The sequence below is a fragment of the Triplophysa dalaica genome, chromosome 10, assembly GCF_015846415.1.
Source record: "Triplophysa dalaica isolate WHDGS20190420 chromosome 10, ASM1584641v1, whole genome shotgun sequence".
NCBI classification, from domain to species: Eukaryota; Metazoa; Chordata; class Actinopteri; order Cypriniformes; family Nemacheilidae; genus Triplophysa; species Triplophysa dalaica.
In genome coordinates, this window is record NC_079551.1 from 11,614,374 (window position 1) to 11,686,462 (window position 72,089).

A 72,089-nucleotide genomic window follows, 5' to 3' on the forward strand; every position below is an offset into this window, starting at 1 on the left:
CGTTTTCTGCTGAATTTTTAATTACTAAACAGACTATCAATGGTGACGTCACTGCACACGAGAAACCTGGCAAGACTCAAACTTCCATATAAACGTGGTTTTCTGTGTAGCCGGTTTATTACTGTGCATGTAAACACATGAAAACAGGTTTCTTTCATAAGCTTGTTTTTGATAGATATCTGTTTATTTTGTGCATGTAAACGCACTCAAAGATGAAAGATCTCAACTGAATCTTTTACAGACACACAGTGTTTGATCTCTCAGTGTTTGTGTCTTCAGGTGTTTGATCTCTCAGTGTTTGTGTCTTCAGGTGTGTTTGATGATGAGACTGATACAGTGTCAGTGAATGATGGAGGATCTGTGACTCTACACACTCATCTTACTGAACTGAAGGGAGATGATGTGATAGCGTGGAGGTTTAAAGGCGATCGCATAGCTAGAATCATCAGAGCGGTCAACAGTGATCCAGTTTATGAGCCTGATGAGAGATTTACTGACAGACTGAAGATGAATCCTCAGACTGGAGATCTCACCATCACAAACATCACATCTGAACTCACTGGAGAATATCAACTAGAGATCATCAACAGATGGACAGAAACAATGTATCAAACATTCAGTGTCAGTGAGTATCACAAGCTTTATTTTGTTATGATTTTATTAACATAATCATTCAACATCCTGAACAATTACAGTGTGAAATAACAGACATTTGTGATGTTAATGTTATTGTCTGATGGTAAAACGCTCAAACATTCTGTGGTGAAATGATCACATACAGTTAACTCAAGATATATCAAATCTTTCATGTCATCAATACCCTGTGACCCACTGTCAAGTGCTCTCTAGCTTTTAGCAAGGTTTTAAACATGCAGAACTCTCACACATGTAAAGACAGTCCAGTACAAGGAGAATCCAACTGGGTTTATATCATTGACCACACTTTTGACCTCTTTTTATTTTGGGAAATTCAATTCATTCAGTCAATCAACCAGGTGAAAAACCTTTAAGCACAAATACAAACACCACATAAGGGTGAGTATAAACACAGTAAATAAAATAACACACAAATAGGATCCAGCAAACAAGGGTGTGTCACATCATACCTGCCACCATGGGCGCCGTAAAGGGGTGGAAGGTTAGGACGATTCTAAGGGCCCAGCCTGATTTAGGGCCCAGAAGAGCAGACCCCCTTTTTATTTTCCTATTTCTTTTCTCTTTTTTTAATACATACATTAAATATGCTAGGGCCCCTCGTGCACTAAATGTGTATTTTGTCCGTTTTGACCATAGATTTAATATTTAAAAAACAAATAATGTATTTACTGTTTCGGTCACAACCCTCCCTGCTCCCTCTCACAATGGTTCATTCCACCTGCGCTCGCTAGTGTAGCGTCTCTTGCTTATTGGACTTGCCGCAGACAGTGACACACGCAGACACGTCACATCAAAAGTCAGGGAAACAAAAACGGAAAGAAAAGAAGTCAAGAGAAGACAGAGAACGCCAAAGTCGACAGTATGTCACACAGTTTTTCAAAAAGAAAGGTAGTTTGCCCTATTCCTGTATTCCAAAACTTATTTTTGTTGCTACATGACCTGCTTTTATCTAGCTAGCTTAGTAAAATAATTACTGAATTATGATTTACATCCAACAATAATAACATCTCTGCTGTCTCCGGGACGGGTTATCATGTCTCGTAGACACAGATTCAGCGGCTGCTGCACACCCACGTCCCCCACCCCCCGTCTCAGCCGAACAAGGTGAGCCTGAGCGCGAAACTTCGCGAAGATTGCAGCCTCTAAACACGTCTTATCTACTGTGTTCGCCACATGATGATAACTTCGCAAAACAAAAAGTAATCTACACGCTTCAAAAATTACAAAATTAGTTTGCCGTGTCGTGTGTTCTGTGAAGTGACAATGCGGCTGCTAAGATCGATACTGTCAAACTTGACGTTCTTAATATGAATAAAATGCCCCAGAAAAATATAATATAAAATTGAATAAAACGTGTCTCTACTGTAGCTGATGTTTCCTGAATGAGCAGTTTGACCCAGCTAAAGCTTGTTCATGTTAAGTATATGTCAATACATAATGTTCTCTTGTGCTTGCAATTGCAATTGAGATAATAAATGTTCTGCCTTTTATGTAAACAAGTACATATTTCTAAAAAAAATTCTTGTTTTTGTAGGCTTTGTACTCATCTTTAGACATTTTAACTATGCAATGTGCTAAGTATCTTTTTTTAAGTATACAGGGCATGTTTATTGGGTTAAATTTTATCTGTAAAAAATGTAGGGGGCCCAGAAATTTTGGTTTCCATAGGGCCCAGAATTTCTGGCGGCACCCCTGCCTGCCACGATATCACCGGTGTAAAAATTAAAATGATAAAGAAAGTGTCATATCACTCTTTCTGTTTCTGTTTGTTCTGCAGGTTTGTCTCCTAAAGTGAAGATGGTGAAAGAGAGAGATTCTGTCTCTCTACACATTGATGTTACTGAAAAACAGAGAAATGAGAAGATACACTGGAAGATCAAACACAACAACTCTCCTGTAGCTGAAATCATTACAGAGAATGGAAAGATCTCAACACCTTTTATTGAAGAGAGATTCAGAGACAGACTGAAGCTGGATGATCAGACTGGAGATCTCATCATCACACACATGAAGAATGAAGACTCTGGACAGTATGAAGTAAATGTCAACATCGGACACACACACACTATACACAAGACATTCAGTTTCACTGACTCAGGTGAGGAGATCTCTTCAATATAATTAAAGTCTTTTCATAAAAGTTTGTCTCACTTTAGATTAAAGCATTGTGCAAAGTCAAAAAAAAGTTAATTTCAATAAATCTGTCACAGTAATATTTAAAATGCAGTCGATCAAGTATTTGAAGAGCTCTTTTCCAAAACGCTCTAAATCCATTTTAATAGTTTTCATGAAAATGACATTTCTTTACCTAGAAACATACATCTTGTTGATATTCAATTTATCCTGTTAAATTTGTCTGTTGGCTCAGTCTGAACATGTTAAACAATGATTGTTAAATGAAACAACAATATTGTCGATTATAAATTCAAATTTTATTTTAAAAAAATTCAAAACGCTACAAATCCATCGTTTTTTTACAAAAAATATGGGTTTATTTCTTTTTAAAAACAAACAAACATGACAACAAGAAATATATGACATCAGGGAGTCATACTATAAATGAATAAAAATCAAATAAATGCAAATGCATGAAATAAATATCAGCCAAATAAAATAAATAGTAACAAACTAAATAGTAAAATAAAATAAAAAAATAAATTAATTTCATGTTTCAATATTTTCCACCACATACAACAAATAATTTAGAAATATCACATACAAATACCACTAACGAGCAAATCCTGGTTGGTCGAGAGGACATATCACATTTAGGCTAAAAACAGGTTCGGCACTAATAGCGTTTTGGAAAGAAACTGCATCTTGCAGAACATTATAAACAAGGAAATATAGCGATTTGGCATGAAACATTGATGGAGCAGTGAATAGGTTTAGTACACAGCAAAATGGCTTTACAAACTCATTTTTTTTATTTGCCGTTTAATGCGTTTTGGAAAAGAGCTCTTCATTTGTTTTACAGTTTGTAATGTCCTGATAATTCGTATTTTCACATTAACACCTGCTGTGAACACACAGTAATGCATGACATCAACACAATCATTCTGAACATCATTGACTTATTACACCTGACATATATATATTTTTAGAAATTGTTTTCTAGTTTGATTCATTCATAGATCAAATAAAATTTAATGTAGATTGTAGCGGAACACATTTACTGATCATCAAGACTCAAAGAGTGCGTTTATATGCACAGTCTTACTCCCATTATGTTTAATAAACTGATAACAAGTGAGGTCATGTAAACGTATAAAACACTTTTCTTTTATCAGTGAAAGTTCATAAACTGTGTAAGTGAAATCCGCTCGCCAGAGGTAGTTTTTTGCCCATTACTCACATTTCACGCTGCATGTAAACGCCTTTGCTGGTTTTCTCTCAGTTTTGTTTATGTCACATGTCTGACAGCGCAATAGTAAAAGTCCCAAACGGAAGTAAAAGTAAAGTAACTCATAAAAGTTTGCTCTCGAATCATTCAGTGGATGTAGAAACGTCAAAATGAAAAACTACTGTTGCACATGCAGGTACTGTGGACATGAGAAGAGATATAAAAATACAGCTTCTGACCGTTTTCTGCTGAATTTTTAATTACTAAACAGACTATCAATGGTGACGTCACTGCACACGAGAAACCTGGCAAGACTCAAACTTCCATATAAACGTGGTTTTCTGTGTAGCCGGTTTATTACTGTGCATGTAAACACATGAAAACAGGTTTCTTTCATAAGCTTGTTTTTGATAGATATCTGTTTATTTTGTGCATGTAAACGCACTCAAAGATGAAAGATCTCAACTGAATCTTTTACAGACACACAGTGTTTGATCTCTCAGTGTTTGTGTCTTCAGGTGTGTTTTATAAGAGAGTGTCAGTGAATGATGGAGGATCTGTGACTCTACACAATCATCTCACTAAACTACAGACAGATCATCTGATAGTCTGGTGGTTTAAAGGCGATCTCATAGCTAAAATCGACAGAGCGGTCAAGAGTGATCCAGTTTATGACCCTGATGAGAGATTTACTGACAGACTGAAGATGAATCCTCAGACTGGAGATCTCACCATCACAAACATCACATCTGAACTCACTGGACTTTATAAACTAGAGATCATCAACAGACAGACGGAAACGATGTTTCAAACATTCAGTGTCAGTGAGTATCACAAGTTTTATTTTGTTATGATTTTGTTAACATAATCATTCAACATCCTGAACAATTACAGTGTGAAATTACAGACATTTGTGCTGTTCGTGTTATTGTCTGATGGTAAAACACTCAAACATTCTGTGGTGAAATGATCAGATGTCACAGAACAAGATGACAGAACCCAAACACAGGCAGTAGAAGGGTTAACAAAACTACTTTTATGAATAAAACAAAAAACCACGATGGGGAAAACCGTATGAAACAAGGAATCAAACTAAAATATTTCCCACAAGGGGGACAAAAACAAACAGGCAGAACGATGATCTAAATCAGGGAGTCAAACTCAGTTCCTGGAGGGTCAAGTACTGCACAGCTGCGGTCCTTCAGTAACAGAGTCTGACACCTGTGATCTAAATGATAAATCCAAAACACAAGGAGCAGGAAGACCAGGAACGGGGTGATCCATAATAGACGAACAGAAGGGCACAGAGGATACAAAGTGAAATCATGACAACAATCCAACCAGGTCCAGGAACAGAGAAACAAAAGGGCTTAAAATAGGGAACAACTAACTAAGAATAATTACAAAGGGGAGGTGACGGAGATTAAACACTAAATGGAAACTAGCGGGAACATAATGGGACAGATGAGAGAGATGAAACACTAGTGGAGAAACAAAGGGGCGGAGCTTAACGAAAAACAGGAGGACACGCAGCGCAAAGTGACAACAAAAGCCACGTGTGTCCACACATAACACATCTAAACCTAAAAGACGTGGTTCTGTCACAACTCTGCATAGGGAGCTAGAAAACTCATGACTGGAAGGACGGAGTCCATTAGGGATGCACCGTAATGAAAACCCATCCATCCATCCATTTTCTACCGCTTATCCGAACTACCTCGGGTCACGGGGAGCCTGCGCCTATCTCAGGAGTCATCGGGCATCAAGGCAGGATACGTAATGAAAACCCGAAAACCAAAAATTTGTTTTATTGAATTCTATTAATTACACACTAAAACCACACAAATTAAGGAGAACGTATTTTAAAACAATACAACAAATATCACTTTCCTTGTCATTTTTTACCAATCATCTAAACTTTGTAGTACTAGAATTATTAGGCCTATATGCATAACAGTAGTTAAGTTATAGTCAAACTTAAACTCATTCAAGAAGTTTATATATGGTGCACAATCATTTTAATGAAGTAACAGGCAGAACACAGAGGGGCAGTGAATATTTTTTATGTAAACAGCTTAACATGAGCTTCAGTGATGATATCAGTACCTGTCACATGCCGGATGACGGTCCATGCGAGCGACATCATCACTTTCTGACAGTTCGTTCTGCTGATCATTCAAGTCTATGAAGAGTCTGTTGCGTTTAAAGTTCTGCTTTAAAGGTTTCCTTAGACAACCACATTCAACAAATTGGTATAATTTATTTAAGATCTTCATGAAATTTATGGAACATATTTTGCTTAAAAACACTCAATGGCTGTGTAAACAAAACCCTTCTTGCCTCGACAAAAACAGCTCTGCTCACTTTAACGTTTTTGTGCATGTCTCTTTAAATGATAATGAGTTACAGAGCACCCCTCTCCCTTCCGTCCGGTGTGACGACACAGCACACGTGTAGTACTGCCATGACAATTGTTTAGCAAAATTATGTTTCTTGAACTCGTCTGTGGTTAAACGTCTCAAATCATTCGTCCGGAGACTAAAAATCAGTCACAGCAAACAGTGCTCACGTTGTGCGTTTATGTTTTCCTAAAATCCACTGATTGCGCAGCTGCAGCTGCAGGAAAAACGTGGATTTAAGCTCTTGTTGTTGAAGTTACACACACAACGTGAAAGCATTACTTGTAAGCTGAGAATGTATTTTTCAGTCTAAACATATTAACGCACATAATGTCTTAACATTCATACAGTTAAGTAAGTGTCTCTCTGCACTTATATACAGTAAGTTTAACACAGGGTTTAAATGTTTTATTTAGCCTGTGACTGACTTCGCTATCATAAGCTAACGTTATCCTCCTATATATACGCTACATTTTCGTCAATTCAGATTGTTGATAAATATTACTCACATCGGCAGTTTTGTCTTGTTCAGTCGGTCTCGATCCCTCTTTAGGAACAACTTTGAAGCTTATCCTGCTTGTAATGTCCCAGGCTGAAAAAGCACTCAGGTTTGAAGTGATTTGTGCAAACAAGCAGGTTTTTACTCATGGTTTCTGATTGATTTCCACTAAAAATAAAATAAATCCACTGCTAGGTTTGGACTCTTTCCAGCGACTACATTAAATGTCGTCCACCAACTTTAGCCATGACGTCACGTACACCGCTGTCTCTTGTGAAAACCACAATGGCGGAGCGCTGGGTGGAACGGAGTAGATTAAGGGCCAGTAACATTGCAATAAAATCCATTTTGGACATCACAACCTGAACGATATCTGAACGACTCGATTTCTCACATGCTTTCAGGCAAAGGCAGACCAAAACAAACTTACTGGGTTCTTATTTTTCACATTTTCTGGATTGCTACATGCACCGGGGAACCGATTATAGCACATAAACACAATAAAAATGGGGTTTTCATAGGAGTAAATGCATCACACAGAGCTTGGCGTCATTTTCTGTTTGCTGGTTTTAAGCTGTGATTGTTATTTGCATTTTTTTTAAACTTTGTTATGGCGTGCTTACATGATCATCCTTCAATAACAGCTAGTAAAGGCATGAACACGAGCACTGAAATCTGTCATGTCACCATCATCCTGTGACACACAACATCATATCTATGAATTAAACCGTTTTATTGCAAGTTATAGTTTTGTTTTAATCTGTTCTGGGCTGTAGACTCATTTTTCCCGCTGGTCGCACTGGTGTGACTCACTTTCTCAGGTGGTCGCACCCGTTTTTATAGCATTATCATAATGACCTTGACCATACCATTATGAACTTCTTTCAAGTTATATTTTGGCAATAAAATGATCTGACACAAATATAAATTGTATCTCTTCACAATCCTTTGTTTTCTTTGCTGTTGTTTTTCACAGCTGTAGGACATCAGAATATGTCATCAATGATCCGTCTGAGAATCTGTCCTGTGATGCTTTTATGCCTCTCTGTCTGCCCAACACCAAATGAAGTTGAACGCATACTTTAGTTTGGAGACAGAGGGAGTGCACAAGCTCTCTACTCGCTCTTTCCTGCACTTATCACAAGCGCGTCATTCACTCATAAATCACATGAAATGTTCAAATAAATCTTTAGCAGGGCAACTCGCACCGATGCAACACCTGTAGACCTCGCACGTTATAAAGATACGATCACATTTGTGAGCATTTTGATGCCAGTCTAGAGCCCTGCTCTCATATGTTCTTCAAACAATCTGTGTCACTGCATTAAAAACACTGAAAATATGTTTATATATCAGTGCTGACCGCTTGTGTCTGACTCACATGACACATTAACACATCCTCTTTCTGTTTGTTCTGCAGGTTTGTTTCCCAAAGTGAAGAAAGTGAAAGAGAGAGATTCTGTCTCTCTACACATTGGTATTCCTGAAGAACAGAGAAATGAGAAGATACACTGGAAGATCAAACACAACAACTCTCTTGTAGCTGAAATCATTACAGAGAATAGAAAGATCTCAACACCTTTTATTGAAGAGAGATTCAGAGACAGACTGAAGCTGGATGATCAGACTGGAGATCTCATCATCACACACATGAAGAATGAAGACTCTGGACAGTATGAAGTAAATGTCACCATCGGCAGCATCACACACACTATACACAAGACATTCAGTTTCACTGACTCAGGTGAGGAGATCTCTTCAATATAATTAAAGTCTTTTCATAAAAGTTTCGTCTCACTTTAGATTAAAGCATTGTGCAAAGACAATATTTCAAAAAAGTTAATTTCAATAAATCTGTCACAGTAATATAAAAAATGCAGTCGATCAGTATTTGTTTCACAGTTTGTAATGTCCTGAAAATTCATATTAACACTTTAACACAGTAATGCATGACATCAACACAATCATTCTGAACATCATTCACTTATTACACCTGATATGTATATATTGTTAGAAATTGTTTCCTTGCTGTTTGATTCATTCATAGATCAAATCATATTTAATGTAGATTGTAGCAGAACACATTTACTGATCATCAAGACTCAAAGAGTGCGTTTATATGCACAGTCTTACTCCCATTATGTTTAATAAACTGTTAACAAGTAAGGTCATGTAAACGTATAAAACACTTTTCTTTTATCAGTGAAAGTTCATAAACTGTGTAAGTGAAATCCGCTCGCCAGAGGTAGTTTTTTGCCCATAACTCAGATTTCACGCTGCATGTAAACGCCTTTGCTGGTTTTCTCTCAGTTTTGTTTATGTCACATGTCTGACAGCGCAATAGTAAAAGTCCCAAACGGAAGTAAAAGTAAAGTAACGCATAAAAGTCCCCTCTCGAATCATGCAGTTGATATAGAAACGTCAAAATGAAAAACTACTGTTGCATATTCAGGTACTGTGGACATGAGAAGAGATATAAAAATACAGCTTCTGACCGTTTTCTTGCTGTATTTTTAATTACTTATTCAGAGTCAGTGAATGATGGAGGATCTGTTACTCTACACAATCATCTTACTAAACTACATACAGATGATCTGATAGTGTGGATGTTTAAAGACCGTCACATAGCTAATGTCAACAGAGCGGTCAACAGAGATCCAGTTTATGAGCCTGATGTGAGATTTACTGACAGACTGAAGATGAATCCTCAGACTGGAGATCTCACCATCACACACATCACTTCTGAACTCACTGGACTTTATCAACTAGACATCATCAGAGAAAAGACAGAAACAATGTTTCAAACATTCAATGTCAGTGAGTATCACAAGCTTTATTTTAGTAATGATTTTATTAACATAATCATTCAACATCCTGAACAATTACAGTGTGAAATAACAGACATTTGTGCTGTTAATGTTATTGTCTGATGGTAAAACGCTCAAACATTCTGTGTTGAATGATCACATACAGTTAACTCAAGATATATCAAATCTGTCATGTCAACAATACCCTGTGACCCACTGTGAAGTGCTCTCTAGCTTTTAGCAAGGTTTTAAACATGCAGAACTCTCACACTTGTAAAGACAGTCCAGTACAAGTAGAATCCAACTGGGTTTATATCATTGACCACACTTTTGACCTCTTTTTATTTTGGGAAATTCAATTCATTCAGTCAATCAACCAGATGAAAAACCTTTAAGCACAAATACAAACACCACATAAGGGTGAGTATAAACACAGTAAATAAAATAACACACAAATAGGATCCAGCAAACAAGGATGTGCCACATCATACCTGCCACGATAACACCGGTGTAAAATTTCAAATGATAAAAAAGTGTCATATCACTCTGTTCTCTTTCTGTTTGTTCTGCAGGTTTGTCTCCTAAAGTGAAGATGGTGAAAGAGAGAGATTATGTCTCTCTACACATTGATGTTACTGAAGAACAGAGAAATGAGAAGATACACTGGAAGATCAAACACAACAACTCTCTTGTAGCTGAAATCATTACAGAGAATAGAAAGATCTCAACACCTTTTATTGAAGAGAGATTCAGAGACAGACTGAAGCTGGATGATCAGACTGGAGATCTCATCATCACACACATGAAGAATGAAGACTCTGGACAGTATGAAGTAAATGTCAACATCGGCAGCATCACACACACTATACACGAGACATTCAGTTTCACTGACTCAGGTGAGGAGATCTCTTCAATATAATTAAAGTCTTTTCATAGAAGCTTCGTCTCACTTTAGATTAAAGCATTGTGCAAAGACAATATTTCAAAAAAGTTAATTTCAATAAATCTGTCACAGTAATATTTAAAATGCAGTCGATCAGTATTTGTTTCATAGACTCTTCTTTATGTCAGTGCTCTTACACACAAATACATGAAGTTTATTTAGTAACAGTTTGTAATGTCCTGATAATTCATATTTACACATTAACACCTGCTGTAGGGCTGCACGATAAATCGCACTCGATTGTCACGCGCGTCTCGTCAGTAAAACCGGTTCCTTGATTAGTAGTATATCGCCATCAGCTGCTTTCAGATGGAGCGGCATTTACTACACAGAGCCGTAGTTCACTGACGAGAGGGGAAATATCGCATTCATAATCGCAGTCGATTCATCCGCGATTATGAATGCGATATTTCCCCGCTTGTCGGGGAAAAATATGAACATCATATTTTTAGATATTGTTTTCTAGTTTGATTCCTTCATAGATCATATACAAATTGTGTTTTTTAATCAAATCTGATCATGGTTACCAATGTTTATGATCAGACTGATCAATTCATTAATATTAATAACTTTCTCTCTGTCATTACTGAAGCCTGTGAAGAATTCATTAATGATGATGATGAATATGTTTTATCCTCCACAGGTCAGTCTTCAGGTGTGATAGCAGGAATATGTGTTGCTCTTCTCTTCCTGGTTATGGCTGCTGCTGCTGCTGGTGTTGTGATCTACCGTCACCTCAAAATGAGACATCAAGGTAAGAATCGGAATAGTAGTGCGATAGCGCAATTTTAAAAAAGCACAGATGGGAGTGGAAATTACTGCGGTGATTTACTGACAATGTGCACATTAAAAAACACAGGCGCAAGGTACACAAGTAATGTTGTACATTATACATTAAATACAACAGTTATTGAGGTTAAATTATTATGTTTATTAAATGTATTAAGTGGATGCCCACTAATTGGAACAATAAAGACCCCCCTGCTACCTTTAACCTGACTATACACTTTATTATTAAACACCTCATTTCAAATAGTTTCTTCATTGTGTTGAAATCATATGCCTGTCTGATCTAAAATGTGATGTGAAAAGGTAGAAGAGTGAAAGGTGGAATCGAACCTTCATCAATAAAGCATCACAACTATGTTCATATGTCTTACTTGCTACTCCATTGAAGCTGTTGGTGAATGAGTGTAGTTTCTACTCTCTGAAATACACATGCTTCTGACGCCCATGCTAAAAAATATACAGGGCAGCATGAAATCCACACCTGTTGAAACATCCAGAATACTGCAGGATTTGGGGATAAGTACCAAAGAATGGATTGAAATCATAGAGACAATAAGATCAGTTTTACGTTTTTTTTTTCTAAATCAGGCAAAACAAAAATATTACAACAGAATTATTTATTGTCTGCTTTTCTTACAGATTCCAACACAAGAGAAGAGTCAGTGGAGAAAAATGAGCCTTTGAGGAATGGAGACGCCAGCAATGGTGATGTGCCTCCAGTGTAACATGATGAACATTACAAACACATCACAATAACACAAATTAGAGAAGCTCAAAGGAAAAGAAGAGTCAGAGCTCCCACTGAAGAGCTTCCAGGGCGATGAGGATCTAAATCATCTCGCATTTCCTTTTTCTACTTTCCTTGACCATGTGACTAAAGCTAACATGACACATTAAAATTGACCAATCAGGAGACCATCTTGAGCACTCACTGTAGCGGTTGATCACCACCAGCACCCCTATCGTCTTTAGAACTCCACCTGGTGCCTTTTGGGCCGAAAATGGATGTTGAGACACTTCCTGTTATTTTTTCAACCCTACCAGCGAAAGGTTTCTCTTTGATTTGCCGACAACATCAACATTCTTTCAATAGAGTTGAATTACATTCAAGTAAATCATCAGTAAATATCAGATTTCATATCTGTTACCTGTAGACATTGGATGTAATGTTTATGACCTTATACTCACACCTGCAAACCTGATATTTGACATTGTTGAGCAGTGAAAATAATACACACCCTGAACGGACACACGTTGAGATTCACTAGAAAGAGATGTAGAGCTAGAAATCAGACTTTGACCCATCAGTGTTACTTTGACTTTAATATTCTGTCATACAGCTTTGATTTATCTGAAGCTTCTGTTGCAGAAAGCTTTTATTATTTTAATCTTACTTAAAAGTTTGCCGTTGGTTTATTGTAAACTTTTATTTTTGGTTTAATTGAGCCACAATTGCTTCATTAAATAACATTTCAAATACATGTTCTATATATAATTTTCTCTATTGAACGGCTTTCTGTCAGAGTGTAATGTTATATCTAACATCTTAAATGAGTTTTCATTGCGATTTAGTTCTTATATACATCTTTACAGTATATTATACAAAGTTCTCTGTGTCTTTCAACTTTCTAAACGATATCACAGCTTTAAAGCACTTGACGTAATCCTGCTAATAGACTAACCCAGAAATATATCTACATTTACAATGAGATGTTACAATTTAATTTCTTAAAATGAGTCCCTTCATCTCTGCTTGCACTAATGAACTATGGCACTGTTTGCACTTGGTTATATATTGAACTGTGTCAAATTAAAGTCTTGCTACCCAGTACTTTCTTAGGGAAGAACACTATAGGAACACATACGTACCGTAAAATAAAGTGCAACCGACAATTACTTTTGTTTAAATCAAAGACTGGACGTAGTGTCTGTGACTTCACCTGTATGTTTCTGGGGAGCTGTTTTAGCAGCGTGACACTCCTGAAATGGGCAAAGAGGCAGAACATGGTTGGAACTGACGTGCCTGCTTTGGTCCAAACGCGCTGGAGATGCACAAAGGTGCGCACGACATGCAACTCTCATCATCTGTGATAGTGACATACAAGCTGTTATCAAGATGTTGAATGACTCTCAGACAATCCAAATGTAATTCCTGTCCCCCAAAAAACTACAGGCCTATATGCGTCATGAGACGTCTCCAAATATAAGTGCTTCCAACACAAGCGACTGCACAATAACAGTATGAAGAAAACTCTTGTATAATAAATGACCAGAAATCATGTTTTTTTTTATCATGTTATCATGTTTTTATTGTGTGTTAGTGTGTTAGTTAGCTGTATTTTGTTTTTGTTATTATGTCGTAAATCATGTGACATGTATCAATGTTTTGATATTAATTGGAATGTACAAATAAAATAAACATATCTCTGTTTGGAGAAATAATCTTTATATTTCATTGTTGAGTGAACATAACTTGTTTTATGATGATTTGCCTGTTTATTATCATCATAATGATAATGTGAATCTCTTTACTCTTTATCATCTCTTTATTCTTTAATGGTAAGTTCTTTAGCAATGTTTTAATACTTTTACTCTTTCTTCTCCACAATTTGTGTTTCTTTATGTCTATGAGTTAGGCACCATTAAACAACTGTAAGTCAGTGAACATCAGTCTGGTGTTTAAAGTTACGTGTGGTTTGTTGCTAAGCAATAATATTATTCTCTGTTTGTGTTATTCATCTTAACTACACGCGTATATCACTGACTGCTGTTTATTTTCTGTTAATATCAAAAGTCTTAGTCTATCAGTCCAAGTATGCATACTTTCCCTTAAGTACACAAGACTAGTATGTTGAATGAGTGGTAAATCTGTATTCATAAGCAGTATTCAGTGTGGATTGTAGACACTGACATCTGGAGTCTTTTCTATCCTGTAGTGCCACAGGGGGAGAGAAGCATGAGATTGATCAAATAAAATATAAAAAAATATCATCACACTAGCCACCCCCAAATGTATTAAATGTGAATATTTTCGTGTGCTTTGTGGTTGAATTTGACTTTTATTGGAACTTGAATAAATCATTTTTGCAGTTGATGGGTGGATTTAATGTTTGCATTAGTTTATTATGAGCTTCAGCCTGAGACATGTATGATTTGAGATTTAATCATGTATTTGTATTCATTGTATATAATCAGATGTTCTCTTATCCATGTTTATATTTATATATATGTTTTGACTTTTAACTCATTTTCTATAGTATTACTAATATTAGCAGGCTACTTACTTTCAGTTTCAGTTTGTTGAGGGGTACTGCAATGGACACTAGATGGCGCACTTTACCCTTAAATTACATGATGTACTTTACACAAGTTCTGCACGTGAATAAACTCTGGTTTACTTAACTGACGAAACGCCATAATGTGATAATTTATTATAGTGATCATGCGCATGCGCTTTTCGGCGTGGTGACGTCAAGATGAATCTTGTGCTCTGATCGTCTGAGTTGGATGCGACATTACAGTCGATACATTATTGACACTAGAATAAGTGAATAGTTTGTGTGAAGATGTCAGTCAGATGTCTCTCCTCGCTGTTCGTGGTGTTGATGGTCGTTTCGATCGGCGCTGTTTCAGGTTGGCGAAGTTCGATGTATTTTAATCCACAACAAAATACTATAACTATGTAGTTTTACGGTTTATTTTCATTGTGTGTTTGTTTACAGGTGCTACTGGTCTGAAATGTTATCTGGGCGATGAAGTTAGTTTTAAACCGAACCCTACACTGTCATCTGGAAGCACCATTACCTGGAAATTCTGGTCTGCTGTTGGGAGTGTGATTCGAGTGATTGAATTTGATCACGGCGAATCTACACATCCTCATAATCCTCTCTTTAAAGAGTCCATAGCAGCAGACAAGTACACTGGGGAACTGACTTTAAAACATGTTAAGAAAGACCACAGTGGACTCTATTACTTTGAGATCAACGGCAAAGAGCATCAGCAGAAGTTCACATTACAGGTTATGGGTGAGTGAACTTAAGTATCATGTGGGGTCATTTGAAATCTTTTTATTATTTGTGATCCCTTCAGTAAAACAACAATATACATCTAGTTTCTGTTCTGCTTGAACATGTAGAGCTTTAATGAATGTTTGCCTATAGAACCTTATAATTCTAAACAGAAAGTGAAAGTGGTTCTATCTGAGTTTGACAGGTTCCAAAAGTCCCCATATACAAATTTCAGAAATCGTTGAAATTGTATTTAGAGTACATTTAGGGTCTTTGTCTTTTTCATGTATGAAAGAGATTTTTTTCACATATCATTTTTGCTGTATGAAATGCATATAGTCCGAACACCTATTGAACCTTATAATTCTAAAGTTCAGTTTATAGACGTGCGTAGGCAAAAACGTGGACCTTACGCAGACCGCAAGCGCCGGGATTGGTCTGTTTGAACCCCGCCCTCAGGGTCAAAAAACTCTGCGATAGAGTCATGTTTACTCAAACACATTTCCGAATGAATTATCTAAATAAGATATTTGCGCTTCTGTATTTAACATCTCAAGCTGCAACAAAAGTGACTATGTTACTTGCGTCTCAAACAAGGTCATTCTTCTTCGGCTCTTGTCTTGGTTACACAAGTAACCGGCGCATGGATACTGATGCCTAGTGGTCATAGCCTGTCGATGTGGACAGGGACGCAGAAGTGTAAATGAAAACTGACACCTATGGTGTAGAGGCTACGGCGTAGGTCCTACGCATGACTATAACTTGGCCTTTAGGCGATGTCATGTTGTCAGAGTAAAAAAGCAAACGTAGCAGAACACAGGTGTCGCTGTGAGTGAATCTAGTGTTGGACGGTGTCGAAACAGCCATTTTGAAGCTTCGAATCAGAATCTTTTGTTTCGAATCAGCGCTTCAGAGCTCTTGTCAAACTGGCCATGTTACGTGTTTTAGTAAACGATATTACTGTTTCGAAACTCAGATGTTTCGTCACTAGAGGGTGTTATCTCTGTAGTTTACATATGTGTTCTCACGTAGACAGACCATCATACTGAATAATGAAGTTTGACGTAGCTTTACCTCCGTGGACGTGACGTCTGAGGCTGACAATCCTACTTTAAGAATTTCTCGTAAAACTCTTTTCATTTATCTTCAGAGGAATCATCGTGATAACTCATCAGCTATTCTTCATGTGTGTGTGTGTGTAGGTTTAGTTTAGTTTAGTCTTTATTTGTCTCTCAGTGTTTTTGAGGCGGTGGCTGAGATCTCAAACACTGAAGACTTGAATAAACTCTTGAATCACTTTACTGATCATCTTTAGTAACAACATGAAGACGATCTCTTTACTCTTTATCATCTCTTTATTCATCAACAGTAAGTTCATTTAGCAACTTTACTTTCTACAGTGGGAGTACACTTACAACTTCATATTCAGTGTAAACTGTATCAAAAACAGTTTGGTGATACAGTGTCAGTGAATGATGGAGGATCTGTGACTCTACACACTCATCTAACTGACATACAGACAGATCATGTGATAGTGTGGTGGTTTAAAGGCGATCTCATAGCTAGAATCAACAGAGAGGTCAACAGTGATCCAGTTTATGAGCCTGATGTGAGATTTATTGACAGACTGAAGATGAATCCTCAGACTGGAGATCTCACCATCACAAACATCACATCTGAACTCACTGGACTTTATCAACTAGAGATCATTAACAGACGGACAGAAACAATGTTTCAAACATTCAGTGTCAGTGAGTAACACAAGCTTTATTTTAGTAATGATTTTATTAACATAATCATTCAACATCCTGAACAATTACAGTGTGAAATAACAGACATTTGTGCTGTTAATGTTATTGTCTGATGGTAAAACGCTCAAACAATCTGTGGTGAAATGATCACATACAGTTAACTCAAGATATATCAAATCTGTCATGTCAACATCATCCTGTGACCCACAACATCATATCTATGAATTAAACCATTTTATTGCAAGTTATAGTTTTGTATTTATCAGTTCTGGGCTCTAGACTCATTTTACCGCTTGTCGCACTGGTGTGACTCAATTTCTCAGTTGGTCGCACCCGTTTTTATAGCATTATCATAATGACCTTGACCATACCATTATGAACTTCTTTCAAGTTATTTATTTGGCAATAAAATTATCTGACACAAATATAACTTGTCACTCTTCACAATCCTTCTTTGTTTCCCTTTCTTTTCTTTCCTGTTGGTTTTCACAGCTGTAGGACATCAGAATTTGACATCAATGATCCGTCTGAGAATCTGTCCTGTGATGCTTTTATGCCTCTCTGTCTGCCCAACACCAAATGAAGTTGAACGCACACTTTAGTTTGGAGACAGAGGGAGTGCACAAGCTCTCTACTCGCTCTTTCCTGCACTTATCACAAGCGCGTCATTCACTCATAAATCACATGAAATGTTCAAATAAATCTTTGGGAGGGCAACTCGCACCGATGCAACCCTGTTGACCTCGCATGTTATAAAAATACGATCGCATTTGTGAGCATTTTGGAGGCAGTCTAGAGCCCTGCTCTCATATGTTCTTCAAACAATCTGTGTCACTGCATTCAGAAAACTGAAAATATGTTTATATATCAGTGCTGACCGCTTGTGTCTGACTCACATGACACTGTTTTACTAACATAGTTTTACTAACTCTTTCTCTTTTCTCTTTCTGTTTGTTCTGCAGGTTTGCCTCCTAAACTGAAGATGGTGAAAGAGAGAGATTCTGTCTCTCTACACATTGATGTTAATGAAGAACAGAGAAATGAGAAGATACACTGGAAGATCAAACACAACAACTCTCCTGTAGCTGAAATCATTACAGAGAATAGAAAGATCTCAACACCTTTTATTGAAGAGAGATTCAGAGACAGACTGAAGCTGGATGATCAGACTGGAGATCTCATCATCACACACATGAAGAATGAAGACTCTGGACAGTATGATGCAGATGTCACCATCGGCAGCATCACACACACTATACACGAGACATTCAGTTTCACTGACTCAGGTGAGGAGATCTCTTCAGTATAATTAAAGTCTTCTCATAAAAGTTTCGTCTCACTTTAGATTAAAGCATTGTGCAAAGACAATATTTCTACAAAGTTAATTTTTTAAATCTGTCACAGTAATATTTAAATTCAGTCGATCAGTATTTGTTTCACAGTTTGTAATGTCCTGAAAATTCATATTTACACTTTAACACCTGCTGTGAACACACAGTAATACATGACATCAACACAATCATTCTGAACATCATTCACTTATTACACCTGACATATATATATATATTTTTAGATTTAGTTTTCTTGCTGTTTGATTCATTCATAGATCAAATAATATTTAATGTTGATTGTAGCAGAACACATTTACTGATCATCAAGACTCAAAGAGTGCGTTTATATGCACAGTCTTACTCCCATTATGTTTAATAAACTGATAACAAGTAAGGTCATGTAAACGTATAAAACACTTTTCTTTTATCAGTGAAAGTTCATAAACTGTGTAAGTGAAATCCGCTCGCCAGAGGTAGTTTTTTGCCCATTACTCAGATTTCACGCTGCATGTAAACGCCTTTGCTGGTTTTCTCTCAGTTTTGTTTATGTCACATGTCTGACAGCGCAATAGTAAAAGTCCCAAACTGAAGTAAAAGTAAAGTAACGCATAAATGTTCGCTCTCGAATAGGCCTGCACGATTAATCGTTTTTAAACCGAAATCGCAATTTGAAGGGGTGCGATGTTCAAATCGCAAAAGCTGCGATTATTTCGATTAAAAGGGCTTTAAATAGGATATTGCACCTACGTAGTATTTGACAGCAATTTCACGTTTATCCAATTGGGAGCATTTTAACACTTTAGTGATGCGCGGATGGCGGTTATATCCGTGGGCGCTGTGGATGGATGATCCGCGGGTCGGGTAATAAAAAATAGGGGAGAGTGGGGACAGTTGCAACGTGTGGCAGTTGCAACATTGCTGATTTATCCAATCAGGAATGAGCTGGAGTCATGACACTCCTACTGCACATGCTTAGTATGCCCCTCCTTCTTTCTGGAAGTTAACAGCCACATGTGAAACTACCTTATGGGAGAACCGAAATTCAAGGTAAAAAAGTAACTTTTTTTACAACTAGATTTTTTGTCATAATTTCTAAACTGTTTAAGTATTGATCTTTATAGTTTTATATTTTGAAAGTTCAGTTTCTTAGCTCTTAACAGACTTAGGTACAATGTGTTCAATCTAATTTGTTAGGCTAGAATCACTAGTTTTAAGATGGCTGCCAGGGGTGGGACAGTTGCAACGCATTGTTGCAACTGTCCCCACATGGTGTTGCAACTGTCCCTCATGTCAATAATAATGACAATTAGATATTTTTTTTATAAAAGGCAAATCAGTGGTTTGATAAAGAACATATTTCAATAGCCAGGTGTCTCCACTTTGTATTTCAGCAAATTGCTTTTTTAAAAGTCAAACTAGGCTGCAGTGTATCCTACATTTTCTGTTCTGCTTTTTCAGTATGCCACGAGACAGGAAAAGGATAACAGATAGGGGTGTCCCTCTACCTATTCTGTCCTTAGCTGCTGCTGTAGTGAGCAATGACGGCAGGACAGTGAGGTCTGTGGCAAAAGAGTATTCAATTTGCCACACAACCCTCTATCGCTTTATTAAAAAGAGAGAGAGGTTATGTCCAGGAGAGGAGATGAGGTCAGGTTATTGGACCCCAAGGAGGGTCTTCTCAGTCCAACAGGAAGATAGCCTGGCAGAATACCTAAAAAGAGCAGCTGATCTTTTCTATGGTCTCAGCACTAAGGAGGTAAGCATGAGGGAGGTATCAAAGCAGAGTGTAGGCTTAAAGGGAGGACTGGTAGGGAGAATTATATTAGAATATTGAGACTGTGAAATAATAAGATAAGAGAAATTACCATTCCACCGCCATTCATTTACCATCAATTTCGCAGGTTCGTCGATTGGCCTTCCAACTGGCTGTCTATTACAAGTGCTCCTACCCTGAAACCTGGAATGAGTGCTCTCTGGCTGGCCGGGATTGGTTTATGGGGTTCATGAAAAGACAGCCCAGTCTGTCTATACGGTGCCCTCAAGCTACCAGTCTCACACGGAACACAAGCTGGTGGTTCCATTTACGTTTGCCACAATTGTGAGTCAGATGGGGAATTGTGAATACTTGATGCTATGAAATAATCAGTTTGTGTTCTTTTGGTGGTGTAATGAAATTGTTACGGCCTACATCAGTTTATGGGATTGACAAAGGTGTTACATTGTTGTGTACTTGTTTTTTTTACTTTAATAAGTTAACTCAGTGAACTCAGGTCTCAAATAAACTAAAAAAAGATTTGAAAAATGATGCCGAAGTATGAGTTTTATTACATCTATATGACTGTTGCAACTGCCCCTCGGTACTGTTGCAATTGTCCCCATATATGGGGACAGTTGCAACATTTTTCAGGGTCAATTTAAGTATAAATTACTTTCATATCATCACATGTACACATGTTGCAACAGTATGGGCAGGTAGGTGACATATATGGGTTTAATATATATACTTTTTGTCTTTCTAATACAAACAGTCGCTGAAAAACTGAAGGAAATGTAAAAAGTGTTGCAACCGCCCCCACTCTCCCCTACATTCTGATTAATTGCGGGTGGGTCGCGTGTGTATGATAACATATACAATATTAACAAAATGTATCATAAAATACGAACATGTTTTAAATGCATTTTTAATCAGGCGCTAATTTGCAGTAATTTAAAACAAATGCGCGCGTGGCGGCGGTACATTTAGGGTCTATTTCTTAAAGCAGAAATGGAGGCAAAACGGATCCGAGAGAAATTTAAAAAGGGAGAATTAAAAACAAAACAAAAGGAAGGAAAGAAAAGTACCGTGTGGGAGCGTTTCAGCGAAGTGGTTTAACGAATCAAGTGCTGGATATGTAATATGCAACGACAGTGAGACACTATGTATATGAAAGCCATAAGACTGGTACCTCTTATATGGTACATCATGTGTGTGCCAAATCGAAAGATTAGATTTAGGCATTTACAGACAAAGACAGTGCTAGAAAATTTACTGAGTAATTAAAGTAACGATCGGGTCCGGATATCTATATCAGAGAAAACTATACGTGCGGGCGGGTGGATAATTTATCGAAGCAGCGGATGCGGGTGACATTTTAGCTTATCCGCGCATCTCTACTGTACATGCTTTGAATTAGCAAAGAACATCATTTGGGAAAGATGAGCGCGACCGGGAGCAGCAGTTCAAATTCGCAACAAAGTAACGTTATGTCTGCTGAAGCGCAAAGTCCTGCAGCAGCAGACGACTTGGTACCTAAAAGAAAAAGCAACGCTTATGTTTGGAAAGTCCGTGTCGACCTCGCGACACGATTGCTCACGCCTTTGAAATAAGCACACTGTACGACACATTTTCACAAAGGTAGGCCAAAATAACAGAAGCCATACATAACTGTAATTGTTTACAGTGGGTTTGGGATATTAAAAGTTTAAGGTTTTATTTATAATTGTTAATTTAAGTACTTAAGATACTGCTGTTATTCTCTTAATTTGTCATGACATTTTTGCATGACAACTTTATTTAGAAAAATGGCCAGGTGCTGGAATTTCTTTTATATCGCCCGAATATGAAAATCTGAAATCTGTCATGTCAACATCATCTTGTGACCCACAACATCATATTTATGAATTAAACCATTTTATTGCAAGTTATAGTTTTGTATTAATCTGTTCAGGGCTCTAGACTCATTTTTCCCGCTGGTCGCACTGCTGTGACTCACTTTCTCAGTTGGTCGCACCCGTTTTTATAGCATTATCATAATGACCTTGACCATACCATTATGAACTTCATTCAAGTTATTTATTTGGCAATAAAATTATCTGACACAAATATAACTTGTCACTCTTCACAATCCTTCTTTGTTTCCCTTTGTTTTCTTTCCTGTTGGTTTTCACAGCTGTAGGACATCAGAATTTGACATCAATGATCCGTCTGAGAATCTGTCCTGTGATGCTTTTATGCCTCTCTGTCTGCCCAACACCAAATGAAGTTGAACACACACTTTAGTTTGGAGACAGAGGGAGTGCACAAGCTCTCTGCTCGCTCTTTCCTGCACTTATCACAAGCGCGTCATTCACTCATAAATCACATGAAATGTTCAAATAAATCTTTGGCAGGGCAACTCGCACCGATGCAACCCTGTTGACCTCGCATGTTATAAAAATACGATCGCATTTGTGAGCATTTTGGAGGCAGTCTAGAGTCCTGCTCTCATATGTTCTTCAAACAATCTGTGTCACTGCATTCAGAAAACTGAAAATATGTTTATATATCAGTGCTGACCGCTTGTGTCTGACTCACATGACACTGTTTTACTAACAGAGTTTTACTAACTCTGACTCTTTTCCTCTTTCTGTTTGTTCTGTGGGTTTGTCTCTTAAAGTGAAGATGGTGAAAAAGGGAGATTCTGTCTCTCTACACATTGATGTTACTGAGAAACAGAGAAATGAGAAGATACACTGGAAGATCAAACACAACAACTCTCTTGTAGCTGAAATCATTACCGAGAATAGAAAGATCTCAACACCTTTTATTGAAGAGAGATTCAGAGACAGACTGAAGCTGGATGATCAGACTGGAGATCTCATCATCACACACATGAAGAATGAAGACTCTGGACAGTATGAAGCAGATGTCACCATCGGCAGCATCACACACACTATACACGAGACATTCAGTTTCACTGACTCAGGTGAGGAGATCTCTTCAATATAATTAAAGTCTTTTCATAGAAGTTTCGTCTCACTTTAGATTATAGCATTGTGCAAAGACATTTTTTCAAAAAGTTCATTTCAATAAATCTGTCACAGTAATATTTAAATACAGTCGATCAGTATTTGTTCACAGTTTGTAATGTCCTGATTATTCATATTTACACTTTAACACCTGCTGTGAACACACAGTAATGCATGACATCAACACAATCATTCTGAACATCATTCACTTATTACACCTGACATATATATATTTTTAGATTTAGTTTTCTTGCTGTTTGATTCATTCATAGATCATATAAAAATGTATTTTTTTAATGAAATCTGATCATGGTTACAAATGTTTATGATCATATTAATAAATTCATTTAATATTAATTATTGTCTCTCTGTCATTACTGAAGCCTGTGAAGAATTCATTAATGATAATGATGATGTTTTATCCTCCACAGATCAGTCTTCAGGTGTGATGGCAGGAATATGTGTTTCTCTTCTGCTCCTGGTTATGGCTGCTGTTGGTGTTGTGATCTACAGTCACCACAAAATGAGACATCAGGGTAAGAATCATGTTCAGATGATACATCAAGAGTAAAATCATCATCTTTATTGTGCTGCATTGGATATTAAATGTATACATGTAAACATGTTTGTTTTTATTTCTTTTTGTGTTTAGTTTTGCAACAGTTATTGAGGGTAAATTATTACATTTATTAAATGTATTAAGTGGATGCCAACTAATTGGAACAATAAAGACCCCCTGCTACCTTTAACCTTTATATGGCATTGGCAATGGCAATTTATTTATATAGCACTATTTACTACAACCAGAGTTGACCAATGTGCTTTACAATACAATAACTAAAAACAACAGTAACACACAAGAGTAAAACAAGAATACATTTTGACATACACCAAAATAATCATAAACACGCTGTGCTTCAACCAGGATAAAACGCCTTATCGAACAGATAGGTTTTTAGTTTAGACTTAAAAATAGCCACAGATGATGCCATTCTAATAGGCAAGTGCAAATCATTCCAGAGTCTTGGCGCAGCTGTAGTAAAAGCGCGATCACCCCTGCACTTCCGCCTCGTCTTGGGAATAAACAAAAGTCTCTGGTTAGAGGACCGAAGAGATCTGTTTACATTATGCTCAATCAATAAGTCAGAGATAAGTCAGAGATATATGGAGGAGCCATACCATTTAGTGACTTGTAGACAATAAGTAAAATTTAAAAATGTATTCTGAACCTATACACCTATACTATACACTTATTATTAAACACCTCGTTTCAAATAGTTTCTTCATTTTAGAAGAGAAGAGTGAAAGCTGGAATCGAACCGTCATCAATAAAGCTTCGCAACTATGTTCATGTGTCTTACTCGCTACTCCATTGAAGCTGTTGGTGAATGAGTGTAGTTTCTACTCTCTGAAATACACATGCTTCTGACGCCAATGCTAAAAAATATACAGAGCAGCACGAAATCCACACCTGTTGAAACGTGAAGAATGCTGCAGGATTTGGGGCTAAATCATAGCGACAATAAGATCAGTTTTAGTTTTTTTTCTAAATCAGGCAAAACCAAAATATTACATCAGAATTAATTATTGTCTGCTTTTCTTACAGATTTCACACAGAAGAAGAGTCAGTGGAGACGAATGAGCCTTTGAGGAATGGAGACGCCAGCCATGTTGATGTGAATTCAGAGTAACATGATGAACATTACAAACACATCATAATAACACAAATTAGAGAAGCCTAAAGGAAAAGAAGAGTCAGAGCTCCCACTGAAGAGCTTCCAGGGCGACGAGGAGCTAAATCATCTCTCATTCCCTTTTTCTACTTTCCTTGACCATGTGACTAAAGCTAACATGACACATTAAAATTCACCAATCAGGAGATCATCTTTAGCACCCACTGTAGTGGTTGATCACCAGAACCCCTATCGTCTTTAATTGCATTAATGAGAAATTGAACAGGTGTTCTTAATAATCCTTTAAGTGAGTGTATATTAGATCATCTGGATTAACACCGTTAATATTTTAAGGTGCTGGTTTGTTCTTCTTTCAGTTTATTGAACGACACGTTTCCTGGAAAGGGTTTGCAACAGGGTTTGAGAGACGTTTGCTTTTGTTTGGTGGGTGTGTCAAGATCATCAGCAGCATCATGTTTATAACCCACGAGATATTAAAGAGACAGCACGCAACAGCTCGTAACTACTACAGAGATAATGTCTTTGATAATTAACTCTAAATCTTCGACCTGTCCTCTTGACCCTGATGAGGAAAATGTTGATCTTCAAGCTCAAAAAATTGCTCCGACTGGGAAGGTCCAGGTGTCAAAGATTTAACTTTATTTGTACAAGCCAAGCAAAGTGAGATGTTACAAGTCTCCAAAAACTTCTGAAAACTTTTACCAGCCTCTAGTTGTAGTGAAACTCTCAAAGGTGTTTCCTTTCAAAACCGATCAGGTAAAGTCCCGTTATCTCTTATTTTTTATTATCCAACTGTCCTTGTCTGCCACCATTAAGTCTAGGCAACAAGGTTTCTTGTCTAATGGTGGAGTCTCAACCTTGATTCATTTTTTTGAAAAATAAATTTTGCTATAGCGTGAGTGAATGAGTGAGTGTGTGTGCCCTGCGATGGGTTGGCACTCCATCCAGGGTGTATCCTGCCTTGATGCCCGATGACTCCTGAGATAGGCGCAGGCTCCCCGTGACCCGAGGTAGTTCGGATAAGCGGTAGAAAATGGAATGGAATGGAATTTATTTTGGTCTGGCCTTTAAACCATCACTGGATTTTGTATCGCTGAAAATGATTAAAATAGTTTATAAAATCAATCACTACACATATGTTGATTCTATCATGCAGAAATATATTGATTCTATCATTCAAACAATCTTATCGTGATTCTAATACTCATCTAACTTAATGTGATTTCTGATCTACTAACACATCTATGTTACAAACATTCCTATGAATACTTCATAACCGGGGTGAATAAAAAGCCCCATAGTTTACAGAATATGATCAGGATTATACACAATAAAAACCCCATAGTATACAGAATATGATCAGGATTATACACAATAAAAGCCCCATAGTATACAGAATATGATCAGGGTTAAACACAATAACCCCTCCGAACATCTTTAGTAAAAGTTATTTACCAGCCCTGTCGCAATTGATTACTAAAATTGTCCACTCTTCACTTGTTTCTGGTTCTGTACCCTCATCTCCTAATTCTACTATTTTTACTCCTATACTTAAGAAACCAGGGTCTGATCCTTCTAACCTTGATAATTTCTGTCCGATCTCAAATCTACGGTTTATCTCTAAGTTTGTGGAAAAGTGTATTGCAATTCAAATTCATGAACACTTTTCCAATAATAATTTGTTTGAACAATTCAAATCTGGTTTTCATCCCCACCACAGTACTGAGACTGCTCTTGATAGAATTACCAATGATCTGTCACTATCAGCTAACTCTGGGTTATTAACTATACATGTCCTTCTTGACTTGAGCGCAGCCTTTGATACTATCTCTCATACTCCTTGACAGGTTAGCTTCTATTGGGATTGCTGGAACTTCTCTGTCTTGGTTTAGGTCATATCGGTCGCACTCAGCCAGGTCAATGAAAAAGTTTCAGATCAAGAACATCTACAGTCACCACTGGTGTTCCCCAGGGTTCTATTTTGGGCCCACTTTTGTTAATTATTTATATACAACTTGGTTACATTTTAAGGAAGCATGGTATTCATTTGAACTGTTATGCAGACGACACCCAACTGTACATGGCTGCAAAACCCACTGGTTCTCTTCCTCAACTTCTTATATTTCCAGTTCTTTGATGATAAATAATATGCAAACACTGTTTAATCCATCCATGTAAATAAATAAATAAACATTCTTTAAATAACTAAACTACAGGACGCTTTAAGGAACAAACTGCTTGTGTTTTTTCAAACCGCGTTTAGATGAAAGTTATTTTACGTCTGACGTTGAGATCTCTGGCAAAATATAAATGCTAAATTAAGATGATACCTTGCAGATATACCATTCATGGATTCATGGCCCTGTGAGCTGCATTCAACACTCTCTAAAGAATTTGATAGAAAAATTATGTATGTAAGATATAAAGCAATTAAAAGATTGAAAATGATTTATAACAGGGGTGCCCTTTTTGCCCTGCACAACTAGCCAGCACCACCCACCCCATCAACACAGGTGACAGTAATATCACTGCTCGATTTAAAGCAAACTTGTATTTAAACATCCACATTGGTGCATTTGGTGCGGTTTTGTGTAGAGTTGAAGAAACTACAAAGGCAGCAAAAGAATCAAAATTTAGGCCGCGATTACATAATGAAAAACTGAAAAGTTTCACATACACACGACAACGTTATCAAAACAATTTGTGTTTACACAGATCCGCAAGATTTTTATTAGGCCTGCGAAAGTAGTAGTTGGCGACATCACTTTGTAAAGAAAAGTACCAGTGTCCCTGACGATTGATGGTTTATTGGAAGCCGGTCTTCCCACCATCTACTCGTCCTCCCTGGTCTGATCCAAAAGCGCTGTTTAAAAAACCTTTGTTGCCGTAAATGAGTGTTAAGATTTTGCTGTGGATAAATAATTTGTCTCCGCTGGTCATTATAGCACTGGTGTAGCAAATCTACACTTTGCTGGAGTAGTGTTAACAAAATATTGAGCTGCACAAAAAAACCCATGTAATCCGCCATTGTGTATTTGTTTCTTCTTCTTTGTTGTGTTTGGGTGTACACGCACATACCACACCCCCACACCTGATACGCATGCGCACGATGTCGTTTTCTCATTCTTGCGTACTTCGTGGTTTATCTTCCGTGGTTTAAAGGTTCTGTGTGTAAGTTTCAGAGGCCACTATTGGCGATGTGTGAAATTGCAACCTACAGCTCCGCCGAAGCTACGGTTGCCGTCACAGGACAAAAGGGTTCCGTAAATGATAGCGGCCATTATCGGTGGTGTTGATCATGTAATGTACGTCTCACAGGTGAACAACAGACTGAAGTTACGGACACAGGACAGAGATGTCCTAATTTATATTGCGGAAATTAGACAAACCTACCGGTCCAGCACAAAGCTGGCAACTTCGGCGTCGCTTAGCAAACCCTTTCCTGCTTCAGTGCCCTCCTTCTGGGAAAAGCCACGGCGATGTTTATTAAGGTTTTCTCCCGTTTTTTGTCTCGACTTCGCCTTGCTGCATCGTATTTTCTCTTTTTTGAGGACACAGATTGACACTCTGTCGGGTAGAGTATTTGTGGTCCGCCATTAGCGCAAATTTCACTTCTTACTGCAACAAAGAACCGTTTCTGTTTCTAATAAAAACACAACAAGTAAATTGTGTTATTGTTCTTCCTTTTCTTCTGCTAATCCTGTAGTGGCTTTGCAAGCTACCTCCAAAACACAACCGAAGAAGAAGAGTATACTTGCTTGTAGTAGTTTGTATAGAAACATGGCTGTGCAGTGTGATAAATTACATGGAAGGGTGTGCCCGCGGTGTATTTACATAAAATGGCTCAATGTAAGGTAATATAAACATTTCGGTTCATTTTGTAAGGTATTTCTTCACCACTCACAACATAGCTTTATATTATATCACATTTTGCTAAATAAATCCTTCAAAATGCTACACACTGTACCTTTCAGATGTTCTTGATCTTCAAAATTTTGCGTTATCAGTCCCCTAAAAAGCCGCTTCCGCATAAACGGACAGCAAAATCGCATAAATTGTTTTGTGCTTTCAGTTATAAACGGTCTCGTGTAAACGGCCCCTTAGTTACACATACACAAACACACATTGTTCATACCTCTGACATACACACACAAAGTCATCAACCACAAACTTCAACAGAATAGACAAACACACTTCTCATTCTCACCAACCAAGCCACATATTTTTTCCACTCCACGTTTCACTTCAACCCAGACATTTACAGTTTTGCATTCAGTTAAAAATAAAAATTGTGTTTGAGTATTTGAAACCTCGGGTAATATTTGGTTATAGGGTAAGAGAGCCAAGTTTTGTTGTGTTTTTATCTAGAGTTTCCGGGTGTTCCTCAAAGTGCAAACTACTTCTTGAGGAGTCCTAAGTGAGGATACTCATTATTAAGGGCAGGAGATACGATGCAAAGAGAAAAGACAAAGATGCGTAAACAAAAATAAGAAGAACCATGTAATTGATTGTGTCTTGTCATTCTCTCTGTATTCATACCCATAATAGACTCTTCTCTGACTTTCAAATGCAGTTCATACAGATCACGAAATAAACAGATTCAATGATAGAACACATGTTGACTTGGCCTGAAATGGCCAATGTGCACATTGTTTGCTTGCAATTTAGTTTGTTTTATGTTAATTGTTTTATAACGAATTTTAATAAAAATGTAATGCTTTTATGTCTTTCAGGGTGGAGTTTATGTGATAAGGGCATGTGTTGAATGGAAAGAGGTGGTCTCATTCTGTAGCGAAATCTAACGGAAGTCAAACCACTATACTGTAGACTTTCAGCTCAGGTTTACAAAACAAAGTGAGACTTTTCAGACCCCTGAACTGTTAAAGACGATGTTTCTCATATTTGTTTTTCTGTCTTTGTTCTCCTACTGTATGGGAGGTAAGTTATATACATACTCATCTTTATTTTATTGATTGTATGGTTTACAGGAGCAGTTGCAGATTAATAAACTACTAAAACTGTTGTGTTAAAAAAAGAAAAAAAATTATTGGACAGCCCATTTCATTGTACCGTTTTAAAACACAATCAGCACACAAAATGACACGTTGTTTGTTACACTGAAACATAATGTGTTCAAATTCCATAACAGAAATGTTCATAATCAACATTGTTAATCCTTTTCAAGAGTGTATTTTTTTCCTAACCTAAGAAAAACCTGAAGTATGAGGCTGTGTGAATTCAAAATAATCCGAATGTATCCTGATTATTTTGTACTTTTCTGTTATTTGCAAGAGTTTGACTTCTAAACATTTCCTCAGGTGTCGATGCACATGAAGTGAAGTCAGTGTCAGTGGTGGAGGGACATTCTGTTATTCTAAACACTGATTTTATTGATATGCAGACAGAAGATGTGATAGTGTGGAGATTTGGACCTGAAAAGACTCGTATAGTTACAATCAACTTAGAAGCTAATAGTTTTTTAGAATTTGCTGATGTTCTTGATGGGATGTTCAGAGACAGACTGCAGGTGGACAGTCAGACTGGATCTCTCAACATCACGGACATCACAACTCAACACTCTGGACTTTATCAAATGATCATCAGCGGCAAACAGAAGACCTCATACACATTCAGTGTTACTGTCTATGGTGAGATATTTCCTATTACATATCTGTTTTTATATATTTAAGGACAAGTCAGTGATATTTAGCAGCATCTAGTGGTGAGGTTGCGAATTGCAACCACCGGCTCACTCCACCGCTCACCCCTCCCTTTTGAAGCTTTATGGTGGCTGACACAGAACTAAGATATCATCACATTTTTACTTCTTTACTGAAGGAGATAATGCATTAACGAAATGCGCTCTGTAGACAAGCTTGTACGTTTAGGCTACTGTAGAAACAACATGGTGAATTATCTGCATGATAGAAATCTGAGATAATAAAAACTTAAAAGGACCTAATACACCTCTGAAGACATAGTTAAGTATGTTATATAAAATGTCTGTAAATAGATCCTCCAAAAAATTAAACAAGGGTAATTTAAATGTGTTAATATAAAAATCTTAGCAGTGTAAATTATTTATATGTAAAAGATAGCATATGCAAACATTCCTTTGATGCAGCTCTAAAAACTGTTATTTTGTTTTAACCTTGACACAACCTTGTCCAGATTGGTTCGACATCATGCCCTGTTCACATTACAGGCGACACTGCAAGTCATCAGGGCTTGGTGGTTAGATCGCTAGTGGGCATTAGAATCACGTTAGCTCCCATCTTCTCAACAATTAGCTGTCGATCCTCATTTGCATAACGTTAAACATTTCTCAACTTTTTCACGACGCGAGACACGCCCCATCTGGTCGCCAACGGTTGCAACTGATCATTTCGCCAGAAGTCGCCAGCTCTCTACTGAAACAAATGGGATCATGTCATTTTTTTGCTTGTAATGTGATGGGACATAAAGTGGCTTTCACACTGCACGCGATGAAATAATGCGATGTAAGTCGCCGCCGTTTCATGCGCTGCATCCCGATTGGTTTACTTGGTGCTTAATTTATAAATTCCGAGTTGCCGGAACAAGGGGCTGTGGCAGATCTGGCAAGTTAGCGGGGTGGGGAGAGTTTACGGAATGTCGGAATCTCTGAGGGGTTTTATATCCAACTATTCAGATGTTTTGAAAATGTCAATAAGAAAGCCTAAATGGGAAGATTATCGCAGAATTATCAAAGAAATTGAACGTTCTATATGCAGATTTAATCTTGAGTTTGCCTTAGTTCAAATACGCGTTAAGGTGATGGAAACAGTTTATTGTCATAATGATGATGTTAAGAATATTTGTGCATGTCAACAAATAAAACACAGCCCTCAACATAGAATTTAGAGGTTTAATGTTAAACTTAAATAACACCTGCAGGTGCATTAACCATAGGCATATTTAGCATTAATCATCCGTTAATCGTTAACACAAATAAGTTAAAGGGAAGGATATGACAGAGCGCATCCTGTAAGTTTTCTTTATTTAGCAAAAGCACAATGTTCTGTTTTAAGTTAAAGTGTGTAAATGACTAGCTAAAAGTAGCTTACTGCAATATCTATTGACTTACACATTGTCAGTTTGACCATAAATCATCACAGTGTGATGAGTTTTTTAAGTTGTTTCTGCCGTTGAAAGTAACAGCTCAAGCGATTGCGCCATTGCCTCATGCTACACACACAATTTTGAAACATCTCAAACTTGATACCTTGTTCATAACCAGAATAAAATAGTTATAACCTTTAAAATTAATATACGTGCTTTTTAATGAAATATATGCACACAACTGGTCATCATGAACGTTTTCGATTCATGCTAGAGGAGCGGTAACTGCCAAATGAGCTGCCGGATCGGATTTCAGAAGGTGCCAAAATAAAGCACAAATTAAGCCCTGCGCCTACTAAAAGTATGTACTGTTTTGTGAAGAAAAAGTATAACATTTTAGTGTGAAACAAAACAGCATGCATGCACTGGGAAATACTGACGCAAAACAAAAGTGAGTTCAAATAGTATTCTAAATAGAATTGGTACGTCCCAAATCATAGCATGCTGAAATTAGCATTCTTAAAGTTCCCGGATTCTCAACTGTTTTCCATGTGAATCCATAAGCACTCAAACGATTGATATGACCCACAACTCACCGCGAGTAGGCGGAGTTCAGCTGTTGACAAAATTAAATGAAAGATGCTTCAATGAATTAAATAAATTTAAGTGCACAGTAAACATCATATAAGAAATAATGAATGAATAAATACTTATTTACATTTAAAATTTTTCATCTGGCAGACACTTTTATCCAAAGCGACTTACATAGAGTTCAGGGAGTGATAAGCGATATGTCATACAGGAGCAATAATACAATAGGTGCCAATATAAAGTAACTGGTTCCAACAAATGCTAGACCACTACATGATGAGAGAAAGATACATTTTTTGTCAAGTATCACGTTGTGAGAGATGTGGTTGACCGGACCGAGTTAGGAAGAAGGTTAGACCAGGATGTTCTGAATGAAAGTGAAAGTGACCTATTTGTCAGATATGGTGACCCATATCCGAAATATACCTCTGCTTTTAACCCATCAAGAGAGTAGTGAACACACGCACAGCAAGTGGTGAACACACATACATACATCCAGAGCAGTGGGCAGATATTGCTGCAGCGCCCGGCGAGCAAGTAGGGGTTAGGTGCTGTTGTGGCGAATCGGCCTTCCATCGCAGAAAGAAATCTCAGAGACAAGGGTTCCAGGTGCCAAGAGTTTAAACTTTATTTGCCCGGACAAACAAAGTGGGATATTCAGAGTTCATCTGAAGGGATCCAACAAATACATATCTGACTCCATCTTTTACATTGTTTTCAAGTTGTTATCACAGTTTAAACCAATCATGTGTGCATGACATCGTCTTCTTCCAATCAGGTTTCATATGACATCACTTTTTCATTAGCCCGTCCCTCTGCGCTCATAGTTCCGACCTACCATATTTAGATTTAATGGTTGCGTGCGCCCCTAAAAAACAAGTGCCTCTTTATCTTGACACTTTCCTGGGGGTTTCGGACGATACATGATTTAACCATGTTTCTATCAAAGATGAGCTCATGGTTTAGCGATAAAGAGCTTCCCAGTGTCCTTGGTCGTATGTGATTTAATTAGACTTCCCTACAAAAATGTGTGGGGTGTACGTCTTAGTTCTAAAAGATATATGGTGTGTGTGCAGATGTTCAAGTGTTCAGACTCTTGTTAAAATGAGCTCACTGTTAAGAGATACCAGCGTCCTTGACTCTATGAAACAAACCAAACTTCCTTATTAAAACTTATTTGTGGTGTCCGTGCAGCTAAGATAAGATGCTTGTTGTTCATGCAGGTGTTCATGAGCTCATACTCATACACGAGGCCCAATATTGTTTCATAAGAATAAATGAAACCTATAACTAACTAAATGTATTATTTTATATAAGAAAACTCAACACTATAATAGAAAAACCACCATATAATCCCCCCTTTGAGGCTGACAAGCCTCACACTCCGACTAAATGGTATCCGTAAAAAGGAAATTATAGACTATCAAAAATTGTAATATCTAAAATATAAAAAAAATTAATAGTGCTCAAATTGATTAATCATTTGCTTGTGCATTCAGTTAATGATAAAATACTTAAGATAACTTATGTAAATTGAAATGATACTTAGGTTCAGATAATACTTATGTTACGAGCAAGCAATAAAAAATAAAAATAAAAATCCTTCTGTATATACTTCATAACATTATTATTTCTGTTTTTAACCCTCTAATAAGCGTCAGTTTCTTGATCTTTTTTTAGTCAATATTAACATGTTGTGATGCAACATAAACAATCATCTGACTGGGAACAGTGGCTGCAGCTGTTCTTGAAATGTTTTCATAATACATGGCCAAATGCATAACTATGCAACAAAGCAAGCTGCAATCAATACAAATTTTTCATGTTAGTAAACACACTTGTCATCCAGTCCCAATTCAATTCTTCTGAGTCAACCTCAGATTTGGTGAAAGTCTCAATCATTAAAGAGATGGTCTTCCTTCCTTGCCGATGAGATGTTCATTCTTCTCTGTAATGTAGGTGCCGCAGGTTTCTCAAATTACTGCACAAAGTCCTCCTTTCGTTGCTCTGAACTGATCCAAGATCAGGCTAGTTTACAAACTGTCCGTCGTAGTCCACGTAGCTCCTCCTAGCTGAAACTTTCTCCGCCACAGTCCAGATGTGATGATTCTTTGGCACAGAGCGACCAGATAGGTAATAAAACAGTCCTCTTCTTGTCTTCTATTGTCGTGTCATTATTTCATATGGTATCATGATCACCCCACCATATATCTTTATTAGAAAGTCCTGTCCAGTTCCTCTGTATAAGTACAATCAGTACCCACACAGCCATTAGTTGTCTTCAATGATTCCAGCACCTCTTTCGTCCGGAACATCTATATTGTTTTTCTGCCCATCACTCCTGTTCTGCTTGGTTGTAACCAGATAGCTTTTCTCAGGTATTTCAGACACGCCTCTGTGTGTTAGTGCAGTTGGTTGTTGTCTCCCCATAGATATGTGAACACTTTTGTCTCATGGTTCTTCCCAAGTGATGACCTCTTGTAGACTTTGCGTAACATATCAGATTCGCCAAGAGTCATTTCAATTTCTTCGTCACAGTTCTGATTAGCCCACCAGTCCCCTCAAGTGGTATTTTTGGGAAACATGGCACAAACATACTAGTTCCTGTAGATTCTTGCCGTCGGTTTGTCAGTCTCTACCACATGTTCATTGCATGATGTTTTTGAGGACCAGGGTGGTCCATCAATGTGTTTAAGGTAGCGCTCAATCCATCGTTGATCTATCGTTTGCTGCTAATTGTTGATCCTTTGCTCATAACAGCAGTTTAGTCTCACTCAGTTTGTCAAAGTTCTTTCTCTCGTCAATCGTTACATCAAGCTTCACAGTGTCATTTGTTGCAGTTCAATTCAGGGTAATATGACCAGGTGTTTGCTAGTCGTGTCAGTAAATCTGGTTCTCTCTAAGATTGTAGTTATTTTCTGTTGTCGGGATTGACATTCGATGTGGTCCTGTAGACTTGTCAAGATCCTTTGGTCCATCGCGTTACGTCGCCTTATGCATGCCCTGGGACCCACACTCGAACTGGTCCAGATGAAAACCGTCTGGACGATGCTGTCTTCAGATTTAACAGTCACTGGCCCTGTACCGTTGGCACCACCACTTGCTGCATTTTAGATCAGGTTCTTCAGCTCACTTGATTGGCAACTTCTCATTATTCGGGAAGATACAATGACAAATACACATATGAGCACCCGGTGCACTCACATAACAGTTTTGGTTATATCAATAAAATAATAAATGAAAATTACATGTTATATATTTTAGATTCAAAAACAATAAACAAAACAAAATAAAATTCACACATGTTCACCAAGTGCACTCTCATAATAGTGTTTGATTATAGAGCACTAATGATTAACTGAAACATCAAACATTGAAACGTGTTGATGTCAAAATAATAAAAAGAAAAACAAAAATCAATCTAACTACCTGCCTAACAATGTCTAAGGTAATATCTAAAACTATTCCCACGCATGATTATACAATTCTAAGCTCTTCTCCCTTGCTTTCCAAAAAAAAATTGTAATTCATGGGACACTTGTCTTTCTCATCGTGTTCCTCATATTTGCTTATAACAGCTAACATATTCAACATATTTTCTTCAGTGTTGTATTATGCACTTAATTCCGTTCTCAACATCATCTGTTTATCTGTAGCTGTCACCACCATAGCTCTTATAACTGGTAAAAGACAGCAAAATATTACAGAAAATCTAATAAATCCTCTTGCTTCAAAAACTCCTATCTTAATCAGCCATGAAGTCCATGATCCAAAGATCTAGTCCAGCCATGTTCCAATTTCTTTTTCTGAGCCAACATTGACTGTCATGTCATCTCTTAAGTTTATACATTTTTCCATTGCTTTTGTTAACGACCCATCAGGGGCAGTGTTGTTTTTCAATATTTGTAAAAAAAAAAATCCTCTCCGAACATTACGCTTTTGCCTACTTTTTCTGCTAAAGCCAATTCAGTGCTTGTCTATTTTGTCAGGCCATTTTACTTGAAGGTGCCAAACAGTGTTGGTCTTAAATTCTTATCCCCACATACTCAAAAATAATCTGCTATGGGCACACCCTGCTTTTCATATCGTAAGATTAATTGGTATGCTAATGTTTGATTCTCACAATTTTCCCAACCTATGATTTTTAAATTGTCAGCTATTGTGGCTGTGGCAAACCTGTTATTCAATATCTTGCTGTTCTTTTTTCAGCAAACATTTCCCTATTAAGATGCTAAATCGTTATGCAATTTTCTGGTAACATGCCCATCTGTGCCTCATTAGATTTTCTTATACTTATTTTATTCAACATTTATTTATCTAGGAATCATTTAATTGAAATTAAAATCTTTTACAATCGCATATGGTACACAAATGGGTAAGTTTCATTTTCTGCAATTTGTCGCCAATATGATTGGTTTTGCCTTTTCACTTATACGTTATTTACTTACATCTATGCGGATAGCTAAGTATAGTTTAATATTATGACAACAGATTGTTTCATATGCACTTATTATATACATATTTTATATGCATTATTCCAAATTGATCTAAAATTATTGTTCTGTTCAACGGTTAGTTATTAGTTCTGCTGTTTAGGGCAATATAAAATGTATATCAGGAACATGATATCAATGTAAAACAAGTCACTTAAACATTTTCTCAATTTCTTTTGTTTGTGGCATTTGTAATTATAGAAAGCTATATCTAAACCATAAATGTGCTCATATGTAATTTATCCATACTGTAGATGCCTTTAAACGTACAGTAATACTGAGTGTCTAATTTTATATTCTGGTGTATTTCTATGAAAACTGATCTTGCTGTAGACAGCAATAGATAGTGTTCTTCATTGTTGTCATTGTTATCGTCACAGTGTACAAAACTATAAAAACTATTTATTGTTTAAAGAAGTCAAACGTCGCTAAACTTTAGTGACCCAGTCTATAGTCCAGAACTACATTAAACACTCTCAACAAAGCGGACTCAAAACTGCCCAAAGATGATTTAATCAACAGTTGGACACTTTTGCCTGACTAGACAGTAAATTCAAAGACGGCAGGTCTTGGAGCTGTGAGGCAAAAGAATAACGGATAGCACTTACTTTATCAACAAAAATGTAATACATTTCTCACATAATTCAGCTAACAGCTCCCTAAAAAACTGGAACTTTAGATTAATTACTGAATGTATTGTTAAAAATAAAATCCTAGGTCTATGAAACGGATGAGATCAGGTCAGAAAAATATTTTCTATTCGAAATTTGATAAAAAAAGTCTTGACGTGAAACGTCCCAATATTTAACAAACCCTTTATCACATAATGAATTAATCAAATTTACTCACTGTGAAATGTTTCCATTTACTGTCTTAGATTCATCATGAATTTCAGTGGATTAATTTCTTTCATACTCCGTCAGTTCCCAACAGCATGTGTCAGTTTGGTGGTGTCCACTTGACAGTTGTGAAGCCGATTGTTAGTAAAGCTGACTCAGGAGCAATTGGTCATGCAACCGTTCCAAAAAATGTCCTTCATAAGAGCCTCTTAAATAACATAATGACATAAGTCTCCCTGTTTAATACAGCGTCAACTCTTTCATTTTCTTGGTTTACATATGATGGTTCACTAAAGAGAGATTTATAATAGTTACTTTTACAGAATAGTTGTTTGATTATTAATAAGATCATAAAGATTACTACATATAAGCTGTAGAAACTATTTATAAAATAAAAATAAAAATGTTCTCTTCCTTTGCCTGTATTTATGTTCAAATCCAACCCATTATTATTCCAGGTACTCTTTAAATATCTAATTATATCCTAATATTTTAGTTATAATTCAAGGATCATACAACTAGATCAACTAATTCAAAGATCATTATCACTAGTGAAGCCCTTAATTCATTATAGGATTCATTTTAAGCACATTAAAAATTATGCATTAATTCTATTATTATCTTATATCAATATGTCTTAAGCAATATTTGATTAATTATGATAGTAAATGTGAACCTTCTTTCCTGTTGGCCACATATAAATGAAAAGGTTTCTAATAATCTAGATTTGCTTAGTACTGGATCCCTCTGCAACTCTCTTTTTCTTTAGTTCAGCTGCATCTCGCTCTTCCGGTGTTGTAAAACTGTGTACCACATATTCTAAAAATTCTTTATGCTGTTTAAAGTTCAGTCCTACTACGTCTTCCAGTTTTGCTTTTACTGGCAGGGGGTCAACAATGTCATCTATGAATATTGCTGCTGTAGCGCCCCCTGCCCTCCTAGGTTTTCCTGACCTAAACTCTATAGGGTGGAGCACCGGATCCTTATTATTATTGTCTCTCGACAATGTATTAAATCCCCCTCTCTGTTAGTTTGAATAATAAATAAATGACCTAGAGAAATTTAAGTTAAAGAGATTTATTTATAAAATAGAAATGAAATAAAACAAATGAAGGTTAGCTACAAATCAATAGAATAAAGCAGACGTGTATATCTAGATTTCAGGAATGAATAATCCCTTCAACATACAGAAAAGCTAGAATAGAGAGATGTACAGCTGGAAATAATAACTATACCTAAAAATAAACCAGATATATCCCCCTGGGGAAGATTAACCCCGATAACCTGTTATTATCAATACCCTTGGTGTTTCGTTAATGGTCTGCTAGTTTGCACCCGCACCCTAACCTGCGGATTAAAGATGCTAAGAAATACAAACTGTTGACAACACAATTAACAGTCCTCAACGAGGGAACACTGTTCGCTAGTGTAACAACGATCAATGTAAATGTAAAGATATATACAATAAAGTAACCTAAAGTGGGCCCACTCACACACTCGCACACACAAACACCCCCCCGATGCAGGCCTGAGTCGTTGCTTGTGAGCGTAGGGGCCTATGAAACAGCAAACTGGCCTCTTCGCTCGTCTGCGAGCAAAATGAAATCAATAAGGGTACCTGTGTTCCTTATGCAGGCACGATATTCTCCGGGGCTGCACTTTAAACACGTTCAGTGACTTTCCGCCAGCCGTCCCACGATGCCGGAGGAACACCCAACGCTCCCGGTGGCTGGGTGCGCTATCCGGTATCCCGACAAAAGCTTTGTAGTTCCTTAATCGCTTCCCACGACAGAATGATCACGGCCAGCCGGCACCATTAAAGTTTGTAGCACAAAAACACTTTCCACAGCGCTATGTGATCCGGCAACTAATTAAAGGCTAACCGAACGTGCTGCCGCTCTCGCTCACGGGCAAAATAGTCTAAGTGAAAAATACTGTAACACATTGCCTGTGTCAACCAATACACATCAATCAATTTACAAAACACTCACGAAAATCTCAATATAACTCGCGGTTTGCGGATATATCCTCCCGATCTATATCGATGACTTTTTCCTCCTTTTTTCTCTTCCTCCCGATCATTGACCAATCACATCATTATCTCTTATACAAAGGCGGGTCTAAGCACTTATTCACCCAATCAACCCTGTATAATCAAACATGATTGCAGAAACCCACGTTTTTACCAAGTGCACGTAAACCAAACTTCAGCATTGAAAAAAAACTTCTTAAAGGGGACACGCATATAAATGTATACTCTTGGCATATACCAGCGGACCAAAGAAACAGTTATAGAACACACAAGAATAACGCATTAAGCTGTTAATAGGTTAACACCATAAACAAAGTAAACATACTAAAAAAAACTCCCCTTTTGAGGGGGCTACACCCTCCCCCTTCTAAATGATCATGCCCTCATGAGTCTAAGGTTACTATGTTTGTATTACTGTTTGGACAGTAGGGCAGGGGTACCGCCGCACACAATGGGGGCACTGCGCCAGGGGGTGACACCATGCAGTGCTGCAGACCTTCTTCTGGGAGATCTCTTCAACGTGAACCACCATTCCTCGATGGACCAACGTCAAGGGCTTATTTGTGGGCCGGCCTAACTCATCATAGCTAAGTTTAACCACCGGTCTTACTTCTCTCCGGGATTTACGCAAACCAGCAAGTTCTGCCTCTACTTGGGAAACACTTTCAGCCCCTTCCAAATGCGGGTCCACTTCGATTTCAGGAGGCTCATTCAGAATCTCCCCTGGATCATCCACAGTTGGAGCATCTCCACCAACACCTGTCTGATTAAGCTCCTGGTCATTTTCGGGCTGCAGACTTTCCGGTTCTCCTTCGCACAGAGTTAAAGGCCATCTTCTTGGCAAGCTAATACATTCTGGGCGGTAATAGCAAAGATCATCATCACTCTCGGAAAAGTCACTTTCCACAAGACCTACAGGGTCGGAGCTCTGTGTCTTTAGTCTCTGTCTCGCTGTTTTTGCTCTGGTTACAGGTGGTTGCAGGATTTTGTCAACGTCCTCAGACCGTAGCAATCTCACTTGGTCTCCAATGGGTAAAAGGTGGTCCCTGTGCATCGTTCGTATCCCTCCCATTCCACTCTCAGGTCGCAAACGGTAGACCGGTAAGCCCTTCAGCTTCTCCTTGACAATGTAAGGTAAGGAGTTCCAACGATCTTGCAATTTGTGCTTTCCTGTGAAGGCAAGGTTTCTGATGAGCACACGGTCTCCGACCATTAACATTTGATTCTTCACTTTTCGGTCGTAGAGCCGTTTGTTTCTTTGATGGACCTTTAATGCGGTTTCCGCAGCAAGTTGGTAAGCCTTTTGTAGTTCCGTTTTCATTCTCTCAACATATTGCTGATGATTCACTCCTTTCGTTCCATCAGAAGATAGGCCAAAACACACATCAACTGGTAGACGGGCTTCTCTTCCGAAAAGGAGGTAATAGGGAGAGTAACCGGTTGCATCATTCCTTGTACAATTATAGGCATGTACCAGTTGACTGACATGTTGACTCCACTTACTCTTTTTGACAGGATCCAGATGTTCAGGAACCAAGTTCAATGTCTCGTTTCACTTCTCGAATAACAGGGTCCTCTTCTTGCGCCATCTTCAGGTCTGCATTGGTCAACTGTGTCATACTACCCCCTTCTACCCATGTAGGGCATGAGTAGGCAGATGGGATGCTACATGGAGAAACACATAGCTGGTCTACCAGTCGGGTGGATTCAGAATTGCAAGGAAGACTGGCCAGCTGACAGATGGCTTTGACACCAGACTGTGGAATTTCAGTCCAAGAAGAAGATACATCCACGTTGGTAGGATCCCGAGAAAGGAAATCAGCATCGATGTTATGTTTTCCGGGTTTATACTGCAGGCTGAAACTGTATGTGGCCAAAACGGCCAACCACCTATGACCTACATCATCAATATCAGCTAGAGCAATGCGTCGAGAACGTTCTCTAAAGGGTCGGGGGTCACTCAGTCTGATGTGATGTGTGACATCTTTGGCTAGACCTACATCCCATTCTTCAATGGAGAACACGTTATATCGCTCAGCCAACTTCTTGCGTAATCTCTGTTCCCAGGCAGTCGGAATGGTGGACTCACTAAAGTCAAACAACTCCAGATTGATCGGTTTCTTGGATTCTTGAACTCCGTGAGCCACAGTAACTGTATCAGTGGGGAATACCCGGGCAATTACACTCCCCGCAGGAATGGAGAGATCTTTGTTGGTTTCGTTGTGGATCAAGACTCTGAAGTTATTCACATCCACAGCAGAAGAAGGCAGTACAACTGGGGGAATAAACAAACCAGCAGGAAGAGAATCACCCGATGAGGTTTCAATGAGAAAGATATCTTCCCTCAAGGGCTTATCAGAGTCCACTTTGCACCAGGCATACCTCTCCCCTCGGGCTGGGATACTGAAAGTTTCTGGGCCTTCCCATGTCACTGTACCTTCAGGTCGATCCAGAGCAGTGTTTCGTTCGCTTTGAAATGGATGGCAGGCTGATTGGGTTTGGATCCTCAGAGAGTGGGCACGGTTTGTTTCACTTGTGGTGCCATTTCCAGCAGTCAGTCGCTGAAAGAAACTAGCATTGGTTCCGATTATCACTGGAAACTGGGGTGGACCTTGAGGTTCTGGGCAAACTAAAGCAAGGATAGCTGTAGTCTCTTCCACACCCGTGAGTGTACCAGGGAAGGAAACATCCACCACGACATAGCCTTTGTAGGGATAACTGGACGAGCTTAGGCCCCAAATGGATAACCCCGCAAGAGGATGTATGGGCCTGTCTGGAATGTTTTGAGAATACCACGAGTCAAATACAATGGTGACTTGGGAACCACTGTCCAGAAGAGCATGGCATGGATGTCCACAAATCTTCACTGCCACGGTAGAGGCAGGTCCCACTAGACCTTTGGGTAGAACACTTGGCTCCCGGATTTTAACATGGCTATTCCTGGAAAAACATGATTGATCCCCTGGAGGGCCACGGTAGTTCGGATCATTCCTCATTCCCTTAGCCTTCCTTAAGGAGCGGACAAGCTTATTAATCACTTGGGTGGGATTCTCAGTTGCATGACATTTAGTGGCAATGTGTCCGTCTTCTCCACACCGATAACAAAAGTAATCGTCCTTGTTTCCAACAGGCTTGGGTCTGGACAGATGTGGATAGGGCTGGGATGTTTCTTGAGCCGGATTCACTGAACTACTTTGACCAACACTCATGGCAACTAGCTGTTGTTGTAACTGCTGAACTTGTTTTTTTAAAGCATGGACTTCGAAATTCTTCCCAGGCTCTTGTGGGTCTGTGGCGTTGGAAAGCCGCAGCTTTGTTCTAGGCTCTAACATCATGGAGGAAGCTGGTTGGTTGTTTGAACTTTCCCCTCTCAGCTGGGCCCTCAGTTCGTGAATCTCTGCTTTGAGCTCACGCACAAATGGAGGACAGATCTTTTCCTCCCCCTGGAAGTGTATAGGTTTTGCTGTTGCAGTGATCTTGCGGCGACTGATTTCACCCTCTTCAGCTTCACGGATCTCATTCAAGAGGCTCAGGAAGGTTGGTGGACGTGCTTTTCTCTCCCTTAGTCTCAACTGCAAAAGCATCATGTCAGATTCTACAGCTCCACGAATCAGTTGTTCAACTCTCGCTTTGTCAACATTTGCTGGATTTATCCCACCTCTTTGCACGACTTTAGTGAGTGATTTCTCCATCCTTCTCAGAAAATCAGATAAGGACTCGCCAGGACACTGTCGGAGCAGCCGAAAAGCAAAGTACAAGTCCTCACCAGACTCCGATGATCCGAATGTACTTTCCAGAGCTTCAAGGTACTGCAGGGCGCTAGCATCAGGACTGGACAAGCGAACTGCTTTTATAATCTCCAGGGCTGGTCCCTTTAAACTTTCAACAATCCTTCTCCGTTTTTCTTTCTCAGAGCACTCGCATTCAGTTATCATCATTTTAGCCTGCTCGACCCAATGTTCCATGGTTTCTTCTCCCGTCGGTGGTGGAATAGTGCCAGAGAAGGTACGTAAACGACGGTAGGCACTGCTGTCACTTTGTGGTCTGGCATTTTTTTCTAGTATTTCACCGACGGCACGGATGATTGACTCAGGGGAACTGAGATTGGAACTAAGCGGAGGGAACAGAGCCTGCAGATCCGTCATAGACTTTCCTTCATCCCTGAGCAACTTGGAGAGCTTGTCTGCGAATCCTGCAGGTGTCGCTGTGGCAGATGTTTGGACAGTGGCCGCAATCACAATCCAGATCTCCTCATCATCATCATCAGTGTTGGGTCTCAGCTCGGTAGGACAGCGTGTTGGGTCTACGGCCTCTTTAGATTCACACAACACCAGTAGTGAGGTGGGTGTGGCTCCTTTTTTCATATCTCGAACGCGCACTCTTCCGAAGACTTTCACCCTTTCGGCAACTTCTTCAATGTGTGTAACCTCTGCACTTTCTGCTACTCCTGTCAACAGCAAAGCGTGCGCTGGGTCGATTCCAGCCTCTCTGCACCAAGCAGTAAGTTCATTCTGAAGGAGAGGATTACTTCTGAAAGACATTTTTCAACAGAAAACAGTTAAGTGTCGTAAGAAGGTAGTTTTTTTTTCAGTTTTTTTTTTCTCTTCGGACTTCACTTACGGGGTCTTGATTAGTCTCTTCTCTTCGTTTAACAGTGAGGGGAAAATCCCGGACGAGCCCCCATTTTATGTAGCGCCCCCTGCCCTCCTAGGTTTTCCTGACCTAAACTCTATAGGGTGGAGCACCGGATCCTTATTATTATTGTCTCTCGACAATGTATTAAATCCCCCTCTCTGTTAGTTTGAATAATAAATAAATGACCTAGAGAAATTTAAGTTAAAGAGATTTATTTATAAAATAGAAATGAAATAAAACAAATGAAGGTTAGCTACAAATCAATAGAATAAAGCAGACGTGTATATCTAGATTTCAGGAATGAATAATCCCTTCAACATACAGAAAAGCTAGAATAGAGAGATGTACAGCTGGAAATAATAACTATACCTAAAAATAAACCAGATATATCCCCCTGGGGAAGATTAACCCCGATAACCTGTTATTATCAATACCCTTGGTGTTTCGTTAATGGTCTGCTAGTTTGCACCCGCACCCTAACCTGCGGATTAAAGATGCTAAGAAATACAAACTGTTGACAACACAATTAACAGTCCTCAACGAGGGAACACTGTTCGCTAGTGTAACAACGATCAATGTAAATGTAAAGATATATACAATAAAGTAACCTAAAGTGGGCCCACTCACACACTCGCACACACAAACACCCCCCCGATGCAGGCCTGAGTCGTTGCTTGTGAGCGTAGGGGCCTATGAAACAGCAAACTGGCCTCTTCGCTCGTCTGCGAGCAAAATGAAATCAATAAGGGTACCTGTGTTCCTTATGCAGGCACGATATTCTCCGGGGCTGCACTTTAAACACGTTCAGTGACTTTCCGCCAGCCGTCCCACGATGCCGGAGGAACACCCAACGCTCCCGGTGGCTGGGTGCGCTATCCGGTATCCCGACAAAAGCTTTGTAGTTCCTTAATCGCTTCCCACGACAGAATGATCACGGCCAGCCGGCACCATTAAAGTTTGTAGCACAAAAACACTTTCCACAGCGCTATGTGATCCGGCAACTAATTAAAGGCTAACCGAACGTGCTGCCGCTCTCGCTCACGGGCAAAATAGTCTAAGTGAAAAATACTGTAACACATTGCCTGTGTCAACCAATACACATCAATCAATTTACAAAACACTCACGAAAATCTCAATATAACTCGCGGTTTGCGGATATATCCTCCCGATCTATATCGATGACTTTTTCCTCCTTTTTTCTCTTCCTCCCGATCATTGACCAATCACATCATTATCTCTTATACATAGGCGGGTCTAAGCACTTATTCACCCAATCAACCCTGTATAATCAAACATGATTGCAGAAACCCACGTTTTTACCAAGTGCACGTAAACCAAACTTCAGCATTGAAAAAAAACTTCTTAAAGGGGACACGCATATAAATGTATACTCTTGGCATATACCAGCGGACCAAAGAAACAGTTATAGAACACACAAGAATAACGCATTAAGCTGTTAATAGGTTAACACCATAAACAAAGTAAACATACTAAAAAAAACTCCCCTTTTGAGGGGGCTACACTGCCATAACCTGGTCTTCTTCAGGGTTTTTCTCCAGCTCTTGTTTAATTGTCGTTGCACATAGGTGACTTGATTCTCTTTATCTATCATCTAATCTCCCTTAAGTTCTTTTTGATCAATTCCGGTTTGAAATTCTCTTCTTGGGGCTCGCCACATATCCTGTCTATGTTTATCAAAGAGCTCTGCGTCTTATTCTGGGGAGTCAATTGCTTGATTCAATCTAAAGTCCTTCAGCATTTCATTTATTTTAGATGCACCTGGGCATTTAGCTAGCAAAGCTTTAATGTTTCCCTAAGCTAGTAGTATCCCAATCGTCTCTTCTTCCAGGACCCCTATCCATCTTCCAGCTCCCTCATTTAGATCAGGTAATCGAGTGATCAATCCATCCAAGTCCAGTGTGGCCCAAGGCACATAATGTGGCTGTTTATTTTTTCTCAAGATCTCTTTGAATGGGTTGTTTGTAGCGAAGGTTGCTGATGTTGATCCTCTCAGTCTCCCCCCTTCTCTGAGCCAGGCTGGCTGTGGCTGTTTCTTACCAATGTCTTCTAAACAGATGTTTCCAGACATCCATTTGTATTCTCTCCTTGGGCAATCTTTAAATATTCTTGCCTCTCCCTCTGCTGTTGTTATCTGGTATATCTTTTCTTCTATGCTGCCATGACGTTTCGTCAATGTTACTTGAGATATGTCTATTCTCCAGACTGGGCAGAGTTGGGTCATCTTCCATGGACCCCGCCTCCGACATGACATCTGGCACCTTGCTTTATCTTATGTTTTTTCTTCTCAGTACTGTGGATGTTTTGTCCGGCTCTCAAGCTGTTTGTTCATATCTCTGTCTTCTAGCCGCCTCTAGCTCTGCAGATACCCCAGCATAAATTGATTTATAGGCGGGTGTAGCATTCCACTCTGCTTTCCCTCTCTTGTGGTACTCTGGCGTGACGAAACAGTTCTCCTGCCGCCTCTCAGCGAATGTGTCTCTTAGAAGTTCATCATCCCTCGACTCCTCTCTTTCTCCCCCTTGGAGGTCCAGCTCTCCTGTAAACTTAAATTCTCCTTTGACCAAAGTCATTTGATTATTCAGCTCATTATCTTCCACAATCAATGGCAGCTGGCTCCTGGATAATTCATATGGGGGTGGACTCATAGCCTTCCTCAATTTTTCGCTGACTATCTCCTCATCCTCTTTCAGGAGTTCCCTTGTTTTCTTCATGTGTTTTAGAAAATTAATTCCTTATTTCTTAAACAAATTTAATACATCTTTTTCCTTCTCTTAACTTCTCTCTTCATGCTTTTGTCCCTAGGTTTATGATTTCTTATCAACCCTTCCATTTCTTCACACACAGTGATATCAAACGTGATGTATATATATTTTTTTCTTCTCTGCCCATTTCTTAGAAATTTCTCCAATCATTTCTCTGCTCACAGGATATCTTGTTCCTAGTGGAGGCCATTCTTACTTTATTATCGTCACGTATTCTGTTAAAGTGGGGCGCCTCTTTGTTTTATTGCGACCTATGGGCCTAGGTTTTCTGTTTTTATCTGCAGGATCAGCTTCTTCAGTGTAACAGCCTGAAACTGCAGTGGCTCTATTTCTCTTTGCTCGGTGGTTGTAAACAATATCTTACTTTCTCAATTTACATATCTTGTTTCTGCATAAACCTACATTTCTGAATGACTGATTAATCTGTACTCTCTTCCTCTACCTCTTCCTCCAACTTTGTCTTACTCCTTGCAATAAATAGGGTTTCACCAGGTTCTGGATTGTGATTTTTATTTTCAATGAGACACGCTGGAACGCGGTGTCTAGATTGCCAAATCTATTAATTATATGGAAGCAAACTCCTTCTAAGTAGTTTCTCAATATCCCTACATTACAACACTTGCCTACTATACCTCTCCAATTCACATATGGCCACTCCTGCTCAATTTGTTTCAAATTCTGAACTTCTACTAATTCGTCCAAGAAATAATTTTTCTTTTCCTCTGTCAGTGGCTTCTTGATGCCTGCTAAGTCCCTATAAAATGGTTATCTCCAGAAGTGATCACTAACTCCCTTTGTCTCAGTCAATATTCTGGCTACTCTTACTCTCTCAAAATATGATTGTAAACTTTCCCCATCTAGCAGTTCAATTCCAGCCATACGTCTTTAAAACATCAATAGAACATAAAAATAATTCACAATCCAGCAATGCTTTTCACTTTTTCACTTAATGCAAAACGTTTTTTTTTCCACAGCAACACTCTGGTCTCATACGCTCACAGCACGCAGAATACTCACACACTCCAGAGGCCCTTCTGCTGTCTAATAAATCACTCCTCAAAGGTTCCAGCACACACACACTCAGGCCTTATGGTCTGAGATTTTAATTATTTATTTATTTATTTTTTGGGTATATTCTACCGGCTTTATACCAAGTATCTCACAATTTTTAAAACATATTTGTAAGCTACAAAATATATCTTCTATTTTTTCATTTGACAATGTTCTTCGTGCTTTAATCAAAGGAGCTCTATTCTTCGGCTGCCATTAAGTCTCATGCGCTCACAGTGAGCCAAACTCACACATACACTATATCCTTCAAATCTTTATCTGACTCCATAAATGACCTCTTTATCTTCTACACACACTCTTGCTTCTCTCATGTGCTCAAACTGTTTTTCTATTAAACCCTAATAGACACATTATTTTGCATTCATCTTTTTTTTTCAAATACTTTTATTACCACATGAAACTTTGACACAGACACACAGCAAAAACTTGCACCTAGTCTCGAAACGCATGCCTCTTTAAACATCAAAAACCTAACACTCCTTCTTCTCATACATTTTACTGGACAAACATTATACTGCAATTTTTATTTGTTCCATGTCCTTTTTCCCATTCACACATATGCACTCTCTCTCTCATTCACTTTTTCATACGCACACACTTGCGGGGCCTCCTAGCCTCCCACTCTTGCACACACACTCACAACCTCTTCTTCACACACAGACACACACACACAGAGTCTCACAGGCTGAAGTTTTTTCTCTCTGTCCCTCACTCCTGAGTTTTTCTATCGTCACAATACAATATACAACAACATAAAAACATATCACAGTGCATTCATACCCCCCACGTGACCTGTTTCCTAACAGGATTTTAATTTGCTCACACACACTATATGTATATACTTTACGTCCCGTTACCTGACAGGACCCCGCGTCCCTACGCGACACACCCACTGTGTGACTCACTTTTCAAAGTAAGATTTACTCCCGCGTCCCAACGCGACACACCCAGTGTGCGACTTACTTCCCAAAGTAAGATTTACTCTCCGTCTGCTCCACTGTTAGGACACTTATATACAATCTCTCATGCACACATACACTTTTTCATACACACAATCACACACACACATTTCTTGAGATCTGGATACCCTAAAGACTTGGCAAACTAGTGCAATTTCTAACATTCAATTTTGTTCAATTTAGGAGAGGCTTTTAAGAGGACAAACGACATTCAGAGTTTACCTTTAGCTGACCGCACAAAACTTATACTATAAAGCAAATATGCTCACCTGTTTTTAGGGCCCTTTTTTGTGCGATCAGCTTGTCTGGTTCACCCATCACAGTCATCAGCCTCCAGCCCTCTAACCTGGATCACGTCTCGGGGTCACCAAATATGTCGTGGCGAATCGGCCTTCCATCGCAGAAAGAAATCTCAGAGACAAGGGTTCCAGGTTCCAAGAGTTTAAACTTTATTTGCCCGGACAAACAAAATGGGATATTCAGAGTTCATCTGAAGTGATCCAACAAATACATATCTGACTCCATCTTTTATACAGTGTTTTCAAGTTGTTATCACAGTTTAAACCAATCATGTGTGCATGACATCGTCTTCTTCCAATCAGGTTTTATAGGACATCACTTTTTCATTAGCCCGTCCCTCTGTGCTCATAGTTCCGGCCTACCATATTAAGATTTAATGGTGGCGTGCATCTCTCAAAAACAAGTGCCTCTTTATCTTGACACTTTCCTGGGGGTTTCGGACGATACATGATTTAACCATGTTTCTATCAAAGATGAGCTCATGGTTTAGCGATAATGAGCTTCCCAGTGTCCTTGGTCGTATGTGATTTAATTAGACTTCCCTACAAAAATGTGTGGGGTGTACGTCTTAGTTCTAAAAGATATATGGTGTGTGTGCAGATGTTCAAGTTCTCAGACTCATACTCTTAGCTTTGTTAAAATGAGCTCACTGTTTAGAGATACCAGCGTCCTTGACTCTATGAAACAAACCAAACTTCCTTATTAAAACTTATTTGTGGTGTACGTGCAGCTAAGATAAGATGCTTGTTGTTCATGCAGGTGTTCATGAGCTCATACTCATACACGAGGCCCAATATTGTTTCATAAGAATACATAAAACCTATAACTAACTAAATGTATTATTTTATATAAGAAAACTCAACACTATAATAGAAAAACCACCATATCCATGACGGTAACATATTTGTGAATGGTTGAGTGTCTGGAGCTCACCTTGAGGGAACAGTTTCTTCCAGCTAAAACAGTGCTCCACGCCTATCTCCATTTTGAGGCACTCACAAAACACGAGTATGAATACTCTTGTGTGACATGTGGGGATCATCCAGCCGTTGTAATCATGGATCTCCACAGAAAAGGAGCATTCAACATGTCATGTAAGTCCATGTCAAATGTATTTATACAGCACTATTTAACTCAACGAAGTTTGACCAATGTGCTGCACATTAAAACAGATTGAAGGTAAGTGTGCTACCATGGACCAAATTGATTTTCTGTGCTTGGGGCAAATAATGCTTTCAGGTCATTTGACACAGCATGTGCATGTGTTTCCACAGCAGGCTTTAATTGTAGATAATATTAATAATATTTTGGATTTCTTTGTCATTAGTGAGTGACAAACCACCGCCAAAGAATTTTAACGGCTACGTGGATATGGAAGACTTCTGGGAGACACTAGCCCTGCAAATGATTGGTTGTGGCTTTGTAAAATGTAAGTCTCTTCTTTTATATGCCTCCTATTGACATGTGTAAAGCTGTTTGCTTTTCAGTTCTCCTCATGGACATATTGGTAATAGTTCCTGTACCTGTAGTTCCTATTGGTAATAGCCCAGAAAAGTCCTAAAGACATTGTTAGGATCCTCGAGACAAAAGTAGAATGTAACATTTCCTTATTTGTATGTGGACCCCATTCTTTTCTAATATCAACCTTGTTAACCCTAGCCATATTAATTTTTGACTTCTGCTTTTTCATTATCGTATTGTATTTATCATATTGCATGTGTATTATACTCGATATAGTTTTGCATGACTTACAGATGTTTCTGGCTCAGAGGCAACAGTAGATGTGCCACCTTAACCAGAGTTTGTTCCCCCTTTAACAGGAATAGGTATGAATAATGCCTTTGCATTAACTAACCAAATATTTTCCATTGCAGTTCATTATGAGTGACAGAGTTTGTTTCATTTTATTCCCTTAGTAGCCTCTGCAGATGGGATCATGCAGGATTTTATGATTTTATAGGATGCAGATGAAAATTCAACCCAACCTTGGAAGAAGCCTCATAATCCTCTACAAGACAAATTGGTAGATGTTCATGTCTTCACTTACAATTTTAAAATACTGTCCATAATAGCCTGTTTTATTTAACATCTACAATTTGTACAAAAACTGAAACGTCCTTTTATCAGGTCACGTTGCCTTTCTAAACAATTTACGAAGCATTTCTGTTAATGCCTTGCTTTCTTTTGACCTTTGCAGCTCAGATACATACTTGACACGATGCGGCTGGCTGATGAGGTCATTGTGAAGGAGGGAGCGACATGCCTCACAAGAGCAGATTTTTGGACTTTAGGTTTGAGACGGGACATGGAGTCAGATCTTTGTAAAATTTGCATTTGGATAGTTTTAATGAAGCAAAAACTAGAACATTGGGTGCAATGTATGCTTTTGGTTTTATTTGTTTATGTAAATTTTTCATATTTTCAACAGATTGGAAATGCCTGCATGAAAATTATCTATGATGCTCGAGCACATGTATAAATCTTCTTCAAGTGAAATCTTTATGGCACTTTTATAGTGTCTTTTTCATATAGGATTAATATAAACAAACTATGAGCTTAATTTTTACTTTTGCTCTCACAGGGCAAAGACATATACATTGCCGACCTGTATCTTGTTCCAACATGGAAAACTGATAAAGATCCCCTAGCGTACTTACCTGTCAGTATCGAATGCAAAAATCATACTACTTGACACAGAGACCGTAAGTCTGAAGTAAAATAACATGTTCTGTATTGGTGTTGTGTGGTTTTTAAGAGTGATGCTGACATAAAGGATGCCCTTGTGTTTCCTGCATGGACACAAGCTGGCGGACCAGACCATTGTGTTTTATGTCTAAGATTTTTCAAGTCATGGTCTAGCTGAATAATATTTTATGTGTATCAAGTTTTATACAGGTTTATCTACTCTGTGGGTTGGTGGGAATGTTCTTTTATGCTGGATTTACAGAGGGTGTTCTTACCCCAGTTTCATAACGCAAAGGTTATGCAAATATGAAATGGTTTGTATAGCACTCTTTTGCCATAACCATTGCTAATGCATCCCTATAGGTGCTGAAGCCACTGTTAAGAGAGATCCTCCTACTAGGCCCCCTGTATAGCAATCATGAGTCCATGAAATGACCAGTACAGAGACATCTTTAGGTTCACAGCTAAGGAATAATTGCCATGTTCCTATATGGCATATAATGTAGTCATGCGGTTGCATTGTTCCAGTGTTCAGATTGTTAATGGCGGGTTGTCCGATTTCCGAATTACACTTGTTTGGACCAACTCAGGCCGAGTGTCGAAACAACCTTGTAGCCAATCAGCAGTAAGGTGCACAGTTCACAGGACGGACATTAGTCGAAAGATTGGGGTATGGTGTGTCTGTTTAGGTGATTTGAACTTCAACAAAGGCTTGGATAAATCGGACACCCCACCTTTAAGTTATGAGAGTATAAAGTTATATGAGATACAGTTGCCATGTTCCTATGGCATAATATAGACATGCATTTGCATTGTTACAGTATTTTGAATCAATTATGAGTTGTGCTTGTCATATTAACAGTCTGCTTTTCATAGCAATGAGCATAATGTGAATATGACAACTTGTTTGATCATTTGAAGTTTGGTCTTGATATATTAAACCAACAAAGCAAAATCATGCCTCTGTGAATGAGGTTCTTTGGGAGAGCGTAGGCTCAAATTAATGTAAGAAGAGGGAAAATTATGGTTTAATTTATGGCCATATACAGTAGTCAACATTTGGATGAAAAAAGTGAATCAAAGTTTTCCCAAGACTATAACGTTCTTGTTTTCGGACAACTTTGATTCACTTTTTTCATTCAAATGTTTACTACTGTATTACACAAGCTCCCCATGGCTTTTTATGTTAATTTGTGTACTTAACCCAAATCTTAGGAGTATTGCACATCGTCTTGATCCTGGACAGTGGACAGAAGTCACAGGATTGGATATTGGGGCGACACACAACTACAATACTACTGTTCATTTGTTTCAGCTCTGTAAATAAATTCTAATTTCTGTTTTCAAATTGTTATATTTGTATCCTAATGTTGTGTTCAGACCAACGGAGGCAGAAATCTCAACAACACCGGAGGAAAAAAATCACCGTTGCTTTATGTGGATACCTGGAGCTGTACGATACATCTTACTTTTATCAAAACTGAAATAAAAAGGATCTTGCTTGGAAGAAAGTGAGTGAGGAGGTCGGACAATCTGACAAGTTGTCAAAAACGGTCTTTACACAATTTAAGCAATTTATCTACACGGGAGTGGAGCCGGCTGGCAGAAGCCCCTCCCATGACGCGAATTCGCGTCTGCAATGAAGCGAATTTGACGCGTGAATGAAGCGAATTTGACGCGCGAATGAAGCGAATTTGACGCGCGAATGAAGCGAGTAAACTAAAATGTTCAAGCGTCCAACTACAGGCGAATAGCGCGATTTATTCGCGCCATTCGCGTTTGGTCTGAACACACAGTTTTCCTCAACAGAGCAACATCCATGATTGTGGGATTTTTATGCTCATGGTTAGCTATATTAATAAAGTTTTTTTACTCTTTTTCAGTATGCCCTCTACACTGTGCTGAACACTCGATTTAGTTTCACTTTAGTTTCAGATTTTGTATTCCATTGCTAAAAAGGCATACTTTATTGCTTGTCATTAAATAATAATAGAGACACAAATACTAATCCAGTCATATTTCACATTCTTTGAGCTTGACATGCCTGTAATCAGAGAGTGGTGGTGTCTACGTCTCATTGAGCGGTTTGAGACAGGGGTGTGTGTACTATTTTCTGTACTATTAGTCTTGTATTTCATTTTCAATGGAAATTCCTTGCCAATAGAAATAACTGACCAAATTTAGGTATTAAAAAAAAAAGAAAGCTCCACAAAAGCTCCAATTGTGCAGGATGCCTTACACAAGACGCTAAAGGTGTTAAAAGAGTGTGTGTGTGCATGTGTGTGTGTTGACCTTATGTCCCATATCAGTAGATTTTGATCTTTTGGGGACAATTTGAAAGTCCCGATGAGGAAAACTGCTTATGAATCATACAGAATTATATTTATTGAAAACGTAAAAATGTTTAAAAAGGTTTGTGTGATTATTAGGTTTAGATGTTGGGGTAGGGTTAGGGGATAGAATATATCATAAGCCTGATCTAAAATCAATGGATGTGTATGGAATGTCCCCATAAAACATTAAACCAGTGTGTGTGTGTGTCAGACGACACTTCCTTTTTCCTCGAGGCATTCACTAAGGAATTAACAGTATAACATAATCAAAATAGATCATGCCAATAAGAAAAATGATGTAGGATGTACATCACCTGGTTAATTATACAATTTTGTGAGTATATATAAATGCAGCCTGTATATCAGTATTGTCAAGAGTTTTCCTACTTTTTTTAATTATGTATTATTAACTTATTTTTATGTAAAGCACTTTAAATTACCATTGTGTATGAAATGTGCTATGTAAATACACTTGCCTTGCCTTACCTCACTGGAGTAAAAATCTGATTTTTTTTAGGTATGGGAAAAGGTTTGCCCACTGGAACGAGGATGCAAGGTTCCTGCCTGAAGGGACATTACAACCTCTTTACCGGGATTTTCCAGGGCTAACTTATGACCTGCCACAACATTTTGTTGTTGAGAGGAACCGCAAGTCATGCAACCAACCGTTGGTGGACTTCATTGTAGCAACCAGAGGAACAGATAACCACATTCAGGTAAATGGTTCACGAATGCATTTAAAATATTTACTCAACATAAATGACTTACAGAGACAATGACATTCTCAATTTTCTCTACACAGTCCATCATAAATGGCCAAAAGAAGTCAAAGTGGCTTGAAATGTTTACCAATCCTTCTGCCAAGACCATGCTTGTAACTGTATACCTTGAAGATCAGGACCAAATAGATGACGTCTACATTCACCTCACTTCAGTTCTAGACAGGAGACCCACACACACTCACAGTGACGCAGACAAGTTTGTTATGGATGTCCTTTTTGCAGAGGTGGGTCCTATGTTAGCTTTCTAACCCTAACTTGTTTGGGGTGTGATCCATCTTAACTCTTTCTTTGGTAGTCCATCATCTGTGCTCTTGCTGCTTTGGAAAATGTCACCATGTTGGAGGCTGAGAACAAATTTTTACGAGGGCCTGTCATTGACATATTGTATGTTATGATGCTATAAAGGAGAAATTGTTAAGCACGACATCCTGCCATTATTTCCAATAACAATTTTGTCTACAACTTTTAATGTTCATTTATCAGTGAGCGGGAGCAGTTTGACAGGAGGATTGGAGATTTTTTAAAGAAGAGTGGAAACCCATGGGAATCGTAATCTAGAGACATCCTAGGATAGATTTTGATCATGGTATCAATAAATTTTGTTCACAAGAAACTTGTCTTTCTTCCATGAAGCGGTGAATTGTGCTTTTCTTCATTAAATAGTATGCAGTACACACATATACCTTTTTTATTGATGGCGACATGGTTTATATGACTTAATATGAGCTAAATATGGTTCGTATTTGAATTTAACTTTATAACATGCCTATATATTCACAACAAACACTCAAGTCTTATATATATATATTTATATATAACTAGGCCACATTATATTATATATTATTTTTGTACTCTATATCTGATCCAACTGTGTGTATTATTAATGTTTCAATTCACAAAACCACTTTGCACTTGCAATTGCAAATCAATTGTCTCCTGTGAGCTATGTATTAAGGCCATTAGTAGATATCTACAAATATTTTAAACTGTTGTGCATATCGTTACAATGTCAACAAAAAATCATGGTAACTAAAGATATTTGGTTAGCAGTTTGATTCATATTTTATTTTGTCAAGCAACTCCCCCTACTGGAGAAATAAGGAACAGCAGGGGCGTAAAACTCATTTAACAGTAGGGGGGGACAATATATATAAAATTTCTGAAGAGCAATTTTTGAAGGGGACACAAATAATACAGTCAAAATTGTACTTACTACGCCACTAAGCGACAATAAGCATTAGGTTTATAGGTTCATCATGCAGACTTGGAGTCATATTATAACTGACCTGAACTGTGAACAATAAAGCTTTTTTCCATTTATATTTATTTTTGTCTTTGTTGTGAAGACAGGAACTACTCATGATACTACACGTTGACAGTGAGTCACTTTTTGAACACTTTTAAAATGTTATCCTGATTTATACTGCAACATTGTTTGACAAAGAAACCGTACATCGACATTATTGAGTGGTTGTTATTTTCCCCTGTAGTGCCCAATCTCCGCTAAACAAACTTTGTTCATGTTCGTGTATCCAAACAAACTTACATTCTGTGTTGTACTCGTTGATGAATCGCCCGAGATTCAGTAAATTTAATGTTTATTTTATCCGCCGCGCACATACTGCACAAGATAGATGCTGAGAAAACGATCTTCTCCAACTGAACGAAAGCTGAGCACCTTTTGTGGACGCTAGATATAGTGCCAACATCACAAAACTGTAACCGGTGTGTTCGCGGCTGTGTGTGACACGGGACCTGAATGGCAGGATCGGTGGCTAATTGTTGCGGTTAATGTTCACATCATGTCAGGTCGCTTAAAATATAACAATGCATGAGAAACGGCTTCGGCGTTTTAGTTTCAGTGTGTGAAGTCCTATGCAACAAGCTAACGTTAACTAGCTAAGTAAAGTTTTAATCGCTAACATAGCAGATTCATAGAAAAAATACATCGGTAATCAGCATTTTTTGAAACAACTAATTTATTAATGAATCAGTATCAACTACATTAAAGAGAATCACTTCATTTAAAGTGAATAAAATAGCTTTCTTACTGGAGTTCAACAACAACTGATGAACTGAGTCGCATAACTGACTTGAATATGTTGCGCAATGCGCAGGTGAGATGAACTTGGAGAGCAGGCATTGGGGCAAACCATTGTGAGAGGCAGGAGAGGGGGAACTCAACAGTTTCTAAATTTAAAACGCATTTTTGCTTTTGTATTTTCTACAAATTACTCAATTACATTAGATTAACATAAATATATTTATTACAATAGCAAATTTAATTGATCGGGGGGGACAACCCTCGGATAGAGGGGGACATGCCCCCTCCGGGATTTACGCCCCTGCCTGCAAACCAACCGGATGTGAGAGGATTTCCTCCCCCATGTAGCACAGACATCTGCTAGGCTTGGTTATTGCGTCAGCTATTTTGAGAACGACTTTTTCCTCTAAATTTGCCATGAAGGGAATGATCGAATGATACACGGACCCAAGTGTGTAGGTAAGTTCATTATGTATTATGATTTTTCAACTTTGGCATCGTGGCTAGCGTGAGATATTTAAAATATTTACTATAAAAAACGCGATCGCGATCTCTTCCATGGCTGTCGTTTGCTGTCCAACAACGCAGCGACATTCAGGAAGTAACCGGGTTGACTTTGAGTCATTTTTCTTACCACAGATGAGCCTGAAACACAGTGCCGCACACTACAGATACTGCTTCGGATCAATTTACATGGATTTATTGTCAGAGCATTACAAATATTTAACTTAACTCGTCCATCGCTATATATTGGTTTCCGTGTAACGTTTGGTGTGTTTAGTGTTTTTTTAGCGTTTAATTTTTATAAACTCAACAGCGCTATGAAGACAATCTCTTTACTATTTATCATCTACGGTAAGTTCATGTTCCCCCAACTTTCCTACTAACCGAGTAAACTACAGCAGACTTTATATTTAATGTAGACTGTAGCAGAAAACATAATATTTGTTACACAATTTTCTGTTACCCGGTGAAGTTTTTTTAAGCCTGTTACTCTGTGTGTGTTTTGTACATGCATGCAAGTCTAGTATGCAGTTAACTTTTTGATGCAAGATTAAAAGCAACCATAAAAAATATGCTGAAGACTATCGTGTACAGTCTCAATGTATTTTTATTGTAAAATTTGACAAAATGGAAAATTATCTTAACAAAATTATTTAAAAAAAAAAAACGAGCAAACTTAAATATATAGTAACTAAATTAACATCGTCGTCTGAAAACAGCAGATTTGTTTACTTCCACACCAGGTTTATTATAGTGCTAAACGTTTCCTGCACTGATTAAATGGTGATTCAATGTAGGCTAACACTAGTCTACTGCTAGCTAGCTTATGTCACTATGGACATTAAGTCAACAGGGTAATACCACTCACAGACTATAGGCTACCCACTTTTCTTGGTGCAAAACTGGGTTACAGTTTGACACGCTTTCCTTTGTCTTTCTTCTCTCTCTTTTCTCTCTTCCCCTTTTTAGGAAACCAAATTTTGATTTAACGTTGCTAAGCAACATTGTGGTCACTGTAGTTCTGGCGCCTCTACTGACTGCAATTTAACACCGTCACTGAGAGTGCTAAGGCAGGAATTAACCATTTCATGCAGGTGGTCGGTCAATATGGATGTTTACTTTTTGGTCAATGGGGATTTTTTACTTTAACTGCCGAAAAACAAAGAGATCATAAAAAATATTATCATATAATTTGTATGTAAATACAAAAGTATTGTTAGGGTGCAATTTGAGTTGGGCTGAACATGGGAGAGCTGAACACGCAGCGCCATCAGATCAGAAACTCTAATCCTGAAATGTTTGAGAAATAATCCACAACCTCCAGCGTCATGTAGTGATGCACACTCCAGTCCAGTAGGCGGCGGTAATGCGTCATGTAGTGATCCACACTCCAGTCCAGTAGGCGGCGGTAATGCGTCATGTAGTGATCCACACTCCAGTCCAGTAGGCGGCGGGAATGCTTTATTTAGTTCGCTAACCGGCATTCTAATTCATCTGAATGAGACTCGTTGGAAGGAGTGTTTTCGTTAGCCCGACATGCTAACGGTCAGAGATCAAACCTTTAATAACTTCGCAGATCGTGTTTATGAACTCAAATACAAACAAAACATGAAGACGCTTTTTTTTCTATTTATGATCACTTTATTCATCAACGGTAAGTTATTTAGAACCTTTCCGCAACAAACCGAGTAAGCGACAGCAGACGTTGTATTTCAGATTGTTGCAGAAAACATGAGATTTACTGGTCAAGTCTTTTACAAGACAGTGTTTGATCTCTCAGTGTTTGTGTCTTCAGGTGTGTTTGGTGATGAGACTGAGAGAGTGTCAGTGAATGAAGGAGATTCTGTTACTCTACACACTCATCTTACTGACATACAGAGAGATGAGCAGATCGTGTGCAGGTTTAAAGGCGATCGCATCGCAAGAATCAACAGAGAGGTCAACAACAGTGATCCAGTTTATGACTCTGATGAGAGATTTACTGACAGACTGAAGATGAATCCTCAGACTGGAGATCTCACCATAACAAACATCACATCTGAACTCACTGGACTTTATCAACTAGACATCATCAACAACAAGATCACAACAAAGAATTTCAGTGTCAGTGAGTATCACAAGCTTTACTTTAATTATCGTTTTATTAACAAAATCATTCAACATCCTGAACAATTACAGTGTGAAATAACAGACATTTGTGCTGTTAATGTTATTGTCTGATGATAGAAATCTCAAACATTCTGTGGTTAAATTGATCATATCAGTACAGTTAACTCAAGATAAATGAAATCTGTCATGTCAACATCATCCATGGATAAAAGTTATCCGTCGGTACGAAGGATTTCTGTCAATCACACCGGTGTGATTAGAACATTCAGTGCTTTGACTGGCACTGAGCTAGAGACCGATTCAATCCTGTCAGAAATCACACATGTGCAGTGCTTTCAACCATGTAAAGTTTATTGTATTGCCTACAAGCACAAAATACATCTAGAGTTTGTAAAATACACACTGATGTAAATGGAAGTGGCAATAACAATCTCCTCAAATATAATTTGTCGGATGTATTTTATTCACATCAGATACACAGTATATGCAGTATAAGCAATTGTTAAGACCAAGCAAACGTTTTCTGCACCTGTTAACAGGTGGTTTGGCCCACTCTTCCTGAGCAGACTGCTCCTGCTGTCTCAGGCTTGATGGGTGCCTTCTCCAGACTGCAAGTTTCAGTTCTTTCCATAGGATTCAGATCAGGACTCACAGAAGGCCACTTTAGAATAGTCCATTGTTTTGTTCTTATCCATCCTTGGGTGATATTAGCGGTGTGTTTTGGGTCATTATCTTGTCTGAGGACCCATGACTGAGACTGATCTTTCTGACACTGGTCAGTACGTTTAGATTTCATTGTGCTCTGCACAGATTCAAGGCACCCTGTGCCAGATGCAACATAGCAGCCCCACAACACATCCGAGCCTCCTCCATGTTTCACTGTTGGTATGGTGCTCACTTCTTTGAAAGCTTGATTTTCTTCGTCTGTGAACATAGAGCTGATGTGACTTACCAAACAGCTCCAGCTTTGGCGCATCTGTTCAAAGGACATTCTCCCAGAAGGATTGTGACTTGTTAATATCAATTTTAGAAAATTCCAGTCTGGGTTTTTTTGTTTTTCTTTCAAAAGTGGAGTCCTCCTGGCTCATGGGTCTTCTTCCATTGCTCAAAAAGTGACGGATGATGTGATCAGAAACTGACGTACCTTCACCTTAAAGTTCAGCTTGTATCTCTTCAGCAGTTATCCTCGGTTCTTTTTCTACCATTGGCTCTATCTTTCTGTTCAATCTGGGGTCAATTTTACTCTTGCGGCCGCATCCAAGGAGTTTGGCTACAATTCTATGGACCTTAAACTTCTTTATAATATTTGTTGTCACAGGAACATGGACCTGCTTGGAGATGGTCTTGCAGTCTTTACCTTCACAATGCTTGTCTATTATTTTCTTTCTGAGCTCCTCAGACGACTCTATCCTTTGATTCTCTGGTCATGTTCAGTGTGGTGCACACAATGATAACAAACAGCACAGTGACTACTTCTCTCTGTTTAAATAGGCTGAATGAATGATGACAAGATTGGATACATGTGTGATACTAATTAAAGAAACTTTGAAATATTACAATAATCCAATGGTGTTTAATCTTTTCTAAGGGTACCAACCAATGTGTCCAGGACTTTTAAGAATATCTTTGTAGAATAAGCATTAATTCATGTAGAAAAGGCAGTAAAATTCAAAGCACTCTGAAGACTTTTGCACAAAAGACACTTCTTGGTCTTTAATTGTGTGGCTGTTACTTATTTTTTTTTTTCCCTGTTCATTATTATTAGTTTCAGAAAACATTGTTTGGTCTTATAAGATAAATAAAAACATGCACTGAAAAGTTATGTAGATGGTTGTTTATTTGTCAAGGTAAGTATAATTTTTTTCTTAGATTAAAATAGATATTAAAAATATTAAATATTACATTTTAAAGTGTTTTAAAGCATATCCTCTTAAAACGCTATTGGTCTACTATTTAATCAAAAATAGTTAAAGGAATATAACTTGGCCTGAAAAAACAATTTCAGTCAGAATAATAATTTTGCATCATCCTGTGATTTCTACCACAAGATTTCTATAATGTTCTGCCAACTACAACAGTAATACTTTCTTAGATAAATAAGGCAAGTTTTTTTTTTCTTTATAAAAATGCGGAATGATCCATTGAATTTTCTTTACACTTTAATGTTTAGATGAGTGCTGTGTGTTTGTATCTTTGACGTCCTTTATATTTGGTTTAGTCAATGTATGTGAACATCTGTATTGATTTAATGCTGACCATCCGTCTCTCAGTCACATGAAAGTAATTACAACATCTGTTCTTTATGCTCTCCTGTAGAGTTTTACTAACTCTCTTCTTGTTTGTTCTGCAGGTTTGTCTCCTAAAGTGAAGATCGTGAAAGAGAGAGATTCTGTCTCTCTACACATTGATGTTACTGAAGAACAGAGAAATGAGAAGATACACTGGAAGATCAAACACAACAACTCTCCTGTAGCTGAAATCATTACAGAGAATGGAAAGATCTCAACACCTTTTATTGAAGAGAGATTCAGAGACAGACTGAAGCTGGATAATCAGACTGGAGATCTCATCATCACACACATGAAGAATGAAGACTCTGGACAGTATGAAACAGATGTCACCATCGGCAGCAACACACACACTATACACAAGACATTCAGTTTCACTGACTCAGGTGAGGAGATCTCTTCAGTATAATAAACATCTTGTCATCTTAATTTAGATAATAAATAATATTAAAGATGCCGTCAATCAGTATTTGTTTCACTGAAAGCTTCTCACAGTCTGGGGCCGGTTTCATTCACTGCTTGGACTAGTCTTAGAAGTTAGTCATATAATAAGTGTTCTTAACTTCTTTAAGTCAGTAACATAAAAAGGTAGATCGGTCTAATTGAAATATGAAAAGTTAGACTGATTAATCCTAACTAACTGCTAGTCAGTGAGACCAGTTATTAAGACACGGTCTTAAAGTGACAGTTCACCCAAAAATGAAAATTCTGTCATCATTTACTCGCCCTCAGATTGTGCCAAAACTGTATACATGTCTTTGTCCAGCTCAACACACAGGAAAATATCTGGAAAAATGTCAGATCTCATCCCTCATTGACTCCCATAGTATTTATTTTCCCTACTATTGCTGTTGAGATCTGACATTCTTCCAAATTTCTTCCTGTGTGTTCAGTTTTTATCAAATCATATAATGATTTCTGATGTTTATCATCCGACTGATACATTCATTATTAATATTTTTAACTGTCATTACTCATTACAGAAGCGAGTGAAGGATTCAACAATGGTGATGGTGAAGATGTTTTATCCTCCACAGATCAGTCTTCAGGTGTGATAGCAGGAATATGTGTTTCTCTTCTGCTCCTGACTGCTGCTGCTGCTGCTGGTGTTGTGATCTACCGTCACCGTAAAATGAGACGTCAAGGTAAGAATCATGTTCAGCTGATACAACAAGAGCAAAATCATCATCTTTATTGTGCTGCAGTGGAGATTGAATGTGTACATGTTGTTTTTGTTCACGATTTAAATGTTTTGTGTATTTTGTGTTATCAGACAGCATTACACTGATTTATACTGAAAAAAGCGGTCACATTTATACTGGGGCTTTCAATTAATTGCATAATAACTCCATTGTTAATTTGTCAGAGCCGATATGTAATTAATAGTTTGTGTTAAAGTAAAGGATGTTTCAATCAGCTCCCTTGTTCAGAAGGGTTGGGGACCGAAACCTCCCTACAAATCTGGTAACTTGACTGGTTTAAAACACAGATTTTTTTTAATGTCTCATTTCCGTGCCACTTAAATGCTGACTGAGCCGTTGATTGAGACATTTGCGTTAACGAAAGTCGGAAAGCTCTGATCATATCAATCCAACACATCTTATATGATGGTGAGACGGATCGCGAATGATCTGTGATCCACATGGATCGTGCTGCACCCCACGGTGCGGAAATGCGCATCACCCATGGATTGATCATATTGAAAGACAAAAAGTTTTGTTGCGCAATCTCTCTTCCTCCATCTCTGCACGTTTAGCGTTCATCACAGGGTGTAGTCTTTAACTTCAACCGTTGCATAAGGCAAGTTTCAAATTTAAACTAACGTTGATTCGACACGCACATGATGTGTTTGTAATGCAAAGCTATAACTATAAATCTGTTGCACGTGTTTAAAATGAATGAAGCTCGTGCTGCGTGCCGTGATGCTCGTTCTTAACACAATAATGCATTTGACTAGAAAGCAATGAAATTCCTAAAACATTATACAAGGCTCTAGACTAACACTTGAGAGAGGTGGCACTGGTGCTACCAAGTTATATAGTTGCCGGCACCAGACCTTAACGTTGATAGAACCAGAGTCGTGGGGTGAGTTAAGAAAAAATAATCACTAAAACTTCATTGAAATGTATTTATTACATTAATAAATCATTGTTTATGTTTATTTTTTTCTGTATGTAAACTCTCTTTCACAAAACTGAATACATTTACGATGTTTCTTGTTAATATGGGAAATTTGATGCTATTTTGTGTTTATATGTCCATTTAAGAGAAAGTAGGAGCGATAGAGAACTCTGTGTAGTATTCTTCATAAAAGCTTGATTGATACACGTTTGACTTCTATCAATAGCGACTTACAAATAAATCGTATTTAGCGTGATGTAAAACATTTTGTGTGATTTGCAGAATGACTAGAGAGCTTTATATAATGGTTCGGTGCTTAAAGTTTAAACACATGTGTAACAAGGTTCAGCTTGTGGGTTAGAAAGAGGACGAGGTTGGCGAGACTCAAAAGGGAGTTTATAAAAGATTCTTAAAAGAAACAGATATTCCTATAACAAAATAACTTGGTGGGGAATTCTCCAGCACACCACAAGATTATTTCGGCTCGGATCAGTAGTTCAGTTTTATGGATCCAGTCAGTGATCACTCCCTCTTCAGTCTCCCGTGTTCAGTTTTTAAAGTAGTTTAAAAACTGTGTACTTTAACTTGTGTACTAGTAAATCTTTAGTTCCGTATCGGTACATTTACTTAGTTATTTTTCCTCACATTGTCGTCGCTACTTAGTTAAATTTTCCTGGGATTGGCTAACGAGAATAATCAGTCCGGTCATGTGACCTCTTTCACTCAAATCTTGCAAAGAAAACCTGCGTCACACAGATTTCAGCCTGCAATTTAGTTGAATCCTGGAGTATGACGAACTTGTGCGCCAGGCAGGGCATGTATCAAACAGCGATTTTGCACACTTGAAAGTCACTATGGAGAAATATTGAGTTCCTGTATCACTCCGTTCACCACGTTTCATCCAAATTGCTATATCATGAGATAAAATCATCCATCTCTCTCTGAAGTCTCCACATAAAGTGCTCTGCCCTTATATAGTGGTATAAGTGACATTATAAGCAGCATTTGGGACTCTTATTTATTAATTTCTGCATTGTGGGGCCTAGTACACATGATTGGACAGTTTGGAAGTAGGGATGCACCGATACTACTTTTTCCTTGCCGATCCGATTCCGATACCTGAATTCTGCGTATCGGCCGATACCGATCCAGATCCGATACGATACTAGCACTGTTTTTCTTGATCAAAGTAGAGTTGCATATTTTAACTTTTATTGCCAGAGGTGGATAGTTCTTAAGCATGTTTACTTTCAAGTAAATTTTAAAATATCTGTTCTTTATCGGAGTACTTTGGACGAAAAATACTTCCGAACAGTATGAACAGTTTAACATCTCTGTTTATTACACAAAACTATCACAGTATAAAAGTCTCCAAACTCGCTCATGCACATCCTGGACACAAAATGATGCGCTTGATACATTCGCTTCTACATTATTTAAAGTCATGTGCATTGGACGCATAATGATGCGTGTTTCTCATATGCGTTTCAACTATTATTAAAGAATTAAGGCCAGAAAGCTGTCAGTTTTGCCTGTTAATGATATCACAATGCGCGTAAGCAGCCACATCACTGGAAAATAAGTGAAATGTGAGCCAGGAACTTTAGCAGTGCCCGGACCCCTATACAAGGTATACTTATTCACGACTTTGGGAGCTAGGGAGCTGATTGAGAGACACTGCCATATTTGTGAATATTTGAAATGTTTAAAATGAAACTAACCGCAGAGAAGTTCAAAAAAATTATGTGTTGGCAAGTGACATTAATACACACAAAATTCAACAACAGAATATATAATCACAAGCTCTTTTATTTAGTTTTTATTTGTGATGCTATAAACAAATCTACTCGATTACAATGCTTTTCTGACTCTTCCCTTTTGTTACACGATGAGCAGAACCAAATCTGCTGTTTAATGCAGTTACAGAAAATTCTAAAGGCTTTATGGGGACTTTAATTCGGGGGAAAGTACCAAAGAGTGGCTTCAAATAATAGAAACAATTACCTTAGTTTAAGTTTTTTACTAAATCAGTTAAAAAAACAACTAAAAAAAATGATTGTAGGAGGGAAATGTAATCGGCATTGTAAACGTTCATTGTTTATCACCCAAAAAACAAGAACGTCCTCTTTAGCACATGTAAAAGCATTCTTCTGAATTCTGCAGATTTTTCAAAAATTTTAAACAAATTTTTTTGTCTGTTTTTCTTTCAGATCCCAACAGAGAAGGGGTGAGGGAGACAAGTGTGCCTTTGAATATAATCAGCAGTAATGGGGATGTGCCTCCAGTTTGACATGATCAACATCACACACATGAAGAAGTTTAAAATTGATGTATGTTTGCTGTTGCGAATGTAAGGGAGGTTACAATGTATTGGGAAACAATGCAATGAACTTTGTCTAAATGTATGACACATTACTTGAGAGATGGGACAGAATAGTGAAGATGCAAGGGTCTGGAGGGATGGCCTAGTGGCCCTGAGCTCAGTTAAAGATGAAGAGCATGACATAAGGGCAAATCCAAGAGCAGATCTCAAGGAGAGCAGCCCAAAGGAAAAGAAGAGTCGTAGCTCTCGAGCAAGAGGGGTTGATCACTATCTGTGATATTTAGAAAGGCAATTGGTGCCTTTCTTGCTGAAAATAGGGTTTGAGACCATACCTGCAAACTAGCCCTTTTTACGGCAAACTTTGCCATTTTGAATCGGAATCTGCCGTTCTTGTGAATCAAGTTTTTTTGTCATAGAATGAGGGGGTTGTGATTTATAAAATGTTCTCAGGCAACGCAACTTCTTATTGGAGTTTGGCAGAATGCATAAGTTGAATGTAAAAATTACAAAGATTTTCTTACATTTAGTCATTTAGCAGACGCTTTTATCAAAAGCGACTTACAGGTGGGGTAAGCAATGGAAGCAATTAGGACAGCATAAGGACAACAAAAGCATAAGTGCAAAGAAGACTGGTCTCATATAACCTAACACGGTATGCAGAGCCAAGTCAGAATTTTTTTTTATAAAGAGTAGAGAAGAAATAGAAGTCAGAGCTGATCAGTCAGGTGTTGGCGGAAGAGATGTTTTTTCAGACGTTTCTTAAAGATGGCTACAGAATCTGCAGATCTTGTAGCAGCGGGCAGATCATTCCACATGGGTGGAACAGATCCGGAGAAGGTGCGCGAGAGAGATTTTTATACCTTTATGGGATGGTACCACAAGACGTCATTCGTTTGCAGAGCGTAGGGATCTGGCGGGTACATATGTCTGCATTAGTGAGTGAAGATAAGGTGGTGGCGAACCACTGGTGGTCTTGTAGGCCAGGAGCAGAGTCTTGAATTTGATGCGAGCGACTATAGGGAGCCAATGTAGCTTAATGAATAGAGGAGTGACGTGTGCTCTCTTTGGTTCATTAAAGATAACTTTTGCCGCAGCATTCTGGATAATCTGTAGAGTTTAGGTTGTGCAAGTTGGAAGTCCACCCAGTAGCGCATTGCAGTAGTCCAGTCTGGACAGGACAAGAGCCTGAACTTGGACTTGCGTAGCATGCTCTGATAGGAAGGGTCTAATTTTCCTATTATTGTAGAGCATAAATCTACAGGACCAGGCGATGCTGGCAACTTGATCTGTGAAGTTGATGATGATGGCAAGATGATGATGACATGATCATTTTACTAACATGATGTTAACACAATTGGCATGTTAGCGAGCTAAATGGTTGCTATGCGAATGTGTGGGGTTGCTATGGGCATGGCTTGGCATCTGCTAATTGATAATCCTTTAAGCCATGAGTGAAACGATCCAACCTCATTGTCTCTACGACACTGTCCTGCAAAGATTTGCTGTGTTTTATATATTTTTTTTTAAACTCTTGTTTTTGGTTCTATCTAGCCACAATTGCTTTGTTAAAATCTTAAATGTTAGATCTGAATGCAGATTTGTTTTTATTTGGATTTAATTCTGATAAACATCTTTATAGTATATTATACAAAATTGTCTGTGTTTACTGTCAATTTATTAGTGTAAACAGCATGAACAGCTTTAAAGCACTTGATTCAATCCTGCTAATGAATTTAACCAGAAAAATATACAATTGAATTTCTTAAAATTTAATCTCTTAATTTCTGTTTGCACTTCTCTGAATTATTACGGTCACGAGTTCTAGATGATGTAGTGCTTATACTGTATTGCTTATGTGTAATAAGTAAAAGACTTGACTAGTTTTAATTCTCGTTCTTATTGACTTTACACTAGAATAATTTAATCGTCATCTGTTATATTGAGATAGATTTTTATCCTGTAGTTTACATTTATGCATTTTGGCAGACACTTGTATCCAAAGCGACTTTTTTTTTTAATTATTCTATACATTTGTATAGTTGTTAAGCACAATTGTGATTAAAATTCGTTATGTATGAAGATTGAGTAAAATCTTGCAGAGTTTGAACTTCATTTCTTTATTTAAAAGATTATTTGCATAAAACAACAGATTCAAACCAGAACTTTTGGCTAATTTCATAATTTGATTATAGCTTCTTGTTCACCTTTATTGCCTTCTTTTGTCTTATTTTGAAGTAGGGAACAAATTGTAGTTTTGGACACCAGATGGCGCAAAAGTCGAAGAGAATTCACTGATCGCATCGTGAGGTCAGTTTAATACTGTATATTTTAATGTGTTGTTCATATATTTGGACACATTGAGGCGTTATAAAATTTAAAGACTTCCAATTATAGTGATGTTCTAAAGATTAGACACATCTGACAAACCCTCAAGTTTATGTGTAAGCGCATGGAGATTCTGCTGAACTGCAGTAAACATGTGAAGACGACAAGAATATGACGTAAAGGTGAAGAAGTAACTCCTATAAATAATTTTTAATCGAATATCTCATTAAATTAGCATTGTTTGCCAGAACAAGTCATTACATTTGTATTTAAATGAATTTGGCATGATTTTAAACAACTTCCAGTGCATTACAAGGTCAATTTTACTTTTATTATATATCATTCATACAGTGTGAGCCGACAATATCACTGTTTGATTGTATTTTTATAAATGACCTCCGATGCATCATATACCTTATTAAAGCTGTTTTTCTGTGGAGTTAAACATAATACAAAGACGGCAAAAGCACCACATGTTAGAAACACAATCACCTTTCACACCTCTGACATGCACACATGGTCATTTACCACAAACAGGCACCAATAGATCAGCACAAAGACACGTCTCATGTTCACCAGCAGAACAAAACCACAATTCTTTCCACATCGTAACCCAGAAATGAAACCTAGTGTCATGTGGGTTTAGAGAAATATTGTGTTTTTATAATTTGAAAGCTTTCATGCACAGTAAATGTTGTTGAACTGCACTTGTGAATGCGATGGAGGTGTTAAAACGGGCAAGAGAGCAAGTTTTTTCTCTGTTGTTTTGACCTTTAGTGTTTCCAGGTCTTCCTCACATTGCAAAGTACTACTTGAGAAGTCCTAAGCGAGGATACACAGGTGTATCCTTCACATCCTCAGGAGGAGGAGATAAGACACAAAGAAACAAGATGAGGATGTACAAACAAGAAATAAGAACCCTTTAGTAAGTTTGTGTATTTATTCCCCATCATCACAGGTGTATCCTTCACATCCTCAGGAGGAGGAGATAAGACACAAAGAAACAAGATGAGGACGTACAAACAAGAAATAAGAACCCTTTAGTAAGTTTGTGTATTTATTCCCCATCATTTCCTACTGCATCTTGTCACTGTGTATTCATACCCATAGTAGACTCTTGACCGACCTTCATGTGAAGTTCATACAGAAGACTTAATAAACAGATTCAATGATAACACGCATGCAGACTCTTACTGGCACGGCTATATGTGTACAGTCTTTTTACATGTATTTATTTACTCCGATTATTTTCTTTATTGTTTATGACTGCTTTCATGGTCTAGGGCACGTGTCGTATGGATGGAGGTGGGCTCATTCTGTGGCTAAATCTAACGGAAGTCAAACAGCTTAACACAACCAGCACACAACTTTACTGTAGACATTGAGCTTAGCTCCGTAAAATAAAGTGACACTTTTTCAGAGCCCTGAACCGTTAAAGATGTTTTTCATGTTCGTTTTTCTGTCACTTTGCTTCTGCTGTCGGGGTGGTAAGTTGAACAAACTCATCTTTATTTTATGATTTTTATGGTTTATGGTAGACATTTGTGCAGAGCAATAGTGCACAGTATATTCCCAGATCCAATTTAAATCAAGATCTTTAAAAGGAGATATTCTTTAGATTTGGCTTTATAATGTAATATCATGAGCAGATGTAGTGCATTGGGTTATTGATCAATGATTCATACTGTAAATGTATTAAATGGAGAGAAATTTGAAACTAAGATTCTCAGTGGTCAATATAACTGTTTTTTAAACATCAGAATTTCTTCTGAACTTCATCTAGAGCCTCAATGAATTAGGTTCAAAACAACATTCACTCAAAAAAATGATTTGTCGGATTTACATACAAAAGTGTCAAGTGGCTCCACGTAGTAAAGTTATATAATCAAAAATAATTTCAAACTAAAAACAAATAGAAAAGTATGGAAGCTTCCAATGTATTAGTTTGCTAGATGTTGACTTCTGAACACTTTCTTCAGGTGTGTTTACAGATGAAGTGAAGTCAGTGTCAGTGATGGAGGGAGATTCTGTTACTCTACACACTGATCCTACTGACAAACAGACAGATGATCTGATAGTGTGGAAATATGGCTCTCAAGAGTCACTCATAGCTAAACTCGATAGAGATGCCAATAGAGTCTCAATATATGATACTGTTCATGATGGGATGTTCGGAGACAGACTGCAGGTGGACGATCAGACTGGATCTCTCACCATCAAAAACGCCAAAACTGAAGACTCTGGACTTTATAACATCACCGTCATCAGCAAACAAAAGACCTCATACACATTCAGTGTTACTGTCTATGGTGAGATATTTCCTATGACAAATTTGAGTTTTAATATTTTTTGTCCTAATATAATACTCATTAATTGTCCTTATACTCTCAATATAAATGCTATATGTTTAAGAGACAATGCATGCAGTTCATTTGTTTTTAACCCGCAAACCTTACAATATTATTTTTGTTTTTCATTATTTTGAGACATTGCTTTATATACATGTCATATACTGTATACAGGTTATCTACAAGGTTCATGCTTTATATTAATATTTGGATGTGATTTTTCATGTTTCTTTTTAAACGTTATTTTCAGCTCGTCTGTCCATTCCTGTCCTCACTAGTTACTGTGCACAAAACTCATCTTCAGTGTCAAAATGTGTGTTGTCATGTTCAGTGATGGATGTGACACATGTGAGTCTCTCCTGGTACAAAGGAAAGAGTTTATTGTCCAGCATCAGTGTGTCTGAAGGCAGTAACATCAGAAGCATCTCTCTTCATCTCTATGTGGAGTGTCCTGAGG

The 72,089-nt window shown here is 38.1% G+C and overlaps 5 protein-coding genes and 1 long non-coding RNA gene across 7 annotated transcripts in view; 5 read left to right on the top strand and 1 right to left on the bottom strand.

The window, feature by feature from the left end:
- Positions 1 to 2,569: 2,569 nt before the first annotated feature.
- LOC130429328 (uncharacterized) lies at positions 2,570 to 13,791 on the top strand. The gene is made up of 7 exons (XM_056757810.1): positions 2,570 to 2,755; positions 4,519 to 4,824; positions 8,319 to 8,642; positions 9,428 to 9,715; positions 10,278 to 10,601; positions 11,292 to 11,402; positions 12,077 to 13,791. Exons 1-7 carry the CDS (start codon positions 2,665 to 2,667, stop codon positions 12,160 to 12,162), a joined length of 1,530 nt encoding a protein of 509 aa, XP_056613788.1. The 5' UTR covers positions 2,570 to 2,664; the 3' UTR covers positions 12,163 to 13,791.
- A 1,109-nt stretch (positions 13,792 to 14,900) lies between these two features.
- On the top strand, positions 14,901 to 20,831 carry LOC130429329 (uncharacterized). The gene is made up of 4 exons (XM_056757811.1): positions 14,901 to 15,070; positions 15,160 to 15,462; positions 18,158 to 18,481; positions 20,428 to 20,831. Exons 1-4 carry the CDS (start codon positions 15,004 to 15,006, stop codon positions 20,478 to 20,480), a joined length of 747 nt encoding a protein of 248 aa, XP_056613789.1. The 5' UTR covers positions 14,901 to 15,003; the 3' UTR covers positions 20,481 to 20,831.
- A 2,740-nt stretch (positions 20,832 to 23,571) lies between these two features.
- On the bottom strand, positions 23,572 to 40,058 carry LOC130429999 (uncharacterized). Its single transcript, XR_008907713.1, has 2 exons — positions 39,609 to 40,058; positions 23,572 to 23,800 (listed from the first exon to the last, which is right to left on the bottom strand). It is a non-coding gene; the product is annotated as an uncharacterized LOC130429999 (long non-coding RNA).
- A 10,601-nt stretch (positions 40,059 to 50,659) lies between these two features.
- LOC130429956 (uncharacterized) lies at positions 50,660 to 56,050 on the top strand. Its single transcript, XM_056758811.1, has 12 exons — positions 50,660 to 50,665; positions 51,731 to 51,793; positions 51,968 to 52,085; positions 52,197 to 52,243; positions 52,352 to 52,429; positions 52,526 to 52,617; positions 53,674 to 53,735; positions 54,254 to 54,300; positions 54,339 to 54,395; positions 54,685 to 54,719; positions 55,285 to 55,504; positions 55,591 to 56,050. Exons 1-12 carry the CDS (start codon positions 50,660 to 50,662, stop codon positions 55,816 to 55,818), a joined length of 1,053 nt encoding a protein of 350 aa, XP_056614789.1. The 3' UTR covers positions 55,819 to 56,050.
- A 1,904-nt stretch (positions 56,051 to 57,954) lies between these two features.
- Positions 57,955 to 69,066, top strand: LOC130430402 (uncharacterized). 2 transcript variants are annotated; one of them, XM_056759505.1, is made up of 5 exons: positions 57,955 to 58,073; positions 59,914 to 60,225; positions 62,578 to 62,901; positions 63,499 to 63,660; positions 66,847 to 69,066. In XM_056759505.1, the coding sequence occupies exons 1-5, from the start codon at positions 58,049 to 58,051 to the stop codon at positions 66,924 to 66,926; spliced, it is 903 nt and encodes a 300-aa protein (XP_056615483.1). In that variant the 5' UTR covers positions 57,955 to 58,048; the 3' UTR covers positions 66,927 to 69,066. The 2 variants fall into 2 exon arrangements, with proteins under 2 accessions (XP_056615483.1, XP_056615484.1); XM_056759506.1 differs by having other exon boundaries at positions 63,553 to 63,660.
- Positions 69,067 to 69,187: 121 nt separating this feature from the next.
- The window catches only part of LOC130430406 (uncharacterized), a 3,754-nt gene continuing 852 nt past the window's right edge, over positions 69,188 to 72,089 (top strand). Inside the window, exons 1-4 of the mRNA XM_056759510.1 lie at positions 69,188 to 70,327; positions 70,568 to 70,771; positions 71,264 to 71,593; positions 71,883 to 72,089. The exon at positions 71,883 to 72,089 is cut by the window's right edge and continues 96 nt beyond it. Of these exons, the coding sequence (XP_056615488.1) occupies positions 70,723 to 70,771; positions 71,264 to 71,593; positions 71,883 to 72,089 (586 nt within the window). The 5' untranslated portion in view covers positions 69,188 to 70,327; positions 70,568 to 70,722. The remainder of the gene's footprint in view (positions 70,328 to 70,567; positions 70,772 to 71,263; positions 71,594 to 71,882) is intronic.

Bases quoted from the DNA above. Each gene is read 5' to 3' on its own strand.
- LOC130429328 (XM_056757810.1), top strand. From the start codon at position 2,665: ATGAAGAATGAAGACTCTGGACAGTATGAAGTAAATGTCAACATCGGA. The intron at 9,716-10,277 runs GTGAGTATCACA...TTTGTTCTGCAG, and splicing joins GTTTCAAACATTCAATGTCA to GTTTGTCTCCTAAAGTGAAG. The intron at 10,602-11,291 runs GTGAGGAGATCT...TATCCTCCACAG, and splicing joins ATTCAGTTTCACTGACTCAG to GTCAGTCTTCAGGTGTGATA.
- LOC130429956 (XM_056758811.1), top strand. The intron at 52,618-53,673 runs GTCATGGTCTAG...AAATCTTAGGAG, and splicing joins TTATGTCTAAGATTTTTCAA to TATTGCACATCGTCTTGATC. The intron at 54,396-54,684 runs GTATTCCATTGC...CCAATTGTGCAG, and splicing joins TCACTTTAGTTTCAGATTTT to GATGCCTTACACAAGACGCT.
- LOC130430402 (XM_056759505.1), top strand. From the start codon at position 58,049: ATGATACACGGACCCAAGTGTGTAG. The intron at 62,902-63,498 runs GTGAGGAGATCT...TACTCATTACAG, and splicing joins ATTCAGTTTCACTGACTCAG to AAGCGAGTGAAGGATTCAAC. The intron at 63,661-66,846 runs GTAAGAATCATG...TTTTTCTTTCAG, and splicing joins CCGTAAAATGAGACGTCAAG to ATCCCAACAGAGAAGGGGTG.
- LOC130429329 (XM_056757811.1), top strand. From the start codon at position 15,004: ATGTCAGTCAGATGTCTCTCCTCGCTGTTCGTGGTGTTGATGGTCGTT. The intron at 15,463-18,157 runs GTGAGTGAACTT...TTTGTTCTGCAG, and splicing joins GTTCACATTACAGGTTATGG to GTTTGCCTCCTAAACTGAAG. The intron at 18,482-20,427 runs GTGAGGAGATCT...TCAATTTCGCAG, and splicing joins ATTCAGTTTCACTGACTCAG to GTTCGTCGATTGGCCTTCCA.